This window comes from Monodelphis domestica, chromosome 3 (assembly GCF_027887165.1).
Source record: "Monodelphis domestica isolate mMonDom1 chromosome 3, mMonDom1.pri, whole genome shotgun sequence".
Taxonomy (NCBI): domain Eukaryota; kingdom Metazoa; phylum Chordata; class Mammalia; order Didelphimorphia; family Didelphidae; genus Monodelphis; species Monodelphis domestica.
Genome location: NC_077229.1, coordinates 359,399,091 through 359,471,179, shown reverse-complemented (window position 1 = coordinate 359,471,179; position 72,089 = coordinate 359,399,091). Strand labels below are relative to the sequence as shown.

The 72,089-nt window shown below is 34.3% G+C and overlaps 1 long non-coding RNA gene across 1 annotated transcript; it reads right to left on the bottom strand.

Moving 5' to 3' along the window:
* Nucleotides 1-29,784: 29,784 nt before the first annotated feature.
* On the bottom strand, nucleotides 29,785-61,566 carry LOC103104258 (uncharacterized). The gene is made up of 4 exons (XR_464182.2): nucleotides 58,503-61,566; nucleotides 57,179-57,409; nucleotides 30,487-30,592; nucleotides 29,785-29,948 (listed from the first exon to the last, which is right to left on the bottom strand). It is a non-coding gene; the product is annotated as an uncharacterized LOC103104258 (long non-coding RNA).
* Between the last annotated feature and the right edge of the window lie 10,523 nt (nucleotides 61,567-72,089).

Here is a 72,089-nt window from a genome sequence, read left to right as displayed (position 1 = left end):
GGGGTACTATTTGTTGTATCAAGCTCATTTCATGCAATTCTGCTATTCTTGTCTGTAAATCTTATATGTATTTTGTTAATTGACAATCTCCACCTATCATTGCAATGTAAGCTGGTTTACAAGTCCTTCCTTGCCAAATTGCTTGTCCATATAGAATCTCAAATGGAGAGATGTGCAAATCTCCACTGAGTTGTGTTCTAAGATGGAACAGAACTAATGGCAGAATGTTTGTCCAGTTTTGGTGTGTTTCTGCACAAAATTTTCCTATCAATGTTTTAATGTCTTTATTTAATCTCTCCACTTGCCCTGTACTTTGAGGATGATATGGTATGTGCTATGTTTCTTGTATTCCTAGATTTTTATAAATTTCATTTAATATTGACTGAGTAAAGTGACTTCCACAGTCTGAGTCCAATTTTGAGGGAATCCCAAATCTAAGTATGATTTCTTTTAATAGGATTTTAACCACAAATGATACGTTGTTATTTTTGTAAGGAAAAACTTCTGGCCATCTAGTCAGTCTGTCTATGATGACAAGGCAATACTTAAGCCCTTTGTCTTTTGGTATATTGATAAAAATCTATCTGTATGCATTCAAATGGAGTATATGCTAAGGAATGACCTCCTAAGCCTTTGGTCTTATAAACTCCCTGATTGAATTGCATACAAATTTTACATTTTTGACAAATTCTTATGGCATATGAGGATATTCCTGGTGCAGTCCAAAATCGTCTCACTGAATCAATCACAGCTTGGGTTCCACAATGTCCTTGTGCATGTATTGCATTGCACACATGATAAAATAAATTTTTAGGCAGGATGGGCTTGCCTAGTTGCGAAAACCATATTCCTCTTATTTGTTTTGCTCCTAAGTTCTTTATCCATGATTGAATTTCCTGCTCATTATAGGCATCAGTTAGATTGTCCTGTTCAACTATTGAGAAATTCAATACATGAAAAGGTCCTTCTCTAGCTCCAAATTTTGCTGTAATGTCAGCTCTATGGTTTCCTAAAGACACACGATCATTAGCCCCTGTGTGTAATCTTTAGTGGATTATTGCCACTTCCTTGGGAAGTTGTACAGCATCAAGAAGTTGCATTATTAGTTTGGCATATGCGATCTCTTTACCTGCACTTGTCAAAAATCCTCTATGTTTCGAAATTTCTGCTAGTCACAAGATCCAACTGCCACTCCCAGTTGGCCCTTCCCCCACACAAACTGTTTCGTCTAGTTTCCTTTCCACAACTTCCAGTACCCCCCAGTCTTCTCACGTGCCAGACAAAGAATTTCCCCTGGATGCCCCATGTTCCAGACTCCTGGTCATACCTGTCACTCTTGCACAAGACCTAAAGATTTGCAAGATTACTGTGCAAACTTATTTATATATCAATAATTAATTACCTTATTTCTAATTCTACCACTGCAATATTAAAACAAATTTCTTTTTCTCTAATATTAGACATTAAAATATTAATATATAAAAATACTACATTTGACAATTAAAATTGCCCCCTTTATCCAAATATATCTTTCTACCTTATCATTATTAACTGCTTTTTATTAGACTTTAAAGAAACAATATATAATGACATACATACTGACCCCTGATTATTTTTTCTTCTTTTGAAAATTTATGTGCTATTCTGAATATAGAACTGGCTCATTCTGATATTTTCTTTAAATTTGGTGCCCTCTTCCTGAACTCTTAGAAATAAATCAATTACTTAGAGAATGGTTATCTAAAATCTTGCTGCATGTTATAGAAATGAATTATAAAGTGAAGAGATAAAACTATATTCAAAACCTTAGAGATGACCTAAATAAGGAATAAATTTGTATATATACATGCATGCATATATGCATAGCTACATTATGTATATATATATATATATATATGAATTGAATAGCTTAAAACTTTACTAAGACATTTGGAAGATTGAATTTACATATACAAATATGTTATATATATATATATATATATATATATGTGTGTGTGTGTGTTTGTGTATATATTCACAGAGATGTATGGTTTTATATGTATGTGTGTGTTCATGTGTGAGTATGTAACAAAAATTAAATGAATTTCAGGAACAGACAGGTGGCTGAGTGTATAGAGAGTCCAGATTGAAGATGAGAAGCCCATGGATCAGATACTATTTAAGATACTTCCTAGCTGTATGACCTTTGGCAAGTCACTTAACCCCAATTATCCAGCCCTTACCACTCTTCTGCCTTACAACTGATACTTAGTATTGATTCAAAGAGAGAAGATAAGGGTTTAAAAAATGATGTTCAGTGTAAGACCTAGTCACAAAAGCAAATAGATGGTTAATTTTCATTTTTTGCCTCTCCTCCTTTTTCAAAGTCATTTCTAGGAACATTCTTGCATTTTTCTTACATAGTCACATATAGATAGATCATCTCATTTCAGGAATCTATGCTTTCCAAGAGACAAAAATGACTAGCATGTCTTTTCTCTCAATGAGGAGAGGAGACTGGGCTAAAAACATTAACAATGTAGAAAATTGGATTGTGCACATTAACAATGTAGGAGAAGTACAATGTATAATGTCCACTGCACATTTTGAGGAAGAGTCCCTTGGCAGGAAATATCCAACACCTGCTCAGTACCACAATCTCAGCCTGAGGCATCCTCCTGTAAATAACTCACCCATGCAGCATACCACCTAGCTCTTGCTGGCATGTTTTGGTGACTATCAAAAACATCTCAAGAGAGCTAATTAGCCTACATCAGTATACTCTTCATGTGGAATCAAGTTGAATGACTCAACAGATCAAAGGGTCCAAACCAATAAACACAATTAAATGGTCAGAAAATCCCCCCAAAATACTTCATAATGATGGATTTAAATAATAGTCTTAATAATACTCAATGGTGTGTCCATTGTGTTTTGTCTTTACTCTCCCCTTGGACTGCCATTGGATTGGGATGTTTGGATTGTGTCACTAAAAGTTAAGATTGTGATGCTCTCATCCCTTACCTTCAGTCTACCTAGGATTGTAACACAAAGGTAATGAGAGCTGTCATTAGAACCAGCCCAAGGCTGTTTATTTGAATTATAGCAATAGAGCTTCCTTCTTGTTTCCTCTCTGAGAGAAAGATTCTCTTCCAGTGACAGAAGATAAATGTAAAGATGCAGATGCAAACCAGCTCTGAATTAGAGGGTCAGTGTCCTTCAGAGCATAGTTGAAGCATTACCATATAGAGGTGATTCCCAAAGTCAATGTCTTTTTTCTCCTACAGAGTGAAAACAGTAGGTATACTTCTCTGAATATAATCTGGAATTAGGAAAAAATGGAAAGTTTTTCATTCCCTTTCCTCTCTCTCACCTTTGGATCTTCTAATTCTATAATATACACAGATGTGTCAAACCATAGTTAACAGAATGAGCAGTAAAAATGACTGCATATCTGTGACTAGGAACAAATGGCAATCTCTACTCTGATGCTGATCAGCAGGCACAGTTCCCTTCCTGAGCAATTTGGCCATGCTTTTAGACAAACCAATCAGCTTCTAGCCTTCATAGTATGGCATCAGTAAGGTATGTAAAGAGTTTGTTAATGGTGCTTGAAACTATAGCCTTAAGGTACAGTAAAATTACATCCTGACCAACAAAAATAATTCCCTGGGTCTATTCTACAACTGCTAACAACCTGCCTGCTCAGACTTTCTTGACAATATTTTTGTTAACAACTAAAATAAAACTACCTATTAGTGACTTGAAATGGGGTAGATAGGACATAGATTAAGAGCAAAATAGAATAACTAAAACTTTCTGTACATTGTGCCATCCAATAGATCTCAGAACATTGTGGTCCCTAATGAATTATAAATTGAAAGAACACCTTTCAATTTTGAATGGGGGCAGTTCCCCCTTCTCTTCAAGACTGAGTCCTTCTTTGTGAGAAACAAAAAAAAAAAACAAAAAAAATTGGTATCATTCTCTTTCTCTCTTTCGCTCTACTCTCATCCAGTTCATAGAATGCCTGGCTTTGTAGGTAGCGGTGAAAAGACAGCCAAGTCTAAGACCCATTCTATCCACAACAAAGCCTGGAAATGACACAAAAGGAATCAAGACACCCAGATTACACACTTATGAGTAACTGAAAAGAGCAGACTCAGATTTCTGAAAAATATATACTCTGAGAAGAAACATGACACAAAGAAGCTGAGGAAGGTGCATCTATAGATATCAGGCATCACTGCACAAACAGGAACTATCAACATTTTTTCCTCCAAGGTCCCCATTTCTAAGCAACTTGGATTCAAGACTTCAGGACCTAATGCTAATAGATATACTAATTCTAAGACTATCACCCAAATGCCAGAGAATTAAGCAAACATCAAACTTGACACTAAAGTTGTCAGAAGCTATGACCCCAAATTTCCTTAGCCCCACAAACCCTTTGATTACCAAGCCCAATAAACAGAAGGTTACTAAGCCTATTGACACAAAGTTACAACATATGACACCAAAATCATTCAGTCTAACCCCAAGATCACCAAGTCCTTGGTCAATGATACCAAGTCCTACTTTAACATTACCCAACAGTGATTCATAATCCTCAAAACTTAGTGATTTGTAGATGTTAAACACATTTATCTCAACAATAGTTGTTTTCTCAACTATGACATCATCATATCTTTATAATGAAAGTAAATGGTGAATCAGACAGTAATGGTAAGAAGACATCATTATCTAATTATTCCAAAGTGGTACTGTTTAAAAGGTATAAAATGAGCATAATAACAATAAGTAATATGAATAGGCCTTTTAAAATTTATTTATTTATTTATTTAGACTATTTTGCCATGGTTACATGATTCATGTTCTTTCCCTCCTTCTCTCACCCCTACCTGAGCTGATGAGCAATTCCACTGGATTATACATGGGTCATTGTTCAAAACCTATTTCCATATTAATATTTGCGATAGAGTGATCATTTAAGTCAAAATCCCATTGAACCATGTGTTCAATCATATGATTTTCCTACTGCATTTCTACACACACTGTTCTTTCTCTGGATGTGGATAGCATTCTTTTTCATAAATTCCTCTGGATTGTCCTGTATTATTGCATTGCTACAAGTAGAAAAGTCCATTAAGGTCGATTATGACACAATGCTTCAGTCTCTGTGTACAATGTTTTCCTGATTCTGCTCTTTTTGCTCTGTATCAATTCCTCAAGGTTGTTCCAGTTAACATGGAATTGATTCAGTTCATTATTCCTTTCAGCACAATATCCATCACCAACAGATACCACAATTTGTTTGGACATTCCCCAATTCTTGGACACCCCCTCATTTTCCAATTTTTTGACACTGCAAAGAGCATGGCTATAAATATTTATGTACACATATTTTTCCTTATCTCTTTGGGGTATAAATTCAGCAGTGGTATAGCTGGATCAAAGGGCAGACAGTTTTTTAGTGCCCTTTGGGCAAAATTCCAAATTGACCTCCAAAACGTTCAGATCAATTCAGAGCTCCACCAGCAATGCATTAGTGTCCCAATTTTGCCACAACCCTTCCACTATTTATTGTATTACTTTAATGTCATATTGACCAATCTGCTGCATGTGAGGTAGTACCTCAGAGATGCTTTGATTTGCATTTCTATAATTATGAGAAAGTGAGAACACTGAGTAGGGCTTTTAACCTCTTAGGGCTTACTCTTTAGAATTATAAGTTTGATAGAAGGTGCAGACCTGTATTGGTTGGAGGAGTTTCCTCACCCAAGATTTCTCCATAACAGTAAAATCAAAAGTCCAGCCCATATTCCTTTAAAGGTTACATATATAGAGATCTTAAAATTAAAGGAGAAATTTAATAAAATTGAAAGTCAAAGAACTATTGATTTAATAAATAAGGCTAGAAGCTGGTACTTTGAAAAAACAAGTAAAACAGACAAAGTACTGGTCAATCTAACTTAAAAAAGGAAAGAAGAAAACCAAATTGACAGTATTCAAGATGAAAAGGGAGACCTCACCTCTAATGAAAAGGATATTAAGGGAATCATTAAAAACTATTATGCCCAATTATATGGCAACAAATATGGCAATCTAGGTGATATAGATGAATATTTACAAAAACATAAATTGCCTAGACTAACAAATGAAGAAATAGGTTACCAAAACAATCCCATATCAGAAAAAAAATTGAACAAACCATCAAAGACCCTAAGAAAACCCTAAGAAAAATTCCCCAGGGACTGATGGATTCACAAATGAATTCTATCAAACATTCAAAAAACAACTAATCCCAATATTATACAAACTATTTAAAAGAATAAGCAAAGAAGGAGTGCTACCAAATTCCTTTTACGACACAAATATGGTACTGAATCCAAAGCCAGGCAGGTCAAAAACAGAGAAAGAAAACTACAAACCAATCTCATCAATGAACATAGATGCAAAAATCTTAAATAGGATAGTAACAAAAAGACTCTAGCAAGTGATCACAAGGGTTATTCACTATGACCAGGTAAGATTCATACAGGAATGCAAAGTTGGTTCAATATTAGGAAAATCATCCACATAATTGACCATGTTAACAAGCAAACTGACAAAAATCACATGATTATCTCAATAGATGCAGAAAAAGCCTTTGACAAAATACAACACCCATTCCTATTGAAAATACTAGAAAGCATAGGAAAAGAAGGGCCTTTCCTAAAAATAATAAACAGTATATATCTAAAAGCATCTTCAAACATCATCTGCAATGGGGATAAACTAGATGTATTCCCAATAATATCAGAAGTGAAACAAGGATGCCCATTATCTCCTCTATTATTTAACATTGTACTAGAAACAGTACCTGTAGCAATTAGAGAAAAAAAATAAATTGAAGGTATTAAAACAGTCAGTGAGGAGACCAAGCTATCATTCTTTGCAGATGATATGATGGTCTACTAAAAAAGTCCTAGAGAATCAACCAAAAAGCCAGTGTAAATAATCAACAACGTTAGCAAATTTACAGGATACAAAATAAACCCACATAAATGTCATCAGCATTTCTATATATCTCCAACACATCTCAGCAGCAAGAATTAGAAAGAGAAATTCCATTTAAAATCACCCTAAATAATATAAAATACTTAGGAATCTACATGCCAAGACAAACAGAGGAAATATATGAATAGAACTACAAAACACTCTCCACACAATTAAAACAATATCTAAACTATTGGAAAAACATTGATTGCTCATGGGTAGGACAAGCTATAATAAAAAATGACCATCCTACCTAAATAATTTACTCATTTAGTGCCATACCCATTGAACTACCATAAAAACTTTTTTACTGAATTAGAAAAAAAAAAAACATAACAAAGTTCATTTGGAAGAATGCAAGGAAATCATGAAAAAAAAAAATTGAGGGAAGGTGACCTTGCAGTCGCAGATATCAAACTATACTATAAAGCAGTGGTCATCAAAACAATTTGGTACTGGCTAGGAGACAGAGAGAAGGACCAGTAGAATAGTCTTGGGGTTAGTGACCTCAGCAAGACAGTCTATGATAAGCCCAAAGATCCCAACTTTGGGGACCAAAACCCACTATTTGATAAAAACTGCTGGGCAAATTGGAAGACAGTATGGGAGAGATTAGGTTTGGATCAACATCTCATACCCTACACCAAGATAAACTCAGAATGAGTGAATGACCTGAATATAAAGAAGGAAAATATAAGCAAATTAGGTGAACACAGAATAGTACACATGTCAGATCTTTGGGAAAGGAAAGACTTTAAAACCAAGAAAGAGCAAAAAAAATCACAAAATATAATATCAATAATTTTAATTATATCAAATTAAAAAGGTTTTGTAGAAACAAACCAATGCAACCAAAATTAGAAGGGAAGAAAGAAATTGGGAAACAATCTTCATAACCAAAACCTCTGACAAAAGACTAATTACTTAAATGTATAAAGAGGTAAACCAATTTTACAAAAAAAAAAAAAAATCCAGCCATTCTCCAATTGATAAATGGGCAAGGGACATGAATAGGCAATTTTCTGTTAAAGAAATCAAAATTATATAACTATATATATATAATATATGGGGTGCTCAGGGAGGAGTAATATCTTTGGTATGGAGGGCTTGTCATGCCCTCCTAGGGCATTTCTCCAGCCTCTGACCCTCACCTGACACCCAGCTCTCACTTGTGGCTCCCAGTAGCTGCTAGCATGCAGCAGCGGCCACATCCCGGGCAATGGCTTCGACAGGCTGGCTAAACCTTGTGAGGGTAGCCATCGGGTCATTGTCAACCCCTGGTGAACTAGGACTTTGCTCACCCAGCATGTGAAGACTGTTTCAGCGGAACAGGCGGAAGAAACCAACAAGAAGGTTCAATGGCTGCGATGGTGATACAGCAAGGCACTGTGGAGTACTTAGGGTGTGTTGGAGCACAAAAGACAAGGCCATCCAATGCAGCTGAGGAAATCTCCAGGTATAACGACTTTTCTTGCCAATGGACCCAGGCTTCCAACGCCGAGAGAGTGGGACTGTCTCTGTGCATTAATTTTTCAACTTAAATCTTCACTCACAAGTGTCTCTGTGCACAAAAATTCACAAAGATAATTGTCATCCTCGGTTATCAAGAGACTACTACTATACTACTATATACATATATATATATATATACATATATATATATATATAAAGTGTTCTAAAACTCTTATAATCAGAGAAATGCAAATAAAAACTTCTCTGAGGTATCACCTCACACCAAGCAGATTGGCTAACATGACAACAAAGGAAAGTAATGAATGTTGGAATGGGATTTGGAAAAGTTGGGACATTAATGCATTGCTAATGGAGTTGTGAATTAATTCAACCATTCTAGAGGGCAATTTGGAACCATGCCCAAAGGGAGCTAAAAGACTGCCTGCCCTTTGATCCAGCCATTGCACTGCTGAGTTTGTACCCTAAAGAGATAATAAGGAAAAAGACTTGTAAAAGAATATTCATAGTTGCACTCTTTGTGGTGGCAAAAAATTAGAAAATGAGGGGATGCCCTTCAATTGGGGAATGGCTGAACAAATTGTCGTATATGTTGGTGATGGAATACTATTGTGCTCAAAGGAATAATAAAGTGGAGGCATTCCATGGGAACTGGAACAACATCCAGGAAGTGATGCAGCGTGAAAGAAGCAGAACCAGGAGAACATTGTACACAGAGACTGATCCACTGTGGTACAATCAAATGTAAAGGACTTCTCCATTAGTGGCAATGCAGTGAGCTGAACAACTTGGATCAGTGATCTAAGAGAAAAACCACCATCCACATTCAGAGGAAAAACTGTGGGAGTAGAAACACAGAAGAAAAAACAACTGCTTCAATACATAGGTCGAGGGGATATGTAGACTCTAAATGAACATCCAATGCAAACACAAACAACATGGAAATAGGTTTTGATCAAGGACACATGTAATAACCAATGAATTTTCCCATTGCCTGAGGGAAGAGTGGGGGGAGAGAAGGAGGGAAATAATATAATTCTTGTAACCTAGGAATAATGTTGTCAATCAACTAAATAAAATAACTTAAATTAAAAACATAAAAGTTATATATATTATTTCTTTTGACATGATAGAATGCTTTCACTATCAGAGAAGAATTGAAAACCTTGACCTGAATTTTAGTGAATGAACTTACTGGATCAGAAGTAATAGGAGGCAGAGTTTAAGTTCCAGATGATCTGGGCTTTTAGTTTCTCTTGATTTCCATTGAAATCACAGAATCTTAGTTACAAGATGTTTTTGGGGGAAGAGGGTATAGAACTGAAACTTCAGCTTTTTTCTGAAAAAGAATCTTCTCTTGACATATTTGAGTAAAGGCATTATCCAACCATTATATAATGACATATAGTAAGACAGAACTCACCACAATATGAGGGCAGCCCATTCCAATAAGTCTATTGAATAGGAAGTGGGGGTTTCTTGGTTTTTTTATTTTTACATGAAACAATCTTTGCTCCTTTTTAACTTTTATTTAGGGCTGGTAGGTGACATAGTGAGTAGAGCACTAGGCCTGGAGTCAGGAAGACCTAGGTTCAATTCTGATTTCAGAACCCTTCAAGTTATATGTCCCTGTGCATGTTATTTAACCCTATTTGTTTCAATTTTTCATCTATAAAATGAGATTAATAAGATAATTGGAAACCAATCCAATATCTTTGCCAAGAAAACCACAAAAGGGGTCACAAAGAATTGAACGCAACTGAAAAACTACTGAACAACTTTCATTTATTCTTCCTACTTCTGACATCTGTCAAGGAGAAAAAAAAAATCTAACCTCTCTACCATGTGTTAGCCCTTCCTTCAAATACTTTAATGGAATGTTCTTTTCTTTGTTTTATTTCCTTCCAATTAAGAGCTAAAATAGTAGCTTTGCTCTTTTCTTTCTCTTCCAAAAGCTTCAAAAAAGAAGTCTTTACTTCTTCCACTCTTCTCAAGTCTTTGCTAGGCAGCTATTTGCCATAATGACTTAGAATTAGTGTTACATCTATTGTTTTCTTTTCAGAAATATTTGTAAATCATTTGCTAAGCTTCTTTCTTTTTTTTCATTCCATGGAAATTTTCCTCTGTGTATGTTTGTGTGTGTGTGTGTGTGTGTGTATATATATATATATATATATATATATATATATATATATATATATATATATATATATATATATATATATATATATATATATATATATATATATATATATATATATATTAGTTTTGCTTATATAAAAGTTTCCCCTTATTTTCTGTGCCTGACAGCTTTCTACTCTCATCTGTTTATATGGTCATCACCAATCTAGGATTTTCTTGGTGATTCCCATTATTTACCAAGATCTGGGGAGAATAAAAACTTTGTATATGTGTGTGTAGATGCCTTAGCTCTAGAGGTTATATCATATTCTAATAACATTACTCTTGTTAATGCCTTGTTTCAGAAGCCTCACATTCTGTTTAAAGCATTCTATGAGTCTCCATTTCCTTGATGATGAAGTTCTAATTTCTCAAACTACCTCAAGATCTGATTCTCATCAATCTTTCTAAATCTATCTCCTACTGCTTTCTAAAACCAATTCTCAATGCCAATCAAACTGCTCTTCTCATTATTCAACCAACATTGTGTCAGATGTACTATTGCTACCACATGGAATATGTTCAATCTATGCTCTATATTTGGATATAGGATGCTGACTGGACCTTTGATTTTATTGATACAGGAAACCCCCTAGTAAGGGAATTTCTATTAATTCATGTAGGCATCTTCTTTACAAGTTATAAAGAGCTGCCTAGAGAATGGGAAGTTTAAGTGAATTGCCCAAGGTTGCATAAATGATATCTATACATCTATATCACAGATGGGCCTTGAATTCATGTTTTTCATGCTCTGAAGCCAACATTCTATTCACTATGCCACAGGTGTCTCACACTGAATTAAAATCATATCTAAACCTAATTTCTCTACTATGTGAACTTAATATAAACTAATCACACATTGAACAGAATTGAGTCTATAAAAGAATTCCAATTAATAAAACCAAAATGCATAAATTCAGTGTGCTGCAAAGACATGCTTTATTCATGTAGTATTTCAGCATCATTAATTTAGGGGCTGAAACTTATCATACTACAATGGTCAACCATGACATTTTAAGTTAGTTAAAAAAGTTAGTTGAAAAGATGCATTAGCTTTGTGGTCCTGGGTGAGTAAGGGAAGGCAATAAGTCTTTATATAATGACTACTAGATTCAGACTACCATGTGGTAAGCAATTTCTTTTCAAATATCAGTTAATTAGATCATCACAACAATCAAGTGATTCTAAAAATATATATGGTTACTATCCCCATTTTATAGTCATTAAAAAGGAGGGAAATAAAAGTTAAGTTACTTGCTCAGGATCATTTAGCTGTTGCTAAATTTGAAATCAGTATTTTATGATTAAATATTCAGCCCTCTTCCCACTGTTCCATGTAGTTACCTCAAAATTTCAAGTACTATATTTCATAGCTTTTAGAATTAAATATCTCTAAGCTAAAGATAATAAAAAATCACTAAAAATTTGGAAAAGCTAGCTATATTAATAATGCACTAAAAGACTGTAAATAATATTGATGAGATGATAATCTTTCAAATTCAACAAAACACAAGAGATTATCTCCCTGAAAATCCATCAGATATGCAAAAATATAGAATATTAAGGACATAAAAATAAATAATTAGTTAGAGTTGTAACACAGCAAAAGTAATATAGTCATAATACAAAGATAATGATCTACATAGAACTCTGGTAGATAAAAGAAAAAAATATTTTCGGTGCTTCTCTTGTGAAATTTGGATATAGAAAGTGTCTTTATTAACCAGTATGAGTATTCATTCCATTTTCAGGAATAATTCTATTATACCATTGTAAGATTAAAATTAATATCCAATAACTCCAAATATTTTAGAAGATGTATTCATAATCACTTGAAGTTGATGAAATCGGAAGGACTTGAGTGAAGAGAAGTTTTCCCAATCTCAATAGTGGAAGAAGAGAGAGAGAGGATGGGGTTACAGAAAATTTATCTCTAAAATGTAAGGACATAATGTGAAGATGAAAGTGGGATGCTGAAAATCATAGTTCAAGGGTACAGAAATTCTAATTACACACCATTTGTCAGAACTTTTAAGAATGTGTGTTTTACTTTTTAGGGAAGAAGGGGCTTTCATTGATACAGATTGTGATTCTGCACCCTACTTTCATAGGGGATCTTTGTTGAGGAAATGTTTCTGCTAAAACTTAGTTATAGGAATTTATAATTTTAAAATGAGAAAGTACCTTAGACTTAACCAAGTTTAACCCCCTACCTGAATCCTATGACATTAAAAAAGTTATATTTTAATGCTGTAGTAATGTACTAGTTGGAATAATATTATACAGATTAGCCCAATCTTGATACAACCTATTTTTTCCATAAAAATTGAGTATTTAATATATTTATCCTAATTAAGAATTATTAAATTCTGTTCTTTCTTTTGCCCCTGTAACAGGATATTTTCCATGAATTTCAGCTGTAGTATTTAACATTCAGTATAACTTATTTAGAATTAAAGTTAAATATATGCATTTTCAAAAGAAAAGAAAAATTGAGGACATTCTGATTTGTCCCCTGCCTACTATTTTTATGGGTCCATGAAAAATCTAATAATTTCTGTTTATTTTATACTAACATTAACTCAAAATACTCCTTGCATGGTACCAAATGCATATTTCTTACTTTTCCATTTAAAGAGAAATATTAACTTTTGTCTATACTAAAATAGGCTACATAGTTTAAACTAATGTTTATGTATTTATACTTGAAACTTTTGTATAGACTGTCACATTAAATATTCAGTACTTTTTAAAATAAATGTCTGTCTTTATTAAAAGTACATTAAAATGAATGAGGATAAAAATGATGTTCACTGAGCAATTAGGCTGATTTAAGTATGCCTGACAAGTCCCTAGGAAAAAATCAGTACAGTATTGCATACACATATCATAACAGATTTACATAGGCAGTAAAGTGCATTTTGAAAGGAACTATAACTAAATATCCTCAAAATAGCAATTACATATTACTAGTCATACCATGACCTACTAATATATTAAACTAATGATAATACCTGCCCCTGCAAAGAAAATATAGCATTAAAGGATGATAACACATAATAATTCAAAGGCCTGCTTTCCATTTGAATTTAAAATATTTAAGATTTGGAAGGAACTTTAGCAATCGCACTAAACCTCATTAGTTTATATATTAGTAAACTAAGGCCTGAGAGTCAGTGTCACATAGTGAACAAAAGGCCAATGTTGGTGTCAAAACCTGGGTTTAGATTCTGCTTCTCTATGTGGTCATGTGCATGAGATATAATTTCTCCGACCCCAGAAAACTCAGACTACAGATGTCAGATGAGTTGTTGATATAAGACCTCTTTCAGAAGGCCTTTCCTTATTTCCTCTGTTATTAGTACCATCCTCTTGTTGTTTTAAGAATATACTGAGTATATTGTTATATTTATAATTAGTGTATTTATTTACTTGTGAATATGTTTTTAACCCCAAGGAATAGGTAAACTCTTTTAAACAATGAACAGTTCCACTTCTCATTTATATCTGCAGTACTAGCACTGAACCAGGTATATTACATGTGTAAAACAAAAACAAAAACAAACAACAAACTTATTGACCTATCTGCATCAGTGGAATTGGTTTCTTCAGGGGAAGTTTCCTCACATTAATGAAGTCATGAATCCAGGCTGAACAGTTAAAGAATTACAATAATAAGAAATCTGAACACCAAGGATCTTAAATGACTTGGTCAGACTTAATGTTTCTTTCTATGTGATTTGAATATTTAACATATGTGGACATCCCAATTCTGAATAAAGATATAGTTCAATTAACAACAAAAGGAAAAAAAATCTGATAGAATACTAAATGCCATATCTCTCATTTATATCATTAAAATTGGCATCATACCACCAATGATATATATGTTACACATATATATGATTTAAATCCAAGTTAAAAAATAACTTTAAAGTGAAATCATTAAACACAATTTACTGAACTTAAAAATGGCCAAGGACTTTCATAATGAAATGCAAATGGGCTTTGACATGTTACAGTGAAAGTCAATATAGATAGCAAAAAGATGTTTAGGGACAGGTATATGCAACTACTAAAAATGAAATATTCCATTTGAATCTGCCATTTTTCTTTTTTTCCCTTTTTAATTTAGAATATTTTCCCATGGTTACATGATTCATGATGCTCCCCCAACGCATTTCCTTCCTCCCCATCCCAAATGAAACAAGCAATTCCACTGGGTTATACATGTATCATTGTTCAAAACCTATTTCCATGTTATTCATATCAGCATGCACTAGAGTGCTCCTTTAACATCAACACTCCAATCATATCCCTATCACATTACATGACTGATCACATATTTTTTAATGCTCTGGATGTGAATACTGTTCTTTCTCACAAGTTCCTCTGAATTGTTCTGAATCATTGCATTACTAATGATAGAAAAGTCCATTACATTTTATTGTACCACAGTGTATCCACCTCTTAGTAAAAAGTTCTCCTGTTTCTACCCCTCTCACTCCACATCAATTCCTGGAGGTTGTTCCAGTTCACAAGGAATTCCTCCAGTTCAATATTCCTTTGAGCACAATAGTATTCTATCACTAACACATACCAAAATTTGTTCAGCCATTCCCCAACTGATGGACATCCCCTCATTTTCCAATTTTTGTTACCAGAGAGCACAGCTATAATATTTTTAACAAGTTTTTTTTTTCCTTATTATCTCTTTGGGGTTCAAACCCAGCAGTGGTATGACTGGATCAAAGGGTAGGCATTTTTTTAAAGCCCTTTGTACATGATTTCAAATTGACCTCCAGAATGTTTCAATTAATTCACAACTCCACCAGCAGTGTATGTCTTCCAATTTTGCCACATCCCCTCCAACATTTATTTTGCTCTTTTGCTGCCATATTGACTAGTCTTCTAGGTGTAAGGTGGTACCTCAGTGTTGTTTTAATTTGTATTTCTATAATCAGGAGGGATTTAGAACACTTTTTCATGTGCTTATTGAAAGTTTTGATTTCATTTTGTGAAAACTGCCTATTCTTGTCCCTTGACTATTTGTTGATTAGGGAATGGCTTGTGTATCTGCCATTTTGCAAAGCAAAGTAAGAATGGAATGTTACTTAAAAATTTTAATCAGAAGTAAAGTATGGTATTGTCTGAAAATTCACCAAAATGTTGGAGGCATTTAAAGAGCTAAGTCTAACTCTGGAGTCATTAACTTAATTGGGAGAATTTCAGAGTTTGAAACAGTCAAGATAGTAACCAACAGCTAAGGAAGAACCAATAGTTTAGAGTGAATTCCTTGACCTATTGATTAGTGAAGTGGACTATTTCTCTCTTCATACCACCTTCTATGTTATCTAACAGCAGAAATGGTCACCAAGGTAAGAGACAGTATATTTGTGCTGGTATTATTTAGTCTGTCTTGGAGTTAGTTTCAAAAGGGAGTAAAGACAAACTGTCCCAGACAGATGCAGACATGGAGAGAGAGCATCCTGAAAGAGCATGCAGCCTCAGAGAGCCTGACCCCTGGCAACAAAGAGAATTGAGATAGACGTGAGAGATAGCTAGCTGTCAATGGAGAATCACTCTTTTCAGAAAAGAAAATCCTTCTTTGTGAAAGGAGTAAGATAGGTATTTGTGCTGGTGATTGGGAAACTATAGGAGTATTCCATTAATAATGAAAGGATATTGGTTGAAACTCTGCAGTCAGTGCCAGAGTTGCCTTGGGCACATGTATTCCCTATATGTGTGCCTCAATACCATTGTACTCAACCATCCTAATAATTAACGGTGCCCCTGGTTTGGAGGGCAGGGTGTTTTGTAGCTCCTATTCTTATTATTTAATATTTAATAAGTACCTGTGCTGTGAACTAATTGTAGTTTTGAGTGACTGGTATTTGAAGGCTACCTCTTGAACCCTAAAGGAAGTAGCCATACTCTGAGGAGTATGCAAAGGAGATTTTACATTTATACTTGTCTTAAAGTTGCCAGATGGTAGGCATAATTTCACTACCTGAAAATTTTGCCTTTATGTCTTTAAATTATGACAATCTATTGTTTTACTGAGTTTGCAGATTTATAATGGCATATAGTTAACTAGGTTTTCAGAATCCTGTGTGTGCATGTTTCTTGTATTTCAGAAACAAAGTTCTCTCTACCTGAAGAATTTTACTACTTCTGAAACAATCTGTGTGTCTTTATAAATTAGGGGTGACACATCTTATCTCTTCCTGTCTTAAGAAATGAAAAAATATTCTGATATTTTCTGAGCTTTTTAATTTTTTTCTGTTTAAATTTGGCATCTTTTTTTAGCTGCCAATGTAGAGAAGTACTAGCCACAGTGCTAAAAAAAATGTCTGAATGTTTGGGCTTGCTTAACACATTGTTATACTGTATATAAGGCAATTCAGGTTTCCCTAGTTTTAATTTAAAATTGTCTGACTTTTCCATATCTGTTCTTAGAACCACAACAATCTATATTTTAATTTTAATTTAAAATTGCCTGACTCTTTTCCATGTTTTATTGTCAGAACCATGACTATATATATATATATATATATATATATATATTTAGCTGGCTTTTGAAGATTCAAATTTCCAAGAATGGATTTCTATGGGTTTTGCTTATGTCAAAGATATTTTTCTTCCTTCATTGGATTCTGTTTCTTCTTACCTACTTCTTTATGATAATATATTCTTTATACTCATATATACACATTTCTTTGCCCATTTTTTCTTTTCAGGTTATCTACTCTTTCCCCATTGTTTGGGGAAAATGTTTAAGTAAGCATCATTAAGATATAATTGAAATTTCTCTATCTTCAGTTTTAACCTATTCCCGATTCCTAGTTATTTTTTCTTACCTGAAACTTATCTCCTTGATGATAGCCTAGGTTCAAATTTTATCCTATCTCATCTTGCCCTAATAAGTAAGATATTTTAAATTCTGGATGGTAGTCAATGGTTTTTACTATTTCTAACAAGATGAACTATCTTACTCAGTGTGAAATATTCAGTATCTTATATGCATTCAACAGTTGGAAACATAATCTTTTCATTTATATAAATGCTTTTAAGTTTTATAAAACACTCTAAATTTAACATTGCATTCATGAAGAATTATTTGTTAGTATTTCTTGGTTACTCCTGACATAATCATCTTTCATGCTATGTGATATCCCTGATGTACTAACAAGCTAAGATGTGGAACATGCTCTTCCTAATGCAATCTCCGACATGGACTTTGGAATATTGGCAACATGGCTGTGCCCAGCTTGTTTATGGGGGAAAATGCATCATTTGATTTGCTAATAAGCCTCAGGTGATTATGCATAAAAAGGTATTATATAAACATTAGCCAAATTTATCTTCTTTCCCCTTGATAACATTTGAATGAGGAAAGCAATAAGATTTGGGCCTTTATATGGGGAAGGGTTCCCAGGTCCTCTCTCAAAACAGAGCCACAATTAAGCTGGATAGTGCCTAGACTACTGGCCAAAGCTATGTCTGGGATACTTGCCTTCTTCCCCACCATGACATAGGGTCCTGCAAGCCTTAAAATTCAGAAAAACAAATATCCAGAAATGGGAGTCCAGGCTGGAATTTGCAGGCATCCATGCTCAGTGAGTAGCACCCTGCTTCAGACACACAATGAAGCAATGCAGAACATTTTTTAAATATTATTCTGAGGTTTTTTAAAAGGAATTATTTTCAGTAATTTCATTGAGTTTCATCTGATTCTCACAAGAGAATTCTCACAAGGCTGTCTAGTGGAAAGCATATTCCTAGATCACTGTCAGAGATTTGGACATTGATGCTTGCTCTCTCTCTCTCTCTCTCTCTCTCTCTTTGAAATTTATTTCTTTGCAAAAGTTTTTTTGATGTTATTGGTTACTCTTGGGTTGCTAATCACCAGTCCACAAATATATTTGGGAAGAGAGCAATGGAATGGAAGCTTTTAGCCATAGCTTTTGAGAGACACACTAGCATCTTAAAGTAGAATCCTAAGGCAAAGATGTAATATTGCTCTGAGAACCCAAAATGATTGTGAGAGTGGGAGCATCAGACATTCCAGTGAGAGTGGAAATCTAGATAAGGATCCTAGCAATCTATAATTAGCTGCCCTCTAAAGATTCAATTTCTCAGTGAGAATGGATTTCTTTTGCTTAAGTCTTCATCAATCAAAACTCTTTTCTGCTCTCCAAGGATGTGTTTCTTCATATACATATATGTATGTGTGTCTTTATATATACATCTATAATTACATATATGTACATCTATCGATGCATGTATATAACAAATATAACATATGCACACATTTATATTAACAGGTATCTTATCCATATTGTAGGAGTTAGGGGCAAGTGACATCACAATTAGGAAACTCTATTTAAAATTTTTTGGCTCTCTTTATACTAGAGAAGAAGTATGATTTTAAAAATATGGAGTGTTTAGAGTATCTTATATGCATTTATGGGTTACTAAGTTTAAAAAAAATCTCTATATTTCTACCCATTTTGTGTTATCTGTTTGATTTCACATCCTTTTTTGCAAATTTTAACTTTTTATTTATTTTAACCTTAAAATAAATGATTACATTCTTTTGGAATTAAAAGATAAAATAAGTTGATATTATATAATACTATACATATATTTTATGCATTTCTGAGTTTTTAAACTTTTTTTCTGCATTGTTTACTGGCCTTCACATGTAGTCTCCAGCTTCCACAAACCTCCAAAAAATTTACATTTAATTTCTTATGATGGTGAATGATATATTATAGAAAAAGTAACTGGAAAGTCATGATGTGGAAATGGCATATTTGAAATGAGATATAATAAATTTCTTTAATTATAGATTACATAGACTTCTTGATTTATTCTTTATTGTTCTTTATTCCAATTTTCTTTCATTTGTGCTTTTCTTTCACTTTGTATTTTATAGATTCACTAAATTTTCTTTTTTGTTTTGTTTTGTTTTCTTTTGCTTTAATTTTATTTGATTTCTTAACATCCCAGAGTTAGGTTAATAGTGAAGTTTTCATTATTCCCATTGTGGTCTCAGGCTAAAGATATGTTTCTATAGAATCAATCACTTCTCAGTGAGAAATTTTATATTTTTCTCACTTGATTATTATTTATTTGTTTAATCTTATCAGAACAGCATTTTGAAAAGACAACTAATCATTCTTACTAGGCTTTCTGTGTCCTAGTAGGGTTTGATTTGTGACTACTCCATCTTGGGCAAAAGTTTAACCAGCAGTGGTGGCAACTGGGGCGCAATGTACTCACGAGAGAAAAGAGTCTAATGGGCAAGGTGTCCATACTGGCCTCAAAACAACTGTAATTCTTGATGTGAAAATAATGAAAGAAGCAATTAAGATTAATTCAGCTGAATGGAAGGGGGAAGTAACTGCTTCAGTAGCTCAGCAATAGTACAATAAATAGCAAACATCTTACCACTTTCTATTTTAACTATCACTTTTTACAAATTTAGGCCCTAAGCATAGTTTTTATATGCTTTTAAAGGACTCTTCATGCTAAATTTTTATACCTCTAATATGAGTGCCTTTGAATAAAGTCCTGATTTGTTAAGACATTATCCTGGGCTTCCAGTACATTACAGAAACCTAGAAAATAATTGAAACATGTATATAAATAAGAGATATTAAGTAACTAAACTTATTATATCATCAAAATCAGTATAATCACCCATTTTTTAATATTAATAGCTATTTCAATTCCCCAGATAATACCAACACCTCTAAATGAATATGACAATATTTGTGAGGATTTTTGTTAGTTTGTTTTGGATTTTTGGTTTGATTCTTTTTTTGTGGGAAGATAGAAAAAGGGAAAGGAGAAGGATTGTAATAAAACATGTTTGTTTTTCTTGTTGTGGAGGAATTCTTTATACTTTATGTGGAAATAGCTTATTTTAGTCAAGGCTGATAATAAATTGGAAGGAAGCATCAACAATGAAACTCTTGTTCTTCTTTCCTTATTTTCCCCTGCTTTTAAAGCAGTTTGATTCTCTTTTCTCCTGAAAATACAACATTTCTTGATTTATGTATTCATGGCATTATGGTTTAATCTCTCAAGATCACATCATCTGTCAAGTGAGAAGGTTGCACTAGATACTGTTAAGGTCTTTCCAACTTCACATCTATGTTCCTAGGAGTTCTCATCATTCATAAGAATAGTAAGTAATAGCAATAGTGAAACAAGGAAACATCAGAATGCCTATTGCTTTCCTAACAAAAAGTAAGTACGAAAGTGTAGAAATATTTTCGAGAAGTGGTATGGCAACAAATAGTGAAGAGAACCCAACAATTTGGTCTCTTCCAGGTTTTACTACACTACATGGGGGAACAGAAGATTAGTTTCTGATCTCATGAATGATCACAAAAATTGGTTGAGTACTAGTTGATCTCTTTCAATATGCAAAGAAAACCATCTACAAATTTCTCTCTAAACCAGAGACTCTGGGGCTATCCCTCTCTCCTAATTTACTCTCTCAATTATTTCCACCTTCTACTACCCTCTAACTGAGACAGTCTACTGGGAAAAAAAGCAGAAAAAATTAGTTGATCAGGGAAAAATGTCCTCTTTCGCATGGACAGCCTTCTGCAGGAGTTTGAATGAAATGCTATATCGATGTCTCACAGGATAGACTGCCCCACTTTGAATTGGTCTTTCTGTCCAATCCCTAGACCAAAGGAAAATTTGAAAACCCAGGGAGGTCAATTTTTTTTTTCAATAAAGGAAAGATTCCTGATATTAAAAAGGCAGAGGAATGCCTAAGAAACTACAGTTCTCTGGGACTAGTAGTGGGACTAGTGTCTCTCTTCACCCTTTTCAGTCTGCCTGAAATAGCCTCTATCTCCACTGACTGATTATAATATGTTTGTTTAGGGGAGGGAGGAGTGCAGATTTCCAACCAATCTTTCACTGGACCACATGTTGGGTTGAAAATCCCAAAGGGCCAATATTGTCAAACATGAAGTTATCTTACTTAGCCAGAGTCAGATTTTTCACTACCCACTTTTTTTTTTCATTCCAGCTCTGGTCCAGGTCCATCTCAGCTTATGCCTGAAGCCCTTCACTCCAAACTTCTGGTCAAAATTCCATGGAGCCATTGTTTTCCACCAGACTGCAGTCACCCTTGCCTTCTTTTGAGAAACACTATAAGCACTTTAAGTGTCTGACCCTTCAGAAATTCTATGTCCAGGAAAAATAAAAAGCCTATTCCCATATTATTATAGGTTTGGAGAAAGAACTTGAATATAGGTGTCCCCTATTCAAAGACCCACTTTTTCTCCATTAAGAAATGCTACCTTTCAATAACCCATCAACCATATTGATTTTTAAAGTGAAATACAGTACTACTGCAATAACAACTCATACAAACGAAAATACAATGCCATAAAATCAAAGTCATTGGGGATAGATAGTTTTAGAGTCATCTAGTTTGCACAGTAGGTTTTAATGTAAAAACAAACACAAACACATACACAGAAGGGTTTGCAAAGCAATCAGAAAGCACCTCATTGCTAATTAACACTCAACAGAAATCTTTTCAATGGTAAGCATTCAGCTAATTTAAATTCAGCATAATGGGAGTTGAATGTCAGTTGAACCTTTTCAAAACAAACTCAACACTAGTTCCTGTGCTCTTTCAATATACATGGAGAGCCATTTGCAAAGCAATTTGAACAGTTCTTGAAAATTTTCAAAGAGATCTACATTCTGTTGATTTTTTCCTCACCCAGTCAAAGAGCAGGCTGTGCTTTTACCATTCCTTCCACCCATGCGTGATATCAATGTCTTTGATGCCTGGATACTGCCAGTCTCTTGCTAATTAAAGCAAAAAACAATTTCAGAAAGTTTTAAATATGGAGAGGAAAAATGACTAAATTAATATCTACTAGATCTATGCTGTTGAAATTTCGAGAAAAAAGGTTGAATATTCCAATTTGATTGCCAGTAGCAATGGCATTATTTTAATTTGTTCACAATATATAATTAAAACAATTTTGTGACTTCTTATGCACTGTATGGTTTGGTTCACTCTCCCAGAGTCCCATAGGCTACATCTGCCTGCCACAGTTTTAGGTGATCATGAAGAATTAGCCTCTTTTTAATGCTTCCACTAGCTGGACCCTTAAAAAATGACCTACCCCATCCCTGAGTTAGTTGCAAGTAGAAAGTATCTGAGGGCCATTTAACCATTTAATATATGTTAGTTTTTACAACAAACAAACAAAAGAAAATAGCAAGAACAATGCACAAATACTTTAATGCTTCAGGATAATAGTATGCCCTCTGCCACCTTAGTTTCTGGGGGGCAAATAGGGATGGAGACTCAACATGTTGCTTAGTTCCTACTATCAGCTTTTTGACAAAAGGTAAAAAGGTAGCATTACTGCTAGATAAATCCTTTTCTCAGTTGTTGCTGAACTGGGGTCCTAAAGTCATTCCTGACTTCTTGTGGCTTCTATCCTGGACTAATTTCAAAACTTGAAATGCTGAAATCCTAGAATATTGAAATTCCCTCCAAATTTGGGAAAACTTAGAAAATCAGAGACTACTCTCTTCACCTAGAAGAGGCAGAACAATTCTCAGTCACATGGTCTCACAAAAGACTATGGTCTCTCCTTTCATAGCATGGTGTTCCATCAGACAACATTAGTGGAGGTGTCACACCATCAGGAACAGAGAATCTGAAAGTACTGTGGAAAATAACAGATGGCAAAAGCCAGTTAACATGTTTGGAATGCTTTTAGAAAAAAAAGTTTAACTTTCATCTTGAAATTAATATTTAAAATGTGTTCCAAGACAGAAGATTGGCAAGGGCTATGCAATTGAGTTAAGTGACTTGCTCAGGGTCACAAATCTAGGAAGAGTCAGAGGTCATATTTGAACCCAGGACCTTCTGTCTCTAGACCTGGCTCTCAATCCAATAAGCCACCTAAGTGCCCTTGTCTGAATGTTTCTGCAGCCATTTGAAAGACATTTCACTCTATAAAAGAGACTTAAATCAGAACTGACTACAAAATGTCTCTGTGTGTTCCAGTCTCTCTAAGGTACTAGGCTTATTCTCTGAGAACAGATTTCTCACATTCCCTACTTGGAGAAATTATTTCCTACATGTGCCACAATCTCATCTTGTTAATTTACAAAGTGAAGCATGCAAAATGACTTTTGTTGTTGTTGTCACCACTAAATTTTACATTTTGAATTATAGAGACAGCAACTGTGATAATAAATCAATGTATTAAAAAGTTATATAAGAAGCAACATTGTGGTTTTGCAAGAATACTGAATAGAGATTAATAAGAGTCCATACTTAACCTTTGTTTTATGACTAACTATATGTATAATTTATAGTATCTAAGCCTCAGTTCTCAGATCTGAAAAATGGGGATACTATTTTTGCTACCAACATCAATGGGCTGTGGCAAAGGTATTTTATAAGGAACTAGAGAAATATGTTATTAATAGCAAACATATCGATAATAAAAATAACCATGTATATTTGCACAATAGTTTAAACACTCTAGATTTCAAATAAATGCATTGGATTAGATTATCTCTAATGTCCTTTTAACTCTAACTATTTAGCTATTTATTAGTTAGACACTGGAAACCTTTTTGATCAAACCAAACTGATTTTGAAAATTGAGCTTCTGAACAGAATTAGTTAACTTGTTTCAGTTTAATTATTTGATAATAGAACGCTAATTTAAAATTGAAACAGAAGTGCATTGCAGGTATAAATTTGAATGTGAAAAATTCATAAAGGCTCTTACCAAGGAGAAAAGATTCCTTACTATTACAAAAGTCAGAGGACTGGTCCTGGGGAAGGTCTAGTCCTCTGTGAGCAGGTTGGGAGAGTTTTTATTGGGTGTTAGTATGTCTAGGCTTGGCAATATGAGTTGAGGGTTTCCTAGAAGAGCTGGAAAGCACCCTACTATGTGCTTAGAGCACAGCCTAAAATTGTTATCAGGCCCGAAGGGAACAGTCATATTGTAACCACTGGATTTGTACTATTAGGCTATTTGATGTGCATAATGCTCTATATTTAGGCGTGTAGATTAATTAAGCTCACTGTGATATAAATCCAATCCTCAATCAAACAAAAATATAATATTAAATGTTTTCTATAGATGAAACAGGTAGGATAATTTATTTGATAGAATGCAGGACATGGAGTCAGGAGGATTGGATTTCAGAGTCTCTTAGGCTAATTTGTCATAGAAATGATAATGGTACTTACCTTTTCTAGGTTTTGGTTTTGTTACTAGTAAAATGGGTATAATAAAGCTATACCATCTTGTAAGATTATGTAATGCTCAAATACATTCATTTGAATATAGTATATTATATATGCATATATAGATAATTAAAGTGCTAAATAAATGTATTTTCAACAAATTTAACTTAAGCACCAGGGGCAGAGAATATTGTGTATGTGTGTATGTTTTTCTATGAGCATGTGTGTGTGCGCACAGGTGTTTGTGGGTACTGGAAAAACTGGTTTTATGTCCCTCCTTTGACACATATTTGTCTTCTGACCTTGGGCAAGTCATTTAACTTTTTAAATCATTGATCATTTTTTTCTAAACAAATGACAACATTGAAGCTCAGAAGTGTTGTGTCTTGCCTATAGCTTCAACAAAGTTATTCATTACATATCTAGGCATGTTTGCATTTATATGCTGTTTGTTGTCAAAAGGACCAATGACAATATGATGAAGGATAAAGGAATGGTGTGTCCCACTGTGATTTATTAGTCCAATGTGAACTGGAAGACTCTTCACTGGTCCAAAACAGTCCATTTGAACATTTGAGTTGCAGATATCTCAAGATTTACACATCTAATATTTCCTTTGTTTTACTATGATTTTCATTTTCTCCTGGAGCAATTGCTGGCCTGCCATGTTGGATAGTCCTTCGCCAGTGCTTTCCATGTCTCACAATCAGTCCTAAAATTCTTCAGAGATACCTTGAGAGTGTCCTTGTAATGCTTCTTCTGATTTCTCTATGTAAGTTCTTATCTTAGGTAAATTCTCCACAAAATAGTCTTTTAGGAAATGTGTTTAAAGTATCCATAGGAGGCATATATATAAAGGTGTATATGATATACAACCATATTAGTAACTCATAGGATCATAGTGTAACATATATTTGCATATTTACATTATTTGTATATTATATATGTGTGTATACATATATGATCTCTGGTGTCATATATTTTCTGTACCATACTGAAGCACTTAGTTTCTTTTTTATTATTATAAATATTTTCCAGTTTCCATGACAATACAAATTTTAAAATATTCATTTTCTGATATTTTGCAACCTATGTTCTCTCTCTTCCTCCCATACCTTCTACCATCCCAAGAAAGCAAGTGATATGATATAGGCTGTACATATGTTATGATATAATACATATTTCTATGTTCAACGTATTGTGAAAGAAGACACATATTGCTTACCCAAGAGAAAAATTAAAGGAAGAAATATGAAGAATGGTATGTTTCAAACTGTATCTAGACTCTGTCTGCTCCTTCTTTGACAGTGGATTTTTTTTTACTGTCCTGAGTCCTTGGGAGTTTTGCTGGATTCTTGCCCTATTGATCAGAATTAAGTCATTCATAGTTGATAAACCTACATTATTGTTGTAACTGTACAACTGTACTGTTGTACTTGTTCTCACTGTTGTGACAACTTCACTTTGCATCACTTCTCATGTCTTTTCATATTTTTTGTGATCATCTTGTTCATTTCTTATTGCATTACAAGCACATCCCACAACTTGTTCAGATGTTCCCCAGTCAGAGGACATTCCTTCAGTTCCCAGTTCTTTGCCACACACACACACAAAGAGCTACTATAAATATTTTTTACACAGGTAGGTTTTTCCCTCCTTCTTTATTCTTTTTGTGATACAGACCTAGTAGTGGGATTGTTGGGTCAAAGGGTATGTACATTTTGATGCCTATTTTGGCATAGTTCCAGATATGGGATATTGATTGTATAAGTTCACAGCTCCACCAGTATTGTATTAGTGTCCCAAATTTTCCACATCTCCTCCAACATTTGTCATTTTCCTTTTTTGTCATGTTAGTCAATCTGATGGGAATAAGGGAGTATCTCAGAGTTGTTTCATTTTGTACTTCTGTAATCAATAATGATTTGGATATTTTTTCCCATATGATTAAAGAGAGTTTTGGTTTCTTCACCTGAGAATTTCTGGTTCAACATCCTTTGACCATTTGTTAATTATAAAATGCTTTCTTTTCTTGTAAATTTGACTAAGTTCTCTGTATATCTAAGAAATAAAATCTTTCTCAGAGAGATTTATAAAAATATTCCCCATTTTGTTGTTTCCCTTTTAATCTTCATTGTATTGCTTTTGTTTGTGCTGAAATGTTTAAATTTAATGTACTCACAGTTACTTATTATACATCTCATAATGTTTCCTATGTCTTATTTTGAACTAAATTCTTCTCTTATCTTTAAGTGTGATGGGTTATCTTTTTTCTGCTCCCCTAATTTGTTTATGGTATCAGTCTTTATTTCTGTCATATATCCATTTTGACTTTACCTTGGTATAAGTCATGAGGTGTTGGCCTATGCTTAATAGCTCTGCTGAGTTTCAACTCCCATAAACAAAATGTTCCTTCCAGGTTAATGTGATGATTTCAAATCTTATCACGATGCTGCTAACTTAGCTATTTATAATCAACTTCTTCCTGTCTCCTGCAGGTTCCTCTCCCCTCTGATTTTTCCCCGTCTCTTCCCACTTATTAAAGGAAGAATCAGGATTACTTTGATACCAAAAAGATAGGAGTTCTACATCAAGGAGTCCTGAGGCATAATAACCAGGAAGTTTAAGAAGAGAAAGAAGGAAAAAGGAGGAAGAAAGAAGGCAGCAATAATAGCAACCCAAAGCCAGGGAACGCAGTCACCCTACACAGGGACAGCTTGTGGAGAGGTGCAGGCAGGCTCCTCCTGTCTCCTCTTCATTCTCCTGCCTGCCAGGAATAAGGAGAAACAACAGTGGCCAGCTCTGATTGACATGCAAAGTGAGGGTTCTAGTCTCAGCTTTTGAGTGAGTATAAGGAAAAGGTTCCTGGGCTAAGGGGCCAAGGAAATCATCAGAAGTGACTGAGTTGGAGAAGTCTTTTGGGGAACTACTGCTGAGGAGAAAAGGGAACTCTGCTTGAGGGAAGGCTGTTTGGGAGGAAATGGGGAATGGCCCTGCTGGCCCCAGAGGCCCCAAACAGAGCAGCCCAGTGGAGAGAAGCTTGAGACATGGGGCATGGCAGAAAATTATCCTCTAGTCCCATTGAGAAGAGTTTCTGCAAGCACCCCCATGATGGACTAGCCTTTCCCTGATTGAAGCCCAATGGAATGGTTCCTTTGCCATGACCTCTTCACAACAGTGTTGGATAACAGCTGCCCAGGAGCCTATCCATGCCCACAGCTGGTTCTTCCAGCCCAGGAAGCTGGGAATGAGCTTTCACCACCAGGGTAAAGAGCAAAATCTCATAAAGTCCTGTCTTTCTCCCCTCTGACTCATTTAGATTCATTTAGGTTGGAGGGTAGAGCACTACACTCCTAAATCCCTAAATCTTGGCTTTACAGTAGGCAATGTTTGAACTTACTGCTCACTCTAGTTTCTAAATAAAGCTCTTCTTTGTTTCAACTCCATGGAAGAAGATACCCTATAGGGAAGAATCTTTTTTGTTCTCCTCCCTTTCAGATTATGTATGTCTTGGAGTCCCAGGGAACATGAGTTAGAAAACTGCTTAGGACATTTAGGAGTTGTATGATGCAAACTAAGTTATTTATCCTTGATAAGAGTAATTTTTAGTAAGTAAAATATTAATAATAATATTTGAAATAGTTTCCTTATAGGAAGGATATCAGAATATGCATGATGCTTGCATTTGCATATGAATATACCACATATATTTGCACACCCTTATGTAAATATGATACATATTTGCATACATATATTTATGAATATATATATATATAAGCATATATAAGCATAGGTGTATATATGTGTATATATATATATATATATATATATATATATATATATATATACACCTATGCTTATTGTGAAAAGGAGAGAGTTTGGGGGATGGATTGAATTGGGCCAGTGTCAGTAGGTTGATTGTGGGTGGGGAGGCTAACAGACACTAACTAGGGCTGAGCTTGGTCTGAGGTCACATATATACAACTCAGTAAAATGGGAAAGCAGGTTTAATTAAAGAGAATCGGTTAGAATGATATGGGATAACCCTAAAGCTAATTTTCTAACTAATACCCCAAGGATCTAATGTCTCTTCACAGAGAGTCTTCAGAGTGGTTGTTCTACACTAACCCTCTCCTCACTTGCTAAAAGAAATCCCAGTCCCTGTTCTTGCTAAGCTGCAACTAAAAGCCCCCTTAGCTGGTATTAAGGTACTGCTCTGTGTAAGTTTGATATGGCCCAGAGGAAGTCCTATATACAAAAAAGGACCTAGACCTGGTCTCACAGTCACTGCAGACAGTTGGTCAGAATCACCAGGTTCTCCTCCAATGAAATATAGCACCCAAGACAATAAGCAGGGCAGGAACAAGGATAGGTTCAGCCACTAAAGAAAAGCAGCCACCCTCTCCATATACTTCCTGAGAGACAGCTACCTCAGTACCAGTCTAACCCTTCCTCCAAAATTCCAAAATCTTTCCTGCTGGTCCCATGCCACTCTCCTTTGCAAACTTACACTTTCCTACTTCACTTTTCCCTATAACATTATATACATAGCAATGGCTACATTGTCAGGTAGATATAGGGGCGCATGGTTTTCAAGGAGGACTGGCATCTCTGGCGTGAGGGTTTGTTTAACCCTTTGCAGGTTTATAGAGCCACTTTTGGTGTCCATCTGGCAACTGACTCTCATCTGTGACTCTAAGAAGCACATGCAGTCGCCATACTTAGGAAACCATCTCAGCAAATATACTCAACCAAATTGAGGATAACTAATGGACCACAAACCATTCTGACAGTCAAGGAGTTTTCTACCCCAAGTAATGAAGGTTTATCTAGTGGAATGGGTGGATGAGAACAATTTATTCGAACAGCCATGAAGGTGGCCAAAACAGAAATTATGGAGTGCTGAGAGCTTGCTCTGACATCAAAGACATCAAGGTAAATTACGCACTGTATCCCATGCCATCATTAGTTGTCCTGGCTTTTGTCCTCCCATTGGACTTGAATCATTCTGGAAGAGAGAATAAAGCTGATGACTTTGTTTGATTCTGCATAACTTAAATCAAATTCATGCACAAGTCAAGATATTGTCTCATGACGTCATTGGTCCTCTTAAAAATAAGGACAAATAGTAGCAATAGGTATGCATTGCAAATATTGTCAACATTTTACAAATAATATGTCTAAGATAAGCAGTTGAAACTACATTTATTTAACACTTTAAAATATGTAAAACACTTTATTTAAATGAACTCATTTTAGCTTTACACAAATATAAGATACAATAGGTTCTATACTATCCACTTTATAGGTGAAGTTTATTAAGGTTAAGAAATGTGACCTACATCACACAACTTCTAAACATCAGAGTCAGACAGAATTTGAACCCAGGTTTTTCTTAACACTAAGTTCAACATGCTCCACAGCATTCCAAAATGGTTTTACACACATCTTAAGGAGAAAAAAAAAGTGTATACAAAAATATATAGTATAGTCATTCATTGGACAGAAAAGTCACTATGAAATGTGTAGTCTCATTTTATTTTTACCTGTTTTATTTTTATTTTCCTTTCATTGCAGTCTTTTTTTTTCTGAGTAGAAAGATTTTGTTCTTTGAAATTCATAGCTTCTTGCACATTGTTGTGTGCTTAGAACCTAAAATAAAAGTATCTTTGTAACACATTTTTTTTTGAAGTAGATTATTAAGGGCCAGAGACCCAGAGTTACTGAATCTACAGATTTTTTTCTAAGTGCATGATAACTCAAACATGCATGTTTTTCCCCTCTAGTCACATTTATGCAGCCACATTCTCAGGGGTAAAAAGACAAAATAAGCAGTAGTTCTTAACCTGTACTATAATTATCAACACAAGTAGACACAACCTGTTTTAAGCATCCATCACATGATTGCTAGAGTATCTTCAAGCCACTTTAATAGTGACACAAGTAACCTTGTGTTTGGTGATAAGAGAATTAAGTAGTAGGTTTCCTGAAAAAGCATAAGCAGTCTTAGCAGTTTGAGATGATAAAAATATTTCCAAATGGAATACTCAAATCAAGCTGCAAAAATTCTTCATTCATATGGAATTACTGCTAAAAATAATACAAAATGAAATCCAGCTTATAAAGTTTCTTACTTTATTTTGAACAGGTAACTCATTTCAAAGCTTCATTTTTAGTCTCTCAAATGTTATAAAAACTTATTATCTCTTTAAGAGCAAAGAAACTACATATTACAGTTTTTTAAACTATCATTTTGAGACACTTCTCCCCCAGGGATTAGAGAGAGAGAGAGAAAGAGAGAAAGAGAGAGAGAGAGAGAGAAAGTGTGTGTGTGTGTTGAACATTGATCTATGAGAAGTTTAAAAAATGACAGAAAAAATGTAAGAACTATTTTCCATGTAAGAATTTTCAATTTATCCTCTATAACATTTCTAATATATGCTCCCTCCTTAACTTGAACGCTGCCATCATTCAGGTATAAACCCCCATCTCCTGAATACTGAATTATTATAGTAGATGGATCTGCACATTTCCAGACTCTGGCAACTCTTGTCCATCTTATAATCAGCCACCAAAGTAATTTTCCTAAAGCAGAGGTCTGCCTGTAGCAACTCTATACTCAGTAAAGGCCATTGGTTCCCTATCTCCTGTTTAAAAAAAATAAGAGGAAAGGGATGTACCCTCATGGGAAGGCTTGGGCCTTTTGGTATGGAGAAGGAGAGGGGAATAAAAGAGAACCCCCCTTCTCACAAAGAGAGGTACAGGGGGAGACAGTAGGTGTAACGGGTTGGGTCAGAGAGAAGAGGGGGTTTGAAGGTTTTCCCCCTTCTGCCTTCCCTCCTTAGCTAAAGCTGCTCTCCCCAATACATGCTTGTCCCTCTTATCCCCCTCCACTACACGAGACCCAAAGGTCTCCCCTAGAACCGTTCACTCATACTCAGCTTGGGGAACAGATAACTTTTAATGTTAACTCAATCAGGTAATACAAAAGGAAAAATTGGGCAGGGAAGAATGGGAAAATGAAAGTGGGAAAAGGGGGTCCCTGTCTCTATCTAAACCCTTTTCCTCTCCAAGTCTGGGGGGGACTCAGGCCTTGGCAGCCTGAGCCCCCCTGAGAAAGTCAGGTTGACTCACCTCTGGGCAACAGGAACTGAGTTAAAGTCTGCTCAGGTTTCTCCTCAGAAAGTCCCTTCAATTGGGAAGTGTTGGGGGGAAGGAATTCCAGTCACCAACAGGAAAACTGGGTAACTCTCAGGAGAAAGTCTTTATCCACCTTCTCTCTTTGACATCTCAAGACAGAGAGACCCTCACTGCTCTCCTCACCAGAGTCTCCTCTCCTTAGGATATTCACTCCTGGGGCCCCTCCCCTGTCAAGGTGATCAATTTCATATACTCTTCAGTCTGACACTTTTTCTCTAGTGCCAGCCTCTATCACACTCCTCCAGGATAAAATATAAGTTCTCTGACATTAAAAGCTTTTTCCACTAATCTTATACCTCACTCCAAATATACTCTTCCAATCAGTGACACTGGCCATCCACAAACAAGATATTTCATCATTTGCTTCAAAATATTTTTTCTGGCTGTCTCAAATACCTAGAATATACTTTGCCATTAGTTCTGCCTAATGACTTAACTTACTGATTTCCTTTAAGTTCCAATTAAAATCTCAGCATTTACTTGAAGACCTTCTAAAGCCCTGTTAAATCCAGTGCTTTACCTCTATTATTTCCTATTTATGTTATATATTCATATATGTGTGTGTGTCTGTGTGTGTAGTTCCATGTTGCCACTTCCATTAGATTGCAAGTTCCATGAGGGCAAAAAAAATCTTTTGTCTCTTTTTGTATCCCCAGCATTTTTCATAGGGACTACTGTATAGAAGGTGCTTAATAAATATTCATTCATTTATTGATATAAATTATTTCATGAGGAAACATTATAAAATATTTTAATGGGTCTTCAATGTTTGAAAAAAATTGAAGAGAATATTATTTGGTCATGGCTGAAAATAACAGGGAGAAATCTATTTTAGAAATGTCATTGCTATTATATTACACTGTCTGTAAACATAATATCTACACCTAGAAAACTTATGTTAAATCAATAATTATGTAGGTACACATATATGTGTTTTTATGTATGGAAAGAGAGAGAAAGGTGAAACTAATACAAGGACAAGGTATTTCTCTATTTTATAAAATATTAGCTAAATATCTGGGAGTGAGAGTTCTAAGTTTATTTGATTAATTCATATATATGTATATATGTGTATTCATATATACACAAATAGAGAAATGCATACATTCATATAAATGCACATGCATGTGTGTCATGTGATACATAAACAAGTACTTATATATACACATGAGTATTCATTCAGATATGTTTGCATATATACACATGTACATATGTGAAACACATGTACATACAGGTAAGTGTTCATGGTGTATGTATACGTATCTATTGTGTGATGTATAAATAAATAATACTTTATATGTACATATACACATACACATGCATACACACATGTGAAAGTGGACAACTACATAGTGCAATGGATAAAAAACTGTCCTGGACGTCAGAAAACACATCTTCCTCACTTCAAGTCTGTGTTCTGACACTTATAAGCTGTCACTTAACCCCATTAGCCTCAGTTTTCTCTTCTGTAAAATATTGTGGAGAAAGAAATAGGAATTGTCTCCAATACTTTTGCCATGACCACTCCAAATAGGGACACAAAGAATCAGATATAACTGAAAAACAACTGAACAACAACAATCCTGAGAATGTATGTTAATGGCTGATGAAAGATAGAATGATACTTCTGGATTACTTTAGCGATCAGGTTGATAAGATTAAATATGGAAGTGAGTTAAATAGCAAGCTAAGGGACAGCTTGTGCAACCCTACTATATTCACACGACTTTGTCCTCCTAACCTTTTTAGTTTCATTCCATGAACTCCATATTTCTATATCTCCATATCTATCTATGTATCTAACTATATATCTACCTATACATCTGTCTGTCTGCATGTATGCCTTATCTCATCAATGGTATATACAATCTGACTCATTACAAATTATCAACATAGCTTATGACTTCACTTAATGCTTAATTTGCGGAATTTTAGTTATCTCTTCCTGTTGGAATAAGAGTATTTCTCCATTGCCAAAATAACTATAACATTTTTCTGGACTTATTGCTCATTTTTCTTGTTATCAGGGAAATCACCAGTATTACCACACACACACACACACACACACACACACACACACACACACACATGTTTTCCCACAATGATTCTATCAGAATACTCAAACAAAATATCCAGCCAAACAACCAATAGACATCCATTACAAATTCCCCACAAAGACCACTAGAGTAAAGCCTTACCCAAAATGCAGACTGACAAGGTTGTTTAAAATGTTACAAATTCTGAATTATACAAAAATTATCTCCTTCTGTACAGCCTGCCATGGAGGTTCAAATGCCTACAATAAGAATTATATCATTAAGTGAAGAAATTATTTCTAGATGATTTCTACTAAAATAAAAACCCATGTCCTAAAATGCATTTGATCTTCATTGACTACATTAGCATAGAAAATAATCTTGTATCATCATCTATAAAAGATAAGCTGTATCTATTATAGATTATCAGCATGTATAATAAATTATCCCCTATCTATGACATGTAATTTGGAACATAAAGTAAATGAGAATAGGAATTATTTCTTACTTTTTTTATTAGAGCCTCATCACCTATGACATTGCCTGGCAAATACTGAATGATTAAAATATGCTTATTAATTGATTGATTAAAAGAATAAGTGAGAATGGTGAAACGCATGGAAGTCAAGAGAAATATGAGACATCAGGCACTATTTGGGGATGTCTGGTATACTATGGTAAAACCCATGGGGGCAATCAGGAAAATAAGGAAGTTGTGTTTCAGAAAGAGGATTAAAATGTAGGAGAAACACCTAAAGAGATGAAAAATATTCAAGCTAAATTAGCCTCCTATTATTTAAAAAAGGACTTGATTCACAATGTTGCTTCATGAAGTAAACAAAGAAAATAAAAATTCTCACTAAGGCAGCAGAGTGAATGATACTTTATGAAGTAGAAATTTATCATAAACTTATAATTTTATGCACACTGTTTACAAGAAGCTTCAGTAAAATAGCAGATTCCATTAAGTATTCATTTGGGGAGTTGACCTACATAAATCTAAATTTATAAATAGATAGAATCATTTTGTAGAAAAAAATTTCTGTTTTTGAGTGAACCCCACACATTTATGAAATACCTTTAAGGTTTACAAAGAGCTCAGTAAGATAAGCAGTCAAAATATATCATTGAAATTTCACAAATGAGAAAATGGAATCTCTGTGAGATTTAGTGACTGGAATATAGTCACATGATAGATGTCTATCAAACAACAAACAAAGGGGGACCAAATGCAGGGCCATTTTTCTGTTCACAGTGAGATACGTCATTTTGTAATATGATATCCATCAACAGTACAGAGAAAGTTTGAAAATATATGTTTTTAAACTATTTTTGTATACTTTCCAAGTCAATGTGACTAAAATTGACTTTGTGTAACATTATGAAAGGCAAATTTGACTTCAACATCTCGTTTCTCTTCAAGTGCTTTTTGTCTTCTACTTTTTGAATGCACTTCTCAAATCTTGTTTTTCTTTATCATTGGCTCCCAAGGGAGTTACAGTGGAATATCCAGCCCAACATAGTGCCTAGTTCTAACTTAAGCAGAATATATACCAAAATAGTGCCTGATGCCTCAGATTCTTTTGTCTTCCCTCCCTTTTTAATGAATCTAGATGAGTCATTGTATTAGTTTGCACTGGCATGTCACCAAAAAGTCACTCCTTCCTCATTGGGGCTTTGGTATTTAGCTGACTGAAAAACTTTTTTTAGAGCAGAAAAGAACAAATGCAGAAACAGAGACTGAAATGAAGGCTATTTCTTAGAATGCCAGTCTATCAACTAGCCTTTATTAAATCTAAGTGCCTAGTATGTGCTAAGTGTAGGGAATATAAAGAAAGAATGAGAAGGAACATTCCCTTTTCTCAAGGAGTTCACAGTCTAATGAGGGAGATAACATACAAATGAATATTTACAAACAAGTTCCATATATACATGAAAAATTAGAGATGATAAACAGGGAATGCTCTAAATTTAAGGAGTTATCGGAGAAGACTTTTTGCAGATTAGCTTTTAGCTGGGATTTGACGAAAATCAAAGGAGTCCAGACATGAGGAAGTAATTATAGTGGATTAAAAAATATATGGGGATGGGAGGTCCTGGGTTCAAATGTGACCTCAGGCAATTCCTATCTACGTGACCCTGGGCAAGTTACTTGACCCCCATTGCCTAGCCCTTCCTGCTCTTCTGCCTTAGAACCAATACACAATATTGATTCTAATGTGGAAGGGAAGGGTTAATTAAAAAAATAAATACATGGGTGAGTAGGTTATAAGTCATAAGAGGACTGGAAAGACATGAGAGAAGGGTTAGGTGACAAAGGGCTTGAATATCATAGAATGTTGTTTTTGATCCCAGAGGCAATTGCAAGCTACTGGAGATTATTTTGAATGTAGGGATTAAATGGGTAGACCTAAGCTTTAGAAAAATCACTCTTGGGACTGAGTAAAGGATGTTCTGGAGTGGTAAGCAATCTGTGCCAAGCAAAACAAAAAATAATCTATTTCAATATTTCAGGCACTGACTTGCACCATCATACTGTTGGCAGTATGGAGGAGAGGAGACATATTCAAAGATGATTTAATATTTGACATTTTGATATTCTAAAGATATTCTAAGGTGAAATAGGTGAAATTTTTAAACAGTGCCTGATACATGGTGGGTGCTGAACAAATTCTTGTTGACTTTCCTAAATTTATATGGGTAAGTGTGTATGTATATATGTGTACATATACCTATATATGCACACATAAGGTTTTATATATATATATGCATGTATATATATAAACATCTATATTTAAACATAATTACCTTTCCCTGAAATTATATATATATATATATATATGATATTTAAAAATATTATTGTAAGAAAGGATCCACAGGCTTCATTCAGTTGACAAGGGGACCATGCAACAAAACACGTTTCAGAACCCCTTTCCAAAAAAGATAGTTAAGAAGGTGGCATTCTAAATGCTAAATATGCACTTTTCTGAATGGCTGTCAGGACCTTTCCAGACTTTTTGAAACACTTCATAGATTAGTTCTTATGAAATAAAAGAATTTCCATACATAGAAGGTTAGTGAAATAGGTAAAAATAGGGCATTTGGAATGATCCCTTCCACCACTAACTATGTTCCATTGTACATTGCAGCCATTACCATAAATAACCTGATTAAAAGCTTTTGGCAATGTAACAGATCATCTTTATCCCTCTACTGAGGATCATTTAAGGGCATAACTCATGTGCCCCATTGACTCAATTGAGTTATGAATTATCTCCCTTATGAGCTTGCTGAACATATCTCATAGCACTCCCTGACAGCCTTGACAGAGTCAGTTAATTCACAGAGTAACCACAGAAAGCAAAACAAACAATGGAATGTTGCAAATAAAACATTTAGTCTAAGTCATGGCAAATCACTTTTAATGCTTTATTTAAAACACTCTCCCTCCCCAGAGTTTCACACAAATGGAAATAATCCTTATTGTCTACCAAAGCAATCCCATAAATAATGTGAAAGTCAAAGACCTGCCATTGCTTCAATGTAATTGTCAGGAATGCTTGAAAAATAAAAAGGAAGGAAATATATTCTGATGTCATTTAAAAATATTAAAATAATTGGATAGAGAAAATAGCAAAACATGTCTACATTCAAAGAAAAGCTATGCCAGGCTATTGCGTTATTTACATTTACAATTGCTTTTCATTCCATCATGGGTTTCAGACAGGCAGATATCCAGTCAAAACAAGTTCTGAAAAGTGAAGTCATAACACAAACACACCATTGTACTACACAATGAAAGACAGATTTAAAGTTGGGGGATCTGAGTTTATATCATTGCTCTGATAATTTGCAACTTGTGTAAATTTGGACAAATCACTTAACTCCTAAGGACCTCAGTTTCTTTATCTATAAAATAAAGTGATTGGAAAAGGTGACTGCTAAGTTGTATTTCCTTGAAGCTCCTGATTCTTATATAATGACATGTATTCTGATGATGCTCAATACTTTACTGACAAATGATATTAATATGTAAAATAATTTCTTCCCAATAATATCATTCATTGTTAATATTTACCAGATTTTTTGAAGATTTCTCAAGAACTTGGGCCTCTATTCTTTCTTGTTCTCTATTGCATTGCAATGATGGAAGATCAAAGCACACAGTGAATATTGAAATTTCTTACTCAGTTTCATCCAAATTATACACACACACACAGACACACGCACAAAGTATTGAAGTTTTGCATGACTCTATCACTAATCTCTTACTTGTACTTAAAGTACTCTCTGCCATAGTTTCTGGTCTCTTGAAACCTGCCTGTTATTCCATTATTCCTCATTCCCATTGGCTTTACTTGCTTTCATATTTAGCTTTGATAAAATAATCTGTAAATTTGTGATTAATTAACCACTTCAATAAAATCTCTTTTAAATCAAAATTTGCACTCTTCTATTTTGCATATCTTCACACTTGAGCAGAAAATCTTAACACTTATTATTATTATTATTATTTTTAATTTTATAATATTTTATTTGATCATTTCCAAGCATTATTCATTAAAGACAAAGCTCATTTTCTTTTCCTCCCACCCCCACCCCCAGTAGCTGATGTGTGATTCCACTGGGTATCACATATATCTTGATTCGAACCCATTGCCATGTTGTTAGTATTTGCATTAGAATGTTCATTTAGAGTCTCTCCTCTGTCAGATCCCCTCAACCGCTATAGTCAGGCAGTTGCTTTTCCTCGGTGTTTCTACTCCCACAGTTTATCCTCTGCTTATGAATACTTTTTTTTCTCCTAGATCCCTGCAGATTGTTCAGGGATATTACACCACTACTAATGGAGAAGTCCATTACGTTCGATTATACCACAGTGTATTAGTCTCTGTGTACAATGTTCTCCTGGGTCTGCTCCTTTCGCTCTGCATCACTTCCTGGAGGTTGTTCCAGTCTCCATGGAATTCCTCCACTTTATTATTCCTTTTAGCACAATAGTATTCCATCACCAACATATACCACAATTTGCTTAGCCATTCCCCAATTTATGGGCATCCCCTCGTTTTCCAATTTTTGGCCAAAACAAAGAGCTCAGCTATGAATATTTTTGAACAAGTCTTTTTGTCCATTATCTCGTTGGGGTACAGACCCAGCAGTGCTATGGCTGGATCAAATGGTAGATATTCTTTTGTCACCCTTTGGCCATAGTTCCAAATTGCCCTCCAGAATGGTTGGATCAATTCACAACTCCACCAGCAATGAATTAATGTCCCTACTTTGCCACATCCCCTCCAGCATTCATTACATTCCTTTGCTATCATGTTAGCCAATCTGCTAGGTGTGAGGTGATACCTCAGGGTTGTTTTGATTTGCATCTCGCTGATTATTAGAGATTTAGAACACTTCTTCATGTGCTTATTAATAGTTTTGATTTCTTTATCTGAGAACTCCCTATCCATGTCCCTTGCCCATTTATCAATTGGAGAATGGCTTGATTTTTTGTACAATTGATTTAGCTCTTTATAAATTTGAGTAATTAAACCTTTGTCAGAGGTTTCTATAAAGATTTTTTCCCAATTTGTTGTTTTCCTTCTGATTTTAGTTACATTGGTTTTGTTTGTACTAAAGCTTTTTAATTTGATGTAGTCAAAATTATTTATTTTACCTTTTGTGATTCTTTCTATGTCTTGCTTGGATTTAAAGACTTTGCCCTCCCAAAGGTCTGACATGTATACTATTCTGTGTTTACCCAATTTACTTATGGTTTCCTTCTTTATGTTTAAGTCATTCACCCATTTTGAATTTATCTTGGTGTAGGGTGTGAGGTGATGATCCAAGCCTAATCTCTCCCATACTGTCTTCCAGTTTTCCCAGCAGTTTTTATTGAATAGTGGATTTTTTTTCCCAAAAGCTGGGATCTTTGGGTTTATCGTATACTGTCTTGCTGAGGTCGCTTTCCCCCAGTCTATTCCACTGATCTTCCTTTCTGTCTCTTAACCAGTAACAAATTGTTTTGATGACTGCTACTTTGTAATATACTTTGAGATCTGGGACTGCAAGGCCCCCATCGTATGTTTTTTTTTTTTCATTATTTCCCTGGATATCCTTGATCTTTTGTTATTCCAGATGAATTTTGTTATGGTTTTTTCTAAATCAATAAAGAAATATTTTGAGAGTTCAATGGGTATGGCACTAAATAGATAAATAAGTTTGGGTAGGAAGGTCATTTTTATTATATTGGCTCGTCCCATCCATGAGCAGTTAATATTTTTCCAATTGCTCGAGTCTAGTTTTAGTTGTGTGGAGAGTGTTTTGTAGTTGTGTTCATATAGTTCCTGTGTTTGTCTCAGAAGATAGGTTCCCAGGTATTTTATTTTGTCTAAGGTGATTTTGAATGGGATTTCTCTTTCTAGTTTTTGCTGCTGAGCTGTGTTGGAGATATATAGAAAAGGTGATGACCTATGTGGATTTATTTTGTATTCTGCAACTTTGCTAAAGTTGTTGATTATTTCAATTAGCTTTTTGGTTGAATCCCTAGGATTCTTTAAGTAGACCATCATGTCATCTGCAAAAAGCAATAATTTGGTCTCCTCCTTGTCTATTTTGATGGCTTCAATTTCTTTTTCTTCCCTAATTTCTACTGCTAGTGTTTCTATTACAATGTTGAATAGTAGAGGTGATAATGGGCATCCTTGTTTCACTACTGATCTTATTGGGAATGCGTCTAGTTTATCCCCATTGCAGATGATATTAGCTGATGGTTTTAGATATATACTGTTTATTATTTTTAGGAATGACCCTTCTATTCCTATGCTTTCTAGTGTTTTTAATAGGAATGGGTGTTGTATTTTATCAAAGGCTTTTTCTGCATCTATTGAAATAATCATGTGGTTCTTGCTAGTTTGCTTGTTGATGTGGTCAATTATGTGGATGGTTTTCCTAATATTGAACCAGCCCTGCATCCCTGGTATAAATCTTACTTGATCATGGTGGATGACCCATCTGATCACTTGCTGGAGTCTTTTTCCTAGTATCCTATTTAAAATTTTTGCATCTATATTTGCATCTATATTCATTAGGGAGATTGGACTATAGTTTTCTTTCTCTGTTTTTGACCTGTCTGGTTTTGGAATCAGTACCATGTTTGTGTCATAAAAGGAGTTTGGTAGAATTCCCTCTTTGCTTGTTATGTCAAATAGTTTGTATAGTATTAGGATTAACTGTTCTCTGAATGTTTGATAGAATTCACTTGTGAATCCATCAGGCCCTGGGGATTTTTTCTTAGGAAGTTCTTTGATGGCTTGTTGGATTTCATTTTCTGATATGGGATTATTTAAGAATTCTATTTCTTCTTCTGTTAGTCTAGGCAGTTTGTATTTTTGTATATATTCATCCATATCACCTCAATTGGTGTATTTATTGCCATATAATTGGGCAAAGTAATTTTTAATGATTGCCTTAATTTCCTCTTCATCGGAGGTGATGTCCCCCTTTTCATCTTTGATGCTGTGAATTTGCTTTCCTTCCTTCCTTTTTTTAATTAGATTGACCAGTACTTTGTCTATTTTGTTTGTTTTTTCAAAGTACCTGCTTCTAGTCTTATTTATTAAATCAATAGTTCTGTCACTTTCGATTTTATTAATTTCTCCCTTAATTTATAGGATTTCTAGTTTGGTTTTCTGCTGGGGGTTTTTAATTTGATCGCTTTTGAATTTTTTTATTTGCATTTCCAATTGATTGATCTCTGCTCTCCCTGGTTTGTTAATATATGCACTCAGGGATATGAATTTACCTCTGTTTACCACTTTGGCTGCATCCCAAAAGGTTTGAAAAGATGTCTCAACATTGTCATATTCCTCGATGAAATTATTAATTATTTCTATGATTTCTTCTCTAACTAAACGATTTTGGAGTATCATATTGTTTAATTTCCAGTTAGTTTTTGATTTGGTTTTCCATGTACCATTACTGATCATTATTTTTATTGCCTTGTGATCTGAAAAGGCTGCATTCATTATTTCTGCTTTTCTGCATTTGTGTGCTATGTTTCTGTGACCTAATGTATGGTCAATTTTTGTGAATGTGCCATGTGGTGCTGAGAGGAAGGTGTTTTCCTTTTTATCCCTATTTATTTTTCTCCATATGTCTATTAATTCTAATTTTTCTAAGATTTCATTCACTTCTTTTATCTCTTTCTTATTTATTTTTTGATTTGATTTATCTAAATTTGATAATGGTTGGTTTAAGTCTCCCACTAATATGGTTTTACTGTCTATTTCTTCCTTCAATTCTCCTAGTTTCTCCATAGAAATTTGGGTACTATATTATTTGGTGCATACATGTTGATTAGTGATATTTCCTCATTATCTAAAGTCCCTTTTAACAAAATATAATTACCTTCCCTATCCCTTTTGATCAGGTCTATTTTTGCTTTGGCTTTATCAGATATCATGATTACCACTCCTGCCTTCTTTCTGTCAGTTGAGGCCCAGAAAGTCTTACTCCATCCTTTAATTCTGACCTTGTGGGTGTCAACCCGCCTCATGTGTGTTTCTTGAAGACAACATATGGTAGGGTTTTGGATTCTAATCAATTCTGCTATTTGTCTACATTTTATAGGTGAGTTCATCCCATTCATGTTCAAAGTTATGACTGTCATTTGTGGACTCCCTGGCACTTTGATAACCTTCCCTAATTCTAACCTTTTCTTCTTCGGCTCTACCTTTTAGTCCAGTGATTTACTTTAAATCAGTCCCCCTTATCCCCTCCTTTGATATGATTCCCTTTTTGTTCCTTCCCCCTCCCCCCTCTCTTTCCCTCTGATTTTGTTTTCCCTCTCCCCCTCGCCCCCTTGGTTTTCCCTTCTCCCTACCCTTATTGGGTAAGATAGAATTCAAGATCCCAATGGATCTGGATGTTCTTCTCTCTCTGAGTTGGTTTCCCTGAGAGTAAGGTTTAAGTAAAAACTCTCTTCCTCTCCTTCTTATAAGAGTTTTCTTTCCCTCCCCTTCCCGTGTGAAACTTTGTGTGAGAAAGATTATTCTATTTCTATTCTATCCAACAAGCCATCAATATCGTCAAGTCCTTAATTCTATTTTATCTTTATAAGAGATGAAAAAGTTTACTCAGATTTCAGCTGACAATTTTTTTCCAAATCTTTGTTCAGTTTTTCTTATTTGTCATCCCTTTCTTTACCCCTATTTACACAACTTTTCCTTTATTGGGAACTTCCTTTATTGGGAAGATTGAACTATAATTCACAATCTATTTTTAGATTTTAATCCCCAAGAGGTTATAACTCAGTATTTTAAGTAGATCTACCCATTTTAACTACAAAAAGATGTTAAGTAACTACAAAAGGTGAACTAACAAAAGAAGGTGTTAAGTAACCCAAAAAGATATAATCTAACCAAAGAAGGTGTGAACTAAAGAGTGGGCAGTCCTGGAGAAAAGAATCAGCTGTGATTGGTAGGCATGAAATTTAGGGGAGGTGACACAAGAGAAAAACATCTTTAAAGAGAGGACCCAATTCCAGAAGAAGAGGATATTCTATTTGATTCCAGGAGATCGAAGAGCTGTCTGACTCGACGGGAAGACAGACACCCATACTTCTTTCCATTTATTGGTCACCCTTGGTGAGTGAAAGGATCACTTAGTGACCCTTTGAAAAAGGTCCATTGTCTTGAGATTCTTTTCTCTGATTAGGGCCTTAGTATTTCTACCTGGCTAAGAGGAAGCCGGAGGTTCCTTTCTCTCTCTCATTCCTTAATATCTTTCCTCTATTGTAAATAAACTACCATGAGTTCCATTTACTTTAGTAATTCATTTGGGATTTAGAAATTAAATCCCTAGTGACCACCTAATTAATATATTTCAGTCTTAACCACAATGTAAATTTAACTGTATACAAAGCAATTGTGCAATTTCCAGCTATTTTCTAAGCATCTACAATGTGCAATAACTTCTGTTAGACATGACAAAATTTACAAAGAGTGAAAAAGACATGGGCTTTCAAAACAAAGAACTAAGAGGACTAGTGAAGAGATAAGAAATAATATAAGTAAAAATATTAAGGTTTATATAAGCTTAATCAGGTATAGTATAAAAGTTGTATATAAGTTTCTAAAGTTTATATAAGTTTAAAAGAGCAAAAATCTAAAAATATTCAGAGATATGAGGGGGAAATATCTAATTATTTGTCAAATTAAAGTTATGAGAAATGGATACTTGAATATTATTATTTTATATGAGGAGAAAGAAGTAAAAGCTAGGTGGCTCAGTGGATTGAGAGTCAGGCTTATAGATGGAAGATGCTGGGTTCAAATCCGGGGTTCTCAAACATGTCTAAGCTGTGTGACCACGGGCAAGCCATTTAACCCTTGTTGCCTAGCCTTTACTTCTCTTCTTCCTTGGAATGAATACACAGTACTGATCCTACAATGGAAGATAAGGGTTTAAGAAAAAGAAGAGCAAAAGGAGAACTAAGGGGAGGAATCATTTTGGAAGATATGATGGAAAAGATGAGATTTCAATTAGTCTTCAAAGTTGGGCAGTATTTGGATAGGTTATGAAGTATGATGGCACAGTGTAGTATTATAGAAAAAAGAACCATAAGAGGAAGAGCAGAGACAGAAGAGGTCAAGAAAAAAATTGATTAAGTTAATAGATCTCTTTAGCCACAATTAAAGATAAATGTAAAGGAAATTGAGAAATACAATTATAAGGGTATCTTGGGGCTATATTGGAGAAGGCTTTTGATATCAGTTTAAGGAGTTCCTACTTTATTCCAGGAGCACTGGAAGAGCCATTAAATTTGAAAAATGCAGGATAAAGTTGATATTTTTTCTGAAAATGATATTTCAGTGGTTGATAGGGTAGATGAAAGGCAATAGAAATAAATGGCAGAAAGATTAATTAGGAGGATCTTTTAGTAAATGAGAAGCCAAGAGAAAAAGGAAAGGTGGCAATAGAAATTTGAAGGAAAGGATAGATGTGTGTGGGCTTAAGAAAGAATGCTCAAAACAAGATATATCTCATTTTGAGAGTGAGGGAAAAGGAAATATCAAAAATCATTCTCTTGCCCTGAGTAAATGGACAAAGAGTGGCACCATTAATTGAAATTGGGAAATAATAGAATCACAGATTCAAAACTAATAGAACCTTTAATGTCTTGTTATTTACCCTTTACTTGAATAAGAATCACCTCTACAAGAAATTGCAACAAGTGGCAAATAAGCCTCATATGAAGATTTTGTATAAATAGAGATTTTTGAGCCTTTGGACTTCATCACCCAGAAGTTCCTTAGTATTTCCCAATTCCTGCATTCCCAATTTTTGTCTGATTGGATTTAAGTGGCTGTAACTCCTCCCTCTTCCTTTCTTGGACCTGAGACCAAGGCTGAAGTCAGGCAGTTCTTTTGTTTTAGTTATTATTAATAAAACTTTATGAATATAATATTTAGCTATCAGTTATTAATTTTAAAACCCACAATTTCTAGTGAGGAGAAATATAATACTAATGATATAACATTAACCATATAAGTCTAATTACAATGAAAATGTTAAACTAAAATTTTCTTCTCTGCATCTTCTACTCATTGTGCCTCGTTTGATTCTTTTGAAAATAAACATAGTATGTTTCTTCCAGATTCTAATGTTTCAAATACTTGAAAAGAATAAGTATGTCTATTCTAGACTTCTCTTCTCCAGGTTAAGCATTCCTCCTTCCCTCCAGTCAATCCTCATATAAAATAGATCAGAGGATACTCAGTATCTTGCTTACTTTCCTTAGATTCTTTTCAACATACTGTATTTTACCTCAAATTGTAGCACATGGAACCACCATTAATGTGTTCTTATCATGGCATAATACAGGAGAAATATAACTTTCCATATTTTGACCACCATGCCTCTATTAAAATTGTCCAATATCATATTATTTTTTTAGTAGTATGTCACACCACTGATTCAAATTCTGGCAGTCTGCTAAAAATCAGTATTTTAACTCCCTTTCACAACTTTTCAACTTTCATACAATTATACTTTCATCCTGCATGTAGACCTTTTTTTTGGATCCAAAGTTTAGCACTTCAATTTTAAAATGAGTTTCAGAAAATATTGTAGATTTTGTCATTTTTATGTCCTTATTTAGGAAAATCAGAGTATCACAGAAGTATAGTTGAAAGGGAGCTTATAAGTCAATTCTAACCCACTAATTATATAGATGAGGAAACTGAGCCCCTTAGAGATTAAATTATTTGCCCATGATTTCACAGCTTCTCTAGGAGAGACACATAGATCTGCTGTCTGAGACAATATCTGAACCCACGTTTTAATGACTCTAAATTAAAGTCCACTCTATTGATTCTCCACACTGACTCTCAATATTCTAGCTTTTCTAAAAATTATTTATTTCTAAAAATGTAGTTTTTGGTTTATTATATTTAAATTCCCAAGTATCTACCTCTTTCCTTTACCTCCCTGCCACTAGAAAAGCCATTATTTGACAAAAAGATATATTTATATATAAAATTATGGCTCGCTTTCTTCTATTTATCAGTTCTTTCTCTGAATGTATATTTCTATTGATGTATATGTATATTGACACTAATAATTTAATTCCTCCTAATTTCATAAAGGTCTTATCCTGATTAAAAATATGCTTGTAATTTTTGATGGTACAGTATATTCCATCACAATCATATGTCACAACTTATTTAGCTGTTCACCTATTGTTTGGCATCCTCTTATTTTCCAGTTCCTTGCTACCACAATGAGAGCTACTCTAAATATTTTAGAATATATGAATTATTTTCCTTTTTTCCCTTCTTACCTTAGGAAATAAAACTATTAATATTATTGCTGGGCAAAATGTATGCACAGTTTTAATACTTTGGGCATAATTTCAGATTGATATCCAAAATGGTTAGATCAGTACACAGTTCCAAGAACAGGATACTAGGATCTCTATTTTCTCACATCCTCTCCAAAATTTGTAATTTTGTCTTTTGGAAAGTTTCATTTTTTAAAAATTCTTATCATGTAGCAAAGTTCCTGGCACATAATAGTCACTTAAATGTGTTCTAATTTATGGAAAAGGACTGTATCTCATACAAGCTTTTTATCTTCCCCAGAATGTAGGAATTTGCTATAGATAGTAATAATTACAGATATTTTATTTTTGTGGGTTTTCTGAAAAATAATGTAGGCTGGAACTACATCCCCCAGCATGCCTTGCACCTCCCATAGTCCTTCCTCCCTACTTCCTGTCATGGGATTGGTCTATGAATGAACCAGTACCAAGCCAGGGGGAAACCTTTGAAGGGGACTTGGAGGCAGTGATTGGCAGAGTAGTTTGCCAGAGAAGAGACCTTTTTCCTTAAAAAATAAAGACCTTTAAAATTTTTTTTTCTATGGCATATTCTTTAGTATTGTTCTCACATTTTTAGTATAACATGTATTTATTTTTAAATTTTCCTTCCCTTCCATGTCTCCTCCCTCCTCAAGAAGGCAGGTAATAGGATTTTGATTGTACATATCATATCATATACTATTTATTTCCTTTTTATCATACTGTGAAAGGGCACATATTGCTTACACTAGAGAAAAATTAATGGAGGAAATAAAGTGAAGGATTATGTGTTTCAATATGCATTCAGACCATATCTACTCCTTCCATTGCAGTAGATATCCTTTTTCATCATGAACTCCTTGGAGAGTGATATCCTGGATCCTTGCCTTGCTAATAATATTTAAGCCATTAGCAGTTGATCATCATAAATTATTATTATTGTATATAACATTCTCCTTGTTGTGCTAACTTCATTTTGCATCACTTCAAGTAAGTCTTTCCAGTTTGTTTTTGATCATCTTGTCCATCATTTTATATGGTGCCATAGTATTACAATACAAAAACATCACAATTTGTTTAGCCATCCCCAACTTAAAATATTTTTAAAAATATAATTAATCTATACATGGAAGGATTCCCATAGAGAATTGTCTCACCAGGTAACTATACTGAGTGGCCCTGAGAAAGTAGAGAACCAACCATGAGGAAACTAGCTTCAGGGTGACTAGTGGTAGCTTTAAATGAAGAGAAAGCTCTAAAGACAAACTGCCTACTTTATAGTTTGCCTAGGGCCAGCTCTGGGCAGTACCTTGATGTTGTATGTCTCTATCAGGCAAACATGGTAATTTAACATAACTAAATTTTGAAAGCATATTTTACTGAAGCCACTTCAACTAAAACCTTTGACTATACAACATCAAAATACTAGGAATGTAGGTCACTAAGTAGTATTTTTAAAAAACACTTTTCCCCCCTAAACATTTAATATTAATAGCAGCCAATGATAATTTAGAAAAGCTGAACCTTCAATTTTTGTCTGTCTTCTTTGAAAATTTATTTTTGTTTTGCAATTCAGTCATACCTGATTCTTCTATAGTGTCCATATTGTCCATGTTTTCTTGGCAAAGGTATTTAAGTAGTTTGCCATTTCCTTTTTCAGTTGCTGTAGCAACAGAGGTTAGATGATTTGTCCAGCATCATAAAGCTAGTAAATGAATAGTCAAATTTGTACTCAGGTCTTCCTGACTACAGGTCCAGTGCTCTATCTACTGAGCCAACCAACTGCCTTCTGCTGAAAATTAGGGGAGAATATATAATGTAAAACAGTAAAAGTGACTAAGAACAGAAAATATGCTGTAACATTTGTTGTTCCTTCATTTCTTAGTCATTTTTAGTCAAATCTGACCTTACTTGGATTTTCTTGGCAAAAATACCACTGTTTCTCATTTCCTTCTCCAGTTTATTTTACAAATGTGGAAACTCAGATCAACAGGGTTAAGTGACTTGTACATGGTAACACAGTAAGTTTATGAGACCAATCTTGAACTCAAGAATACAAGTCTTTCAGACCCCATGCTTGGCACTCAATCCACTGTGTTATCTATATGCTTCTGCTATAACATACTAGTGTAAAAATGGTAACTTAAAGCTTATAGACATTCTATTATAATCTATTAAATTTCAATTTTCACAATAACTTTATAAAAAATGAGTTAGTTCATAGGGTTTCAGAATGTTAATAAAGTAGAATATTTACATTACACAAAGTTTCTCCTATTTATTCTTGTGATGGTGGGGGGTCATCATTATAGTAAATTACTGAGTGATCAACTTATTTTAATTATTTTAAAGGCTAAATTCACTAAATATTTTTGAAAGTTTAGGGTTTGGAAGTCTGATGATTAGCCTTAAGATGAAAAAGACTAGGCTGATAAAATTTTAAAAATAAATAAGGTACCTACTTTATCTGTTTGGTTTTATGGGGGACAAACAAAGAGAATTAATAGCAAAACACATATATAAATAAGCTGGGCCATTTGTAAACACATTAAATATATTATCTAATTTTATCTGGACAACACAAAACTACCAGGGAGATCAACTATATGAAGCAAGATGAGAATACAAAATACATTGTAAGTGCATAACTGAGCTAGAGTAGCAGAGGAGATCTGAAGAATGATATCCTGCTTTTATTTTTGCAGTCAGGGAAAACTTCATGAATTTAGTGGTGTTTGGGCTGGAAATGAAGATTAAGGATGATTTCATGATATTGTCAACATGGAATTTAGGAATTCCAAACTTGTTACCTAGTGAGATCTGATGAACCCCAATTTTAGATTTAGCTTGTAGATTGGAGACCCCAAAAGCTTGTCCTTGTTCCCTGTTCCCATGGAATCTACCCTGAAGAGAAATGATAATTCTGGTTGGGTGAGATAAGCATATGCTAAGAACATTCTTTGGTTTATGTAGTGTCCCCTATTGTATTAAAACCTTTCTCAGGAAGGTCAGACCTGGGCATGAACCATCCTTTAGTAACTTTGTAAGCAGCCCCCTTCTCTTGCACCCTAGCTTCTATCTATGATTGCATCTTGTCAGTGTAGTTTGAACACTCCCATTTTCCTTGTAGCCATAGTGATGTCAATCATCTTTCCCTGCCCCTGGCTTTCCCAAATGGTATATAGGTTCCCCAAGTTCTTTTGTTCCCCGGAGTCCATCCTGAGTCGATGGCACTCCCAGGGGCTAGTGACCAGGGCGTCTTGACTCTGTGCAGTCTTGGAAAGCAGCTCTGTTGTCATATTAGCAACGCTAACCCCTTTTCCCTTGATTAAAGAGTGATTTTTGACTATTTAGTAGTTCTGCGTTTTTTCTAGTTGACAATATAAATATAGTGATGAGAAACACTTTTCACTCCTAAATTATGGTGCGATCATGACACATAAAGAACAAATTATTTTGGTGAATGGTGAATAATCTACTAAACTAGAATTTTAGAGTAAATGAAGGAAAGTAGCATGAAATACAGCAAAACTCGAAGGGTTCTATAGATTAGTTTCAGATTACGAAAGGCTGTGAAATGCTAGGATCAATAGCTTGGATTTTATTCAACAGAAATTAGGGAATCATAGAATGTTGTAAAGACAAAGAGGATATCCTTGGCAAACTGGCTTCCAACTTCACCTGAGTTCTGTGGAAATGGTTCTCTCCAATTTTAATAATGACCTTTTAATTTTATTTATTTTTTACTAATTATATCTTAATTGCCAAATCCTATGGTAATTTCAAAGAATATACTCCTCAGCTTTCCAATAATAGTTACACATTATTGACATTTACATAAACTATGGGTCAGCCTTCTTACTTTTCCCTATATTTATATTAAGTCCCCCCTCCCATCTACTCTTTTATACTGGCTGCTCTTTTTGATTGGAATTCATTCTTTCATCACCTTTACCTCTTAGAACTCCCTCAGCTCATATAGTACCTTTAATTTTAATATTTTTTTTCCTGACTCCAAGATACTAAGATCTCCCTTAATCTAAAATTACCATGTGTATATTTTGTATGTACATTCATTGGTTAAAAATAATTTTCCCTATTGGCACAGAATTGTTTTTTTTTTGGGGGGGGGATGTGACAAACTAGATACTTAAATTGGAAACACTAAAAGAATAAAACTCATGAATGTATATTTTCCCTTCAGTAAAAGTGTACTTTCATTTTCAAGTCTCTAGAGAGTCCTGAAACCTGAAGAAAATACACCTAGAAGGTTATTACAGAAGATGTGCTCCAATATGGAACTTGAGGTTGGGGATAGCGGTAAGAAGTGAAATGATTAAAGCTACATTAAGAAATAATGATGTCAAAAAAGCAAAACTAAAAATATTTTTAAATATAAAGAAATATTTAGGAAACGGAGTCAAGATGCTGGTGTGGAGGCAGTGAAAGTTCAGACCTCTGAAAAACCTTCCTCACTGATTAAAAACAAACTGTTTCTAAGGGACTGAAAACTAAATCTAACAGGACAGAGCTAATGAACCCTCCTGCTGGACTCAACCTAAAAGGTATGCCCCCCAAAAGCCTGAATTCTAGAACACTCACATTTAAGGGGAAGGAAGAAGGAAGGTCCCAGGACCTCTCCCCACCTACAATACTGAGCGCCTCAAGCAGTGGCTAGAATCTCTGGGCTTGCAAGGGCACTAGTTCAGTACAAGGAGTACCTTGTGAGTACAGCTGTGCCTGGCTCAGAGCTTTGAATACAGGCTGCAGAGAGGCTGCTGGAGGAGAAGCTCAGAGAAGGCAGCACAATCCATATTGCCTCCCTCCTTTTCTAGAGGTTTTGGTCTCCAGGCACATCCAGCTCTGCAAGATCAACTCCACCCTGACTTAATAGGGAAGATAAGAAGCCTTCAGAGCAAAAGGAAACTCAAGCTCAAACACTTCTCCCCCACTGACTCCACTGAGAACCTGCTGACTAATCTCCAAACAAATAAAAACGTTTTTAAGGGACCCAATAAGTTAAAATGATATGTATATCCCTATAAGAAAAAGGATATCAGGATCACCTGGGAAGAACCAATATATATATGAAAAAAAAGGTTAATACTAAGAGAAACAGGAAAAGAAACAAAATGGGGTAAATTTATATGTCATAAAGAAACACATGTCGGAAGTAGAGGAGAACACTAATACACTGGAAGGGTAAAGAGGTTAGAGACAGGAAATACTTAATTCTTAGGTGCTTTGAAATTGACTCAAAGAGGGAAGAACAATCAAATCCATTGGGGCTGAGAATTGATTTGTGCCCTCTAGTGAAGTAGAAGGTTAACAAACAGACTGGTGGGGAGGGAAGCAATATAAGAGAGGGAGAGGGTGGGGGGTAGTTTAAAAAGAGCATGAAGACAATAAGAGGGGAATAAGAAGGGAGAGGGTGTAGAAAGGGAAGTAAAAAAGGTAGGAATTAGGGAGACATTAAAAATAAAACACTGGTGTACAAGGAAATTGTGAAAGAAAGAAAAGGTAGGACTAGGAGTGAAAATCAAAATGTTGGGAAATACACATACACATTTAATTTACATGGTGAATGCAATGTGAATGGAATGAACTCACCCATAAAACATAAGCAAATAATAGAATGGATTAGACACCAAAATCCTACCATATGTTGTCTACAAGAAACACACATGAGGAAGATAGACACAAATGGAGCCAAATCTATTGGGCATCAAATGAGAAAAAAAAGGCAGGATATCTGACAAAGCCAAAGTAAAAACAGATCTAGTCAAAAGAGACAGGGAAGGTAATTACATGCTGATAAAAGGCAGTATAGGCAATGAGGAAATATTGATATTCAGTATTTATGCACCAAATGGCATAGCATCCAAATTTCTAAAGTAGAAACTAGTTGAGCTCAAGGATGAAATAGATAGAAAAACTGTACTAGTGGGAGACCTGAAACTTCCTCTGTCAGAACTAGACAAATAAAACCAAAAATTAAATAAGAATGAGGTAAGAGAAGTGAATGAAATCTTAGGAAAAAAAATAGTTAGTAGATATGTGGAGAAAGATAAATAGGGACTAAAAGGAATATACCTTCTTTTCAGCAGTACATGGTACATTCACAAAATTTACCATGCACTAGGACATAAAAACATTGAAAACAAGTACAAAAGAGCAGAAATAATAAATACAACCTCTTCAGATCACAATGCAATGAAAATAAAAATTAGTAAGGGAGCATACATAGAGGCAAATCAAAAATTAATTGGAAATTAAATAATATGATTCTCCAAAACTGAACAAATCATAGAAAGAATTAATAATTTCATTGAAGAAAATGACAATGATTACACAATGATGACACATTCCTTCAGAATCTCTGGGATACAGCCAAACCAATACTTAAGGGAAAATTTATATACTTGAGTTCATATATAAACAAATTAGGGAGGGTAGAAGTCACTGAATTGGGCATGCAAATTAAAAAATTAGAAAGTGAATAAATTAAAAATCCTCAGATGAAAACTAAATTAGAGATCCTAAAAATCAAAGGAGAAATTAGTAAAATTGAAAGTCAAAGAAGTACTGATTTAATAAATAAGACTAGAAGCTGGTACTTTGAAAAACAAATAAAATAGACAAAGTGCTGGTCAATCTAATTTAAAAAAAAGAAAGAAGAAAACCAAATTAATGGTATCAAAAATGAAAAGAGAGACTTCACCTCTAATGAAGAGGAAATTAAGGCAATCATTAAAAACTATTATGCCCAATTATATGGCAATAAATATGGCAATCTAGGTGATATGGATTAATATTTACAAAAATATAAATTGCCTAGATTAACAGAAGAATAAATAGAATTCTTAAATAGCTCCATACAAGAAAAAGAAATTGAACAAGCCATCAAAGAACTCCCTAAGAAAATATCCCCAGGACCACATGGATTCACAAATGAATTCTATCAAACATTCAAAGAACTACTAACCCCAATATTAACAAACTATTTGACAGAATAAACAAAGAAGGAGTTCTACCAAATTCCTTTTATGAAAGAAATATGGTACTTATTACAAAGCCAGGTAGGTCAAAAACAGAGAAAGAAAACTATATACCAATCTCTTTAATGAACATAGATGCAAAATTCCTAAATAGAATAGTAGCAAAAAGGATTACAGCAAGTGATAACAAGGGCTATTCATTATAACCAGGTGATATTTATACCAGGAATGCATGGATGGTTCAACATTAGGAAAACCATTCATGTAATTGACCATATTAAGAAGTGAACCAATAAAAATTACATGATTATTTTAATAGATGCAGAAAAAGACTTTAACAAAATACAACACTCATTCTTATTGAAAACACTAGAAAGCCCAGGAGGAGAAGGAACCTTCCTAAAAATAATAAACAGTATATATCTAACATCATCTGCAATGAGTATAAACGAGAAGCCTTCCCAATAGGATCAGGAGTGATACAAGGATACCCATTATCATCTCTATTATTTAACATTGTACTAAAAACACTAACAGTAGCAATTAGAGGAGAAAAAGAAATTGAAGGTATTAAAATTGGCAGTGAGCACACCAAGGTATCATTCTTTGCAGATGATATGATCATCTACTTAAAGAATACTAGAGAATCAATTAAAAAGGTAGTAGAAATAATCAACAACTTTAGCAAAGTTGCAGGATACAAAATAAGCCCACATAAGTCATCAGCATTTCTATATATTTTCAATACATCTCAGCAGCAAGAAATAGAAAGAGAAATTCCATTTAAAAACACCCTAGACAATATAAAATACTTAGGAATCTCTCTGCTGAGACAAGCATAGGAACTATATGAACACAAGTACAAAACACTCTCCACAGAATTAAAACTAGATCTACACAATTGGAAAAAAAGTGATTGCTCATGGGTAGGTTGAGCTAACATAATAAAAATGACAGTCCTACCCAAACTGATCTACTTATTTATTTCCATACCAATTGAACTGCCAAGAAACATTTTACTGAATTAGAAAAAAAAATATATAACAAAGTTCATTTGGAAGAACAAAAGATCAAGGATATCCAGGGAAATAATGGAAAAAAAATGTGAAGTAAGGTGGCCTTGCAGTCCCAGATCTCAAACTATACTATAAAGCAGTGGTCATCAAAACAATATGATACTGGCTGAGAGGTATAAAGGAGGATAAGTGGAATACACTTGGGATAAGTGACCTCAACAATATGATAAGCCCAAAGATCCCAGCTTTTGGGAAAAAAATCCACTATTTGATTTTGGAAAGGAAAACTGAAGCAAGTTTTGGAGTTTCTGCCACTCAGGTGGAACCAACAGCAGTTGGAATGTTAGAGAGAAGATATTTACAAGAATGATAGTTGGTGGGGGGAGGGGTATTTGGAGAGTGACAGTTGGTCTTGTGACTCTCTTTCCTGGCCCTTAGACTAGAAGGAATACTCTCTCCCTGTCTCGGGATAGAAGTACCTCTATTTCTGGATTTTCCCAACTGTGTGCTCTACCTGGATTCCTGTGACCTTTTCATCAAACAAAAGGATTTAAGGGGATCAGTTAGAACTGTAAGGCTGGTCTTTATAGGGGAGTCAGCCTGAAGAGATAGGTCCAACCAGCTCTGAAGATCAGAACCTTTTCTTCCTCTTGCTGTCTACTGCTAAAGACTTTGAACTTAAGAAAACTATAGAGAGGAAACCCTCCACCAACCTGTGAGTCCTAGTCTCAGCTCAAAAGCTGTGAAAGACTCAAACCCAATCTAAGGAAATTCTGATTCCCTCTTCCTTGTTATCTTCCCAAAGCAAACTTGTTATTAAATTCATCTTTATTTAAATAAACTGCAGTCAGATAAGAGGACTATCATTTCAGGGGAACATAGAGAGAGCCTGAACCTAAGGACAGCCATTCAACCATAAACACAGTCCTTATCAGATCCCTTCTGGGTGACTTTGGTCTGGGGGGAGACTTGTCCCTCAGGGGGGTTGTTGCTTACCTACTCTTGGGTGTCTTCAACATCAATCAATAGAGAAGACATCCCCTCAGGCTATTATTATTGGCCCATTTCTGGGAAACCATTTATCAAAGATAGCCTCTTGGCAAGGTGCATCTCTCTCCTTTTACCTCACTGGTGGCCATATTCTTTCTGTCCTTTCAACTGCTCCATTCTCTGTTACAAAACCTTCATTATGCCCTGAACCTCCCTTTAAGTATTATAGATAAAAACTGCTGGGAAAATTGGAAGACAGTATGGGAGAGATTAAATTTGGATCAATATCTTACACCCTACATGAAGATAAACACAGAATTGTTGAATGACTTGAATATAAAGAAGGAAACTATAAATAAGTTGGGTGAACATAGAATAGTATACATGTCAGATGTTTGGGAAAGTAAATATTTTAAGACCAAGTAGGAGAAAAAAATCACAAAATGTAAAATAAATAATTTTGATTACATTAAATTAAAAAGATTTTGTACAAACAAAACAAATGCAATCAAAATCAGAAGGATAGCAACAAATTGGGAAGAAAGCTTCATAACAAAAAACTCTGACAAAGGTCTAATTATTCACATTTATAAAGAGTTAAATCAATTCTACAAAAACCAAGCCATTCTCCAATTGATAAATGGGCAAGGGACATTGTATTAAAAAAAGATAAAAGCTGGAAGTATTGTGCACTGAGGGAAGTTTGTTCTTTCAGTATGGATAAGGGGAAGGAGAGAACCCCCCCCACTCACAAGGCAGTATTCAGGGGAGATAGTAAATATAACGAAATGGTTCAGAGAGAGAAGAGGGGGTTTGAAAATTTTCTCCCCTTCTGTCTTCCCTCCTTAGCTAAAGCTGCTCTCCCCACTTCACTCTTGTCCCTCTTGTAGCCCCATCCACTACTGGAGACCAAAGGGTCTCCCCTTGATCTGTTCACTCACACTCAGCTTGGGGAACAAATAACTTTTAATGTCAACCCAATCAGGTAATACAAAAGGAATTAATAGGCAGGGAAGAATAGGAAAAGGAAAGTGGGAAAATGGGGTCCCTGTCTCTATCTAAACCCTTTCCCTTCCCTCCTCAGTTTGGGAGGAATTCAGGCCTTGATGGCCTGAGCCCCCTGAGAGAATGTCAGGTTGACTCACCCCTGGGCAATAGGAGCTGAGGTAAAGTCTGCTCAGATTTCTCTTCAGAAGTCCGTTCAGTTGGGAAGTTTTGGAGGGAAAGATTTCCAGTCACCAGCAAGAAAAATGGGTAACCCTCAGGAGAAAGTCTTTTTCTCAACTTCTCTCTTCCATTTCTGAAGACCGAGACCCTTAATTTTCTCCAAGACAGAGTCTCCTCCTCCTCCAGATTCCACTCCTGGAGCCCCTCTCCTGTTGAGGTGATCAATTTCACATACTCTTCAGCCTGGCACTTTTTCTCCAGTGCCAGCTTCTCACAACATGAATAGGTAATTTTCAGATAAAAAAATAACAACTATTAATAAATACATGAAAAAGTGTTCTAAATATCTTGTAATCAGAGAGATACAAATCAAAAGAACTCTGAGGTACCACCTCACACCTAGTAGATTGGCTAACATGACAGCAAAGGAAAGTAATGAATGTTGTAGGGGATGTGGCTAAGTTGGGACATTAATGCATTGCTGGTGGAGTTGTGAATTGATCCAACCATTCTGGATGTCAGTTTGGAATTATGTCCAAAGGGCAGTAAAAGACTGCCTGCCCTTTGATCCAGCCTTAGCACTGCTGGGTTTATAGCCCAAAGAGATAATAAGGAAAAAGACTTGTACAAGAATATTCATAGCTGCACTCTTTGTGATGGCAAAAAATTGGGGAATGGCTAAAAAGATTGTGGTATATGTTGGTGATGGAATACTATTGTGCTCAAAGGAATAATAAAGTGGAGGAATTCCATGTGAACTGGAATGACCTCCAGGAATTGATGCAGAGTAAGAGAAGGAGAACCAGGAGAACCTTGTACACAGAGACACAGATACATTGTGGTACAATCAAATGTAATGTACTTCTTCATTAGTGGCAATGGAGTGATCCTGAACAACTCAGAGGGATTTAAGAGAAAGAACACTATCCTTATTCAGAGGAAAATCTATGGGAGTAGGAACACAGAAGAAAACCAACTGCTTAATTACATGGGTCAAAGGGGTTATGATTGGGGATATAGACTTTAAATGAACATCCTAGTGCAAACATCAACAACGTAGAAATAGATTCTGATCACGGACACCTGTAAAACCCACGGGACTTGTCCGTTGGTTACAGGAAGGGGTAGGAGAAGGCTGGAGGGAATGAACATGATTTTTATAACCAAGGAATAATGTTCTAAATTGACTATATAAAATTTAAAAAAATAAAAGAAGAAACACTTCTAATCAGAAATAGATCAATGTGGTACACTATTTTTAACAACTATAAATCTTAGCCATATTAAATTAATTTGTGTTACCTCAACAGGAGGGGAGAAAAATACTTTTTTCTGACAAACATGAAGGCAGCTGAAGCAGGTGCTTTGTATTGCTTACAATTTGATCAGATTTCAAATAAGCAAAGGTCAATCACTGAATCCTGGGCCATTGCCAGGAATCCTGATTTTGTTTTGCAACTATACTTTGATGACTTTGGAAGAAAGTAAGCTTGAAGACTCTGTGAAACTCTGCCACACTGAAATCCATTTCATTGTAAGTCAAGACATCATCCATGACATCATTGGTTCTCTTTGAAAGCAAAAGTTGAAAAATAACATTAAATTAATATACAAGAGGAAAGGGAATCAAACAGAAGGCAAGCATTGTCAGTTCATAATAGATCAGGTCCAGGAAAGGCCTCCATAGAAATGCAGGGTTCCTATAGCAAAGATGACAGATGCACTTTTATTCATCCTGGTTCAGTGCTCCTTAGGAAAACCCTGGGTTGATAGATGCAGAAAGCTAAGTGAAGTAACACAAGACTCCTTACAATGAAAAAAGAAACCAGGAGGCCAGTGGTCTGGATTCAGTAGTCAGAAGAGTTTCTCTGGGAAGACAAAATAAGAGATAGCCAAGTAGGGACTTGGATCAGGGAAGTTTGACACAAGTCTCACTGGAAAGAACCTGAGCCAAAATGAGAGACCAGGAAGTGGGTGATGTTGATCTGACTTTGACCAAAGACATCATCATAAATAGAAGTAAAGAAATATAAAAGCATCAAATCTATTGATGCTTCCCCATCATTATCTTTTCAGTAACCTTACCTAATGGTAGGTAAAAAAAGATATCTAATTGGGAGGTACTTTAATGTGACTTCTTTATTAAAGGATAGAAAGAAAATAAGCTTGTTACAAATGTCCTGATTTGTCTCCTAGATGTACTGTGAGTTTGGATAATGGATGGTTTAGAATATTTTACTAAGAAAAGAAGTTAATCACATCTCATAATAAATTAAGATGACTAAAGTTAAAGAGATTAATAATAAGGCAATACAAGAAAAAAGAATATTCTTTGACAAGCATGAAATTTGACAATGTACTTTATTTTAACTATACTTTGAAATTCAAGGACTCTAAAACATAAGGGGAAAATAATTTACTTGGGAATATTACTGAAGTAAAAAATCAAATATATCATTTTCATGATACTGTTTTTTAGGATTCTAGTGTTTATTGTCCATTGACTTTCTATATGTGAATTTTCTAACTTCAGAATGTCAAAATTAATTGACTTGAATCAAGGAAGGGAATGACAGTAGTTAACCTCTAAAGTCCCTTATAGCTCTGATTTCTGGAATTTAAACTTTAAATTTTGATTAAGCTTTATCTAAAATACAAGAGAATAGTTCCATTTCCAAAAAAAGACTTAACTGTATACAATCATTCACTCATCATCATAGATACAAAAAATATAAAATCAAGTAGAATAAAGCTTCCACCTACATACCTATTGCTCCTGGTAGTTTATTGTAGGAAAGAAGTTGAATAATGTCACAGCTGTCCTAGCACTCTAGCTCCCTGCTGTCTCTCAATTAAACTATTCTTTTATTCATGTTATTCTTATCAATCAGAAAGTTCAGGGCAAATAAGTTCCAAAGGGTTGTGAAAGGACCATCTGGGAGTTGCCACCAAGTGTTGTTGAATGGGTTGAGGTGAGGCAGATAGTGAGTATGCTGAAACCAATATAGTATGTCTCTATCACTGAACAACTATAACACTTTTTTTCCCCCAAAGTTCATGTGTTAGCTGAAACCTAGATGAGTTCTGGAACCTAGCAAACCCTCTCCTGTCATCATTAATTCTTTTACTCCTTCTAAACACAGATTTAAGGACAGGTCCAATATTATTTTAAAGTTGGCTTGGTAAGACTGACATGGGTTATAGGTCCACTAATTATTACCCTCCCCCCCCCTTTCTGAACCTTGACAAAGAAGATTAAAAAAGTATTGCACTTAAAATCAAGCACATTCTTTAGGATGTTATTTAAATAATAAATTATAATAATCTGAACTGCATGATTTTAGAGTATGGAAAAGAGAAATAAATATGACACTGTGAAATGATAAAAATAGCATGAGCATATTAGGAGAGTTATAAAATTAGTTTGACTAGGTTGTTGGAAAATAGTCTAGATCAAGAAGAACTAGGATTAAGAATCTAAACAAACAAAATAGTAGGAATAAAACTACTATAAATGAACTCTGAATCTAAAAGTAATATTAAGTCATATTTTCAACATGCCAGTTAAAAACAGAGATCATTCTATGGTGAGAAATGACATAATAAAAAACAAATAATTTTAACAACACTCAAAACCTATTCCAGGACCCAGACTGCCAGTCCAAGATGAAAGGGTGTTTCTCAGAATTCTAGTTAGGTAGTCAGTTAGCATTGAAGAGGATTATCAATGCAGGAAAGAGAAGCTAATACTGGTTAAGCGGACTGAGAGTCCAGAAACTCAGTCACTGAGTGGACAGAGCTTAAGGGGAAATAGGGAAGGCAATTTTATGAAGGCTTTAGTTTTCAAGTAGTGCCTAGATTTTCAATCAAAGTTGTTAATGAGATTTTTGCCCAAATTTTCAAGGAATGTGAACTTCTGATATTGTCACTAACGTGTTTTATCAGATTATTTTTATAAATCAAAAGAAGAAATTTCCCCTACAAAATGCATATGTATAAAATTTAATACAAATAATTTAAATTGAACAATATAAACTAGTTGTGTTAATCTACTTGATAACATATTTGCTTGGGTAATTTTAGCTCTAATACAAATTTCTATCTTTTCATTCACAAAATTGTGCAAACAAAAGGAAATAAAAGAGACATAGCTTTTAAAGGGTCCAGATGGTCCATTTGTATGTGTGCTTGGCTCAAGAACTGGAAGCTTCAAAGTGCTCCTGTCAAACACAAAATCACAACATGCCATAGGTGAGTTTAGACAAGGGCACAGTAAGGTGGGGGTTGTAGGCAAGAGAGGAGAAGAGTATGTCCTGGAAATACCTCAGACACAATATATTAACCTTTTTTTAATAGGAACACAAAAAGAAATAGTTGTAGATCACTCAACAATTAGGAGAAGAGAATTTACTTAGTGTTGGTAAATAGTCAAAAGGAACAAGTATTGAGGACACTTTAAAGTAACTCAACTAACAGAAGTTCTCTCACCATCAGAATACCTGGAACTCTGGTTCTAGCACCTTTTCTGCTTTGTACAATATTCAGATGAGAAAGAAGCATGACCAAACCCAGAGACTTTAGTTTCTTAAGACAATCAAATCCAGAAGACCATATATATATATATATATATATATATATATATATATATATATATATATATATATATATATATATACATATATAATATATATATACATATATAATATATGTACATATATACATATATATACACACGTATAAATATATATATACACATATTTTTAAGAAACTAGTTTAATTTACGTGAGAGCAAGAGTTAGGATATTGTTCCCAGTATACCTTCCCCAAAGGGACAGTCTTATAATGACTACCATAGGTTAGACAAACTATCTGAGCTATAGCATCAAAGCACCTTGGAGGAAAGATTGGAGACAACATGAGCGAGGCAAATAAAACCATCATCACCATATTGATCATCATCTTCCCTGTAACCAAGAGAAAAGCCAAAATACTTGAGATTACCAATACTTCCATCTAGCTGTCTGCAATTATCATTCTGAAAAGCAATCACCTAAGAAATATAGCTTGTAGCTGCTCCAACAGTGACATTTAGAACTCTTGTCAGGAAAATCTGATTTCAAATCTAGCCTCAGACAGTAGCAAGATGACCCTGGGAAAGTCACTTAATAACTGTAAAATGATGATAGTAATAGCATCTATATTCCAGAATCTGTATAAGAACCAAACAAAATAATAATTGCAAAGCACTAAACACAATGCCTGGCATATAAAAGCTCTAGTAGTAGTAGTCTCTCGGTAACCGAGAATGATGATTTGTCTTTGTGCGTTTTCATCTATGATAGATGAGTGTGCACAGAAACACTTGTGCATGAAGGAGATTTAAGTGGAAAAGTCGATGCACAGAGACAGTCCCACTCTCGCGACACTGGAAGCCTGGGTTCATTGGCACGAAAAATTGTTACTCCTGGAGACTTCCTCAGCTGCATTGGATGGCCGTGTTGTCTTTTGTGCTCCAACACGCCTTAAGCACTCCACAGTGCTTTGCTGTGTCACCCTCTCAGCCATTGAACCTTCTTATTGGTTTTTTCCGTCTGTTCGGCCGAAGCAATATCGACAAGCCCTCCATACCAGAGATACTACTCCTCCCTGAGCACCCATATAAATAAAAAGCTCTATATGAGTGTTAAATAGTATTATTGGTTATTTTTATCTACTGAATATCTGCTTAGGAAATTGTGTTACCCAAACTCTTGAAATTATCAAATGGTTCAACATCAGAAACTGATATTTTATTTTCCGGTGGCAATTATTCCATTGCCACTGTACCCTAAGGCCGTGCAATCTTTCTATTTCCTAAAATCTTAGCTTCCTTATCTGTAATTTTCCCTCATTAGAATCTGAACTACAAGAGATTAGAAGCTGATTAATTTTTCCATTCTGTTCTCAGTACTTTGCTTGCAGTAAGTGCTTAATAAATACATTATTCATTCACTCATTCAATCTTAAAAGGAAAAAAAAAAGAAGAAAAATCCTAGGAGAAACATGAAGTACTTCTAACCAAAAGCCTCACTGTGCCAGTAAAGAAACATCCAGAGGCAGAGAAACAAGGAAAGAAAGACAGAGAGTGAATCACAGGTCAATAGAACCAGAGAGCAAACCAAATCACAATTTTTATTAGCTCTGTCCTGAGACTTTTAACCTGTCAATCTTTCCCAATGATTGACTTAAAAACAGTAGCAAAAAGGAATGCCACAGGAATATTAGCTAGTTCACTTAATAATTGGTAGAAATGATAGTAACAAATGTGAATTATATGAAAAATGGAAAACACCTAACAACTGGAGTAATTGTAGAAGCTAAAGTACTGGAATTAGTATAAGTTGTGTTTGTGTTGTCCAAGTATGTTATGTGTTTCTACCTGGGGATGTACAAATGTGGCTACTAGGGTGGCAGGAATAGATGTTCCTCATGCCTCCTCTCCCCCTCTATTACCAACAAACATGTTGATTCCTTTCAGAAGAGTTGGGACTGGAGCAAGGAAACAGGAGATTGCTACCACAAATATGGATATACTAATCTTCTTAGAGAGGGAGCACAGGATAAAATTATTCCTATCTATCCTTCCATATATATTGTTATATATATGGTAAGGGTAAATATATATGGTTATATATATGGTCAAGGGTAAATAATTTTGAGGTTCGAGTTGCTTTGCAGATTGCTATCCTCCAAGTATTCTATCTGAGGCTCATAATATCCTTTCTACTAAATTTCAGTTACACAAATGCCACACATTTTCAATAGGAAATTCAATAATTTTTCCAGGTTGAAAGCACATAGAAATAAAAGAATTAAAATATATAAGATAATCCATAGGGTTAATGACCTCCCCCACTGGGAATGAAATGTCTCAGTTTAACAAGGAGACACAGTTCCTGATTTCACTTAAGGGGAAATTGCCTGGCATGTCTAATGTGATAATGTGGGACAGGTGCATGATTCAGATTCTGTCTCCTTTCCAAATCAACTTCTTCGAAGAGTCATCTATTCTGGGACCTCTTCTTAAAGAAGTCCTAAAATCAATGTCTTCTTTCTTTCAGCTGAAAGCCAGAAGACCAACACCTCTCCTCTCTCAAGCTCTCTTCAACTCCTCCTCTGATGCATTCATTGATCAATAAATTTAGCAATAATATTGAGGAGTTTCTTATGCAAAATTGACTTGAGCCATGGTTATACTAGGAAACAAATTTACTTTGTTATAATCTTATTTTCTTTGAATTTTTTTATATTCATATGGTATTTATTCTTTTGGTCTCTTGGTTACAAACACAGCATTTTCTACATGCTTCCTTAGATAGATTCTACAAGAATTGGTGGCTTGCAAAACTCTGAGGACAGAAAATCAAATGTAGGCTATGCTACTACACTGTACTACTACCAGAATGATGCCCAGGGGGTCTCATAATTGGTTTCTCAAAAAATCAAAGTATTTCTTTGTGAAGTCAAATCCTGATTAGATAAACATACAAAAAGGCTGCCAATCAAACCACTCTTTCCCAATCATTACTATTTTAAGTGGATCTAAAAATTGAAATTTCTGTACATGTCTACATTAGAAAATGCAAAAGCAGATTAAATATTCCAAAAACGTCATATCACTGACAAAGCCAATCTTTTACACACATTGAAACCAAGCCACTGGTGGTCTTGCTAAGATGCATTCAAATGAACAGATGGCCAGTTTATGGGGAACAGGTAAAATAAAAGGATTTGGCAGATCCATAAAAATGTAGTTAATTTAACCAAGTGACTGACAACACACAGGCTTTTTTTTAACAGAAACCACAAGGCAAAAGAAATAACCTCTTAAGTAAATTTCTGAATAAATAATATTATTTTCTTTCTTAATCTCTTTCCTCACTCCCTCCCTCTCTTACTCCTTCCCTTCTGTCTTCCCTTCCTCTATCCATTGTATTGAAAGAATTGTCATTCGTTCCTCCCTTCCTTCCATTCTTTCATCCTTCCATCTTTCCATCTTTCCTTCTGTCTTTCCTCCCTCCCTCTCTCTCTCTTTCTCTCATATCTCTATATATACATATATATGAAAATAATCTATATAGACTGGATAGATTGTATATCACATATTTATCAGAATTATCTGATGAAGAGATTTTCTCATACATCATCAGTTTTCTTTTTATCATATATACATTATTTTTGTAATAACTATTCAACTTAATTCAAAATTATCTACTTTGTCTTTGATAATCTTTATCTCTTACTGAGGAAATATTTTCCCCATGAGTTAAAAAAAATTCTTCCATTTTCCTCCAATATTTTTCAATGTATTTTTTAAAAGTTAGGCTACATATTCATTTAAAACTCATTTTGTAATAGAATGTAAAATGATGACATTTTGTGGGTCACACTGCTTTAAAATTTCCCAAAAGCTGTTCATGTAAAACAGTAAATCCTTTCTTATTTATTTTATGTTCTTTGTTCCACAATATACTAGATTATTTTTTCTTATTCTTGCTTATGTTTTATTCAATTCCACTGCTCATTAAGGGTACAGAGATTAAAATTCCAAAATACAATTATGGGGGAAAAGAAAAGAGCAAACAATGTCACACAACATTTCTATATATTTTAAAACCCTTCAAATTACTTAAGAACTCTTGATCTGACAATCATTATAGGCCCTTAATAGTCTCCTAGACTTTTAATAATGTTGCCACAGGAAAGAAGAAAAGTAAGAGAAAAGGCAAATGGGCAAGGTGTCTTAAATTTTTCTCCTCTTTATTTCACATTCCTATTCTCTAAACTTTTTTCTCATTATTTTTACAAAAAGATCAGTTGAGACTCTATTTCTAAATCTCCTATTCCAAGTAGACATATCAGCTTTCTGAGAATTATTAGTATTAGTCCTTAGGAGTCAAGATGAGTTAAAATGAAAGTAATTCATCATTTCCTACTAGACATAGAGGTCATTCACTAACCTTTCTGAGAAAGGTTCTCTCTCTCTTCCCAAGCTATGTCCATCTTCAAAGGATCTTTTAAATTCAAGTAGATGCTCCATCATACAATACAATACAATCTTCAGTTTCCTCAAGTTTTAGGACATACATCTTCACTTCTAGATTTTGCCTTTACCAACACATTTCCTTTCCCTAATTAGAAACTTTGATATTTAAAAAAAAATGTGAAGGAAGGTGGCCTAGCAGTACCAGATCTTAAACTGTACTATAAAGCAGTGGTCATCAAAACAATATGGTACTGGCTAAGAGATAGACGTGGGGATCAGTGGAATAGACTAGGAGTAAATGACCTCAGCAATCTATTGTTTGATAAACCCAAAGATCCCAGCTTTTGTGATAAGAGCACAGTATTTGGCAAAAACTTTTGGGAAAATTGGAAAACAATGTGGCAAAAATTAGATTTAGATCAGTATCTCATATTCTATACCAAGATAAGTTCAAAATGTGTATATGATTTAAATCTAAAGAGACCTCAGGGTCTGAAGGAGGACAGTGGTCAAGATTATGATGATTTTTGACTTGTCTGACACATAATGCCTCCTGTTTTTATCCTTTTTTTTTATTTGTATCCTGAGTGTTTACCACAGTGCACAAGGTACATTCTTAATAAGTACTTTTTCAAATGATTCATGATTCCTCTCAAAATTCCAGAGCTTTTCCTGAGATTCACCCCATTAACTCAGTTATTTCCCATGTGGATAATACTGCTAACTATAGGGACCTGTTCACAACTAGACATTCTGCCTCTCATGGAGAAACATGTTCATGTTTCTCTTTAATCTTTTGTTAGAAATTAATCAATGACTTTTTTAACACTAATTTTTATGTTAACGGGATGCCTTTATTCAGGGTTCCTCTAATTTTGGAATTAGATGTCTTTTTTTTCTTTTAAGACTTTTTATTCATTTTTTAAAAGTCAATCTCATATATCATATCTTTGAAATCTCTCCTTAGCAATTCAGACAAATTTGATGAATTTTTCCTCTCCAAACTCTTCCTTTTGTTGTTTTCTTGGTTTTTGTTTCCTACTTAAGGCAATAATAATCCTTTAAGCTAAAATAAGATATATGAGGCTTTCAACTAGAGTACTAGCATCTGGGAGAGAAGGTCGAAGTGATTTTTGTTCGTGAGTGGAACTTTCCTCACTTGGCATCAGCTATATTAAAACTTTATTTTATGTCTTCTACCAGATCAAGGTATTATAGAGTGCACTGAACTACAATCCCATTATTTGTGGAGCCCCAATTGTACCTGGCATATAACTGGTACTTTCAGTTGGTATAATGAACAATAAGTTTGTTTATTGATTGTGTGGCTCCCAAGTTGATTATATCAATGAATTGTCTATATTGTCTGTATTTTCTGTCTAATCCCTTGTTCCCAGAGAGAACTTCTTGCTCTAACGATAAATTTTCTTATTGTCTTCTGAAAACCCACTCCATGTTTTTCTATTAATTTCTTCCTCTAATTTTGCATCATAATCTGGAAGTTAGCAATGAATTTAAAGTTAAACATACATACAGTCCAAAGTGTATCTGAACAAGAGTGTCCTCCATATCATACTCAATAGGTCATTGGTCTATTGAAAATTTTCAGTGAGAGAGAACTCATTGCTTCTGAGCACAACACATTCTACAGGGAGATATTTCTAATTGTTAGGAGTTTTATATTTACCTGAAGCCTAAATATGCCTCTGTAACATCAGGCCACAGTTCTATTTCTGCATGATGAAGCAGAAATATGCCAGCCTTTCAAATATTTGAAGATTGCTAACTCTGCAACTTGCAATTTATGAGATCCTTGACAAATCCTTCCTCTGAACCACATCCACTTCTTTCCTTCCCTCATCACAGGTGAATGTATTCCTAGGTGTGATTCAGAAATAGATGATCTTTTTTTCATTAAAGTCATTTGAATATTCATCTTGTCCTCCTTGATTTCATTTGTGTACAGGACAGGAATAATATCTTCAATGTCTTCATTTTATTTGGTTTATTTTTTGTTAAATCAGTATCTTCTACCACAGAGCAAATACTCAAGGAATTTTGGTTAAATAAGTGAACAAGTAAACAGATTAATAATCAAGTCTCTATAGTCTCTAAGGATATTGCTCTGATTTTTTTTAGATCTTTCTAGTTTCTTCAGGCCATAGGTGGTCATACTACAAGTCCCTTTTGGGGATCAGAAAGACCTTTGGAGTTTAACCTTTATAGAAGTGTAGAAACCAAAAATGACTCATAAAAGACATTTCTCCCACTTAACAATTATCTATTAAATGATGGAAAAGATAAATTTTATTTATTCTGCAACCTTATATGGCATGCTGATTTATTCTCTGGAAGAAGGCAAATAGAGAGGCATAAAATAGAATTTGTATAATTAAATATGAAGGGTAGTAGCACATTAAACTTTAGCATTTGCAAAATTTACTTACCATAAGTCTGTTAATGAGGTAATGTTTTAGTTCTTATCAGAGAAAAGAGTTTAATAAAACATTTTAATGGATTTATTCACTAGAATAGACCACTGTAGTCTAGTTTGAATTTGCTTTTTTTTTTTGTAGAATTCCCTTTAAATAGAATTAAAGAAATGTCAAGAATCCCTTTTTAAAAGGCTAGATGTTATACTTCCTTTTATGTCCATTAAAAGATAAGTATTGTTTGCAGTCATTTATTATTAATTCATGGCAACTGTAAAAATTGTTTATTTTGCCATGACCTGCCTATGAAATCAGTTGTTTGTCTCCTTGATAAAGTGACATATTACAAAAAATGCTGTAAGAAAAAGATGGATTATGAAGAAACAGACATCCTATTTGGAAATACAGCTATGAAAATCATCTTTTTCATGAAAAAAATAAAAATTTGAAAAAGTTTTATTGGGCAAAAAATTCAACTTGCATGCCTATGACTCTGAGTCTAGGGGGTCGAGTAAATTTGATTTACATGACTAAAGTACAATTGATTTTGATTTGGATTAGGATTTCTTCAAATATATAAGTTTTGCTGTTGAATTTCTGTTGTACACCAGGAACATATATATTACTCAGAAGTTTACCAGGCAGTTTGGGTACATTGGAGAGAGCACTAGATCTATGGTCAGGAAGACCTGAGTTTTACACTTGCATTACATACAATCTATGAAATGCTGTACAAGTCACCCAATTTATGTTTGCCTTAGATTCCTCAAATATAAAATGGAGATAATAGTATTACCTACTCCCTAGGGTTGTTATGAACATGGAATAAGATAATTTTTGTAAAAAATACCCAAGTGTTATAAGTACTATGAAAATTCTTATTCCCTCACCCCTATAAATGATATGGTTCCATTTAGGTAAGATGGTTAAAATAAAGTCAAATACTTAGTTTCTTCTAATTCACTGAAGAGAAAAAAAAAGGCAAATAAATCTTTAATTCTGAGATTATTTGCTTATCTTTGAGTCAATTATGCACACACTGGATAGAGTGCTGGATTTAGATTTAGGAAGAACTTAGTTCTTAGAACTTAGAAGATAGGAACACTCTTTTTTGTATACCCTTGGACAAGTCAATTGATGTCTTTCTGTCTCAGTTTCCTTAACTGCAAAACAGGGCTAGTATAAATATGTACCTCCCAAAATCTTTGTGAGTATCAAATTAAATAATATTGAAAAAAATTCTTAACATGGTATCTGACACATGAGGTGCTTAATGAGTGCTTGGTTTCTTTCCTTTCTATAGCTGATAGTTTGAATATCTGGGTTGATACAATATTTATAATTTTTCCCTTTTTTTTAGACAGAAAAGAGTGGTCCATATCTCTTATTTTATAAGAATATGGAATTCCTGTAATTGAACTCCATTCACCAATATACTTGGAGTATATTTGTGTGTGTGTGTGAGTGTGTGTGTGTGTGTATGTGTGCACTCATAGGACAACACAGTCAACATGAGACAGGATGTCAATAATCCAGGTCATCTGGTCTACAAGATTGAATTTTTATTGTCAAAATAAGGATTAGGCTCTTAAGAAATTGCCTCATTAATCTGAAAATATGTTAATCTAAAAATAACTTAGGCTGAGCACAAATCATTTAATTCCTGATAAAGTCAAACCAAAAAACTATGATTGCTATGTATGTTGATTCTTATCACTAATCTCCCTTCTGGAAAGCACTATTATTATGAACTTATATTTTTAGATAAAAATATTGAATAAGTTTAGGTTAGATCAATGATTACTTATGTTTTCCAAAATTATTTTCTTAATGTATATTTGACTAGGGCTAATCAAAGTTTCTTTTTATCTTTTAAAGAAAATGAATAAACTTAATTTTATATGTTATATGCATTTTTAAATTTCAGTATATTATTTAGTTTGAAGTATTTTTCTATCAATATTTCCTATATTTTTAAGGTAAGTAAATTTCTGATAGCATTGCTGCTAAAAATGAAATGTTTTGGGTAAACTAAATGCTATGGGAATTTCTTATTGAAAGAGACTTTTATTTTTTTTTTAATTTCCAGTTACAAGACAATAAATTACAACTTAAAATCTCTCAAGAAATAAGTTCAAATTGACAATATATAATTTCTTAAAATTAGATTGATCCTGTAAGGACATGGAAAACCTATTCCCTTGGCCCCTGCCAATTAGTGAGTATGTGGCCTTTAGTTAGTGTAGTCAAGTATTCAAACTTCATTTCTAGGAATATATAACAGATATCTACCATGCATGATCTCTTTATATTAATATAAAATATTTTAACAACATAAATTTTAATCAAACCAGGCCATATGTCACCCACATTTAAATACTGTTTTAAAGGGACAATTAAATAAACTTAAAATATAAGCTGAAATGATATATTTTTATTCAATATATTAATTCTCAAATTGATTTTTAAATAAAATCTCTGGAAAATTATCAGCCTCATTACAATCTTATATTTCTATCCTTGCCCATAGAAATCCCTGGTGGGATATTAATTCTGCAGTTATAGGATTTCCATGAAATGAGTTCCTATCTTGCAATGACATCTTGTTATTTATATATATATATTTTTCAAAATGTTTTAAATATTTTTGAAAATATAAATCCTAACAAAATATAGCTAACATTCTGAACATTCAGAATACTCATTTCCTCACCATAATAATGAGGCATTGAGGAGAAGACTAATATTTCCATTAAGAAAGTAGCAGCTGCATTTAAATTCATCACACTAATTCTTTCCTCAGATATTTGATTCCTTGTAAATTCAACCATTATATAATAAAGCCTCTAATTACTATGTCACTGTACAAGATATGTATTATGATCCATCATCTATATAGCTAATTCATTAAGGTAGATAAAAACTCAGTTTGGAAAGGGTTGTTTTCAAATGATCCATTAAAGCAGGTTGAAATGATACAAGATGACAGAAATTAAGATGAAGATGCTGATTTTATATTCATATTTTAAAAATCAAATTCTTCCTACAAATTAGAGTGAATTGTTTATCATAGGGTTATATTCACTTTACAAAATTTTAATACACTGAAAATCACACATTTTTCTTCATTTCCTCCTATTCACTCAAACTTTGGCTCAGGAACTTCAAAAATATTTGCTGTTTTTGAGTGAATATGGTAATTGAACAATCAAAAAATTTTTAAGTTTCAGCATAGACAGATTTCTAAAATCTGTTTGTAATTTTCTTTTAATTGCATGCTCAGTGGGGTTATTCATGAATAACAAAAAATTTAAAATCATCAGTTCTAAGAAAATATATTTTTCATGATCAAAATTATACTCATTGACACAAAACAAAACACATCAAAGCTGGCTACAATTATTATTAAAATCTATAGTGTTATATTAGGAG